General features: G+C 40.0%; 2 long non-coding RNA genes and 3 pseudogenes across 3 annotated transcripts; 3 read left to right on the top strand and 2 right to left on the bottom strand.

Annotated features, from left to right (window-relative positions):
• The first annotated feature begins 5,986 nt into the window (after positions 1-5,986).
• LOC150039906 (vinculin pseudogene) lies at positions 5,987-9,757 on the top strand (annotated as a pseudogene).
• Positions 9,758-14,228: 4,471 nt separating this feature from the next.
• Positions 14,229-24,902, top strand: LOC150039907 (uncharacterized). 2 transcript variants are annotated; one of them, XR_016534181.1, is made up of 3 exons: positions 14,229-14,360; positions 19,570-19,982; positions 24,407-24,902. It is a non-coding gene; the product is annotated as an uncharacterized LOC150039907 (long non-coding RNA). The 2 variants fall into 2 exon arrangements; XR_016534182.1 differs by having other exon boundaries at positions 24,412-24,902.
• Positions 24,903-32,760: 7,858 nt separating this feature from the next.
• On the bottom strand, positions 32,761-33,857 carry LOC150039908 (26S proteasome regulatory subunit 4 pseudogene; annotated as a pseudogene).
• A 10,818-nt stretch (positions 33,858-44,675) lies between these two features.
• On the top strand, positions 44,676-45,144 carry LOC150039909 (destrin pseudogene; annotated as a pseudogene).
• A 7,086-nt stretch (positions 45,145-52,230) lies between these two features.
• On the bottom strand, positions 52,231-55,163 carry LOC150039910 (uncharacterized). The gene is made up of 3 exons (XR_016534192.1): positions 55,108-55,163; positions 53,058-53,111; positions 52,231-52,307 (listed from the first exon to the last, which is right to left on the bottom strand). It is a non-coding gene; the product is annotated as an uncharacterized LOC150039910 (long non-coding RNA).
• Positions 55,164-72,089: the final 16,926 nt, after the last annotated feature.

Here is a 72,089-nt window from a genome sequence, read left to right on the forward strand (position 1 = left end):
AGTATAGAACATTTCTGCTATCACAGAAGGTCAACTAAAGAATTGGACAAAATACGAACTTATTCAATTTAGACTATTGGAAATAATCTCAGAAAGTATCTAATAGTTACATTACTTTCTCCAGTAACCCTTCTATTAATTACAATAAAAAATAACTGTCACTAAGTCCCAAATGATGATCTAAAGAACCATTAGTAAAATTGTATTATTACGGTAGTTTCTTCTAAATATCAGATGGTCATATTATAGACTCATTCAGACTGTTGAAAATCAAATGAATATTATACTTGTATGCATTTTTCAAAATGGTAATTCTCCACTTGTTCCAATCAGTTGAATTTACTGAGCTAGGGAATAGTGGGAACATGAGGGGAAATGGTGGTTGTCTTGATAATTGCATTGCTCTAATAGTAGACCTGAGTGAGAAAACTGTATTTGAAAAGTAAAAGTCTGTCATATGGTTCTGGAGGCTGCAGGGTCACAGCCCAAGGCTGTGTATCCAATGAGGACAGATGCATATCCCACGTGGGTAGTGGATAGAGAGTCAGTGAGGAAGGGAAGGAACCCAACTTACATTTTCAGGAGGAACTCATTCTTAAGGTCCTTCAGCTGTAGCACTGGCATTTGCTCATTCTTTAAAGGACCAGCTGCCTAGGGTAGTTTACCAATTTATGCCTAGCATATGTGGACTCAAATGTGTTCAGAAAAGGGCTTGGCATTGAGGTAGAAATACACGAAAACACGACAGAAAACTACTGAGAAATGTATAGCCTTAACTGTAATTCCCAGGATAGCAGAAGTGACTCCATTTTGTGTAGCAGCTGCAGTTTAGTTATAAAAAGAAATTGAAAAATAACCAGCAAGATGTTCACGGTCAGGATGACCGAGAACTGAAATTGTATAAACATGATAAGGAGTAGGATAAGGAGCATGAGAAAAACATGTTATGACCAGAAGAAGGACACGTAAGCCCTTCTCTAGCCAAAAAGGAAAATTCCACTACTGCCCAGAATAAACCCCCAGCCTTATTTGAATTAACCAATCCCTACCCTGTAACTATGCTTCTGCTTCTGTAAACGCTTCAGCTATCCATAAATACTCCCCTCTCCCCAGCCTCGGCGCGCAAGTCTTCTAGGAGACTTTGTAGCCCCGGACGCCCGTGTACCCAAATAAACCTCTTGCTGTTTGCATCCGTCTGCGTGATTTCGCTGTTCCTTGGGAAGGGGGCTCCGTCTGGAAGACGTCCCGCTGAGTCGGGGGTCTTACATTTGGAGGTTCCACCGAGATAGGAGACCCCCACCCAGGGACCACCGACCCACCTCCGGGAGGTAAGCTGGCCAGCAAATTTCTGTTGTCTTTTGTATGTCTTGTCTTATGTTAAGAGTATTTCTGGAATCTGTGACTCGGCCGTGTCAATCTGTATCTGGCGGACCCGTGGAGGAGCTGACGAGCTCGTACTCCCGACTGCAGCCCCTGGGAGACGTCCCTGAGGCATCTGGGGTCAGATTTCTGACCCGTCTGGTTTCTCTTTTTGGGGCTTCGCCTCAGTCTGAGGACTCTTCAGTCCAGCTGATAAGGGAAACATCTGGGTTTCTTCCAAACACCAGTTTACTTTCGGTTTTGGAACGAAGCTGCATTGTGAAGTTTTTTTGTCTGTTGTGTATTTTTGTTTCTTGTTTTAATTGTGACGGGACTGAAACTGACTACTAACATGGGACAGACTGTGACAACCCCTCTAAGTTTGACTTTACAGCATTGGAAGGATGTGCGGACCGTGGCCAGCAATCTGTCAGTGGAAGTCCGCAAAAACAGATGGATGATTTTCTGTTCTTCTGAGTGGCCAACTTTGATGAGTGTGTGTGAATGAGTGAGTGAACATGTTCAGGGTTAAATTATCAGCATGCTGTATAAAACAATGGATAAATTTATACTTGAAATAAAAAAAAAGGCAATTGGGTAAATCTAAGTCTAAACTTCAAGAAAATTATTAGGTTAAAATGTTTTACAATGTCTCAAAGGGTTATTGCATTGTTTTAAAGAGAAACTGGTAAAAAGTATTTTCTAAATGAAATTTGCATTAAAAAATAATTTAATATTGAAATGCATAGAGCTGTTTACATTGCAAACATTGTGTCCTGTTTAGCCCAGAGGTATTAGGGAATTTGGAATCTATTTCCTTAAGTTAAAATTTGGAGATAAATATTAGGAATTAAATGTAAATTTATTTATTAATGTCAGAGACTTTACCTAAGAGAAAGGATGGGAAAACTTAGGATAGTCCTGTGTGACCATCTTGGGGGGTGAGAGGTGAACTGGCAAAGGTGCAGCTCTGGGTAAATAAGCTGGAATGAAGGCCCGTTCACTTAACCTGGTCAGGTGGACTGAGATCCACATCTTTGCTCTTTTTCTTTGCAGACTGACACTGAAAATCTGATGGTAAAATCTGGGTAATCTGATTAGCATTTTAAAAGGAATGAATGTTTAAAAGTTTATCTCTGTATGTTACTGGGTTGCGATTGGACGTATTTCAGAAAAAGAAGGAAACTAAGTCCAGATTCAGACTTTTGATGCACTGATGATGTTTGCAGTTCTTGCATTGAGGAAAAAAACAAAACAAAAAAAACTTATTTGAGTTTAAACTGTTGCTGGAGTTTTAGGCAGTAACCTAAACTGCAGGAAAAAAAAATGCCTCTCAAAAAAGGAAACTTGAGAAACAGCCCAAGGTCCTACCCCCAGATGAGGGAATTTTAGTGGACCTCATGACAGAGGAGCCCCCTCCCTACCAAGGGCAGGGACCACCTCCTCGGGAAGTAGAAGAGGAACTCCCGCAAGTTCCCCCACCCGGGGCCCCTATTCATTCCCCAGTGGCAGGAAGATTGAGTGGGCGCCGCGACCTCCAGACCGATCAGGTGTCCTCGTCTTCCCAGGCATTCCCCTTGAGGGTGGGGTCCAATAATCAGTTGCAGTACTGGCCTTTTTCTGCCTCAGATTTGTACAATTGGAAAACAACTCCCCCTTCAGTCAGGATCCTTCCAGACTGACCTCACTGATTGAGTCCATTTTAGTGACCCACCAACCCACATGGGATGATTGCCAACAGTTATTGCAGGTGTTGCTGACATCGGAAGAGAGACAACGCGTGTTCCTGGAAGCCCGGAAAAATGTACCGGGTGACAATGGGCGCCCCACCCTGTTGCCCAATGAGATAAACCCTGCTTTTCCTCTAGAGCGTCCTAATTGGGAATTTACTACTCCTGAAGGTAGGAACCATCTAATTCTTTATTGCCGGTTGCTTATCGCGGGTCTCCATGGGGCCTCCAGGCGCCCCACCAATTTGGCTCAGGTTGAGCAAGTGAAGAAGGGAAGCAGTAAGTAGTGAAGAGGGACAGAGCAAGTGAAGCAGGGAAGCAGGAAGTAGTGGAGAAGAGAGAGAGGTAGCAGAGGGACAGAGAGACAGAGATACAGCCCAAGAGAAGAGAGAGAAGAGAGGCTGAGAAGGGAGGCAGAAGAGAGAGAGAATGTTAGGGACCGGAAGAGAAGGAAGGAGATGAGTAAGTTACTGGCCACAGTAGTGACAGGACAGCGACAGGATAGACAGGGAGGAGACAGACGGGGCCCCCGCAGAGTTGAGGAAGACCAATGTGCCTATTGCAAGGAAAAAGGGCATTGGGCTCGTGATTGCCCGAAGAAATCTAAGGGAATTCGGAAGCCTAAACCTCAGGCCTCCCTCCTAACCCTGAATGATTAGGGGGGTTCAGGCCAGGAGCCCCCCCCCTGAGCCTAGGATAACATTGACTGTAGGGGGGCAGCCGGTCACCTTTTTAGTAGACACCGGAGCCCAGCACTTCGTGTTGACTCGTTCTCCTGGCCCGTTGAGTGGAAGATCTGCGTGGGTGCAAGGAGCCACTGGAGGGAAAAGGTACCAGTGGACAACTGACCGGAAAATACAATTGGCAACGGGTAAGGTGACCCACTCCTTTTTGCATGTTCCTGATTGCCCGTACCCCCTCTTGGGAAGAGATCTATTAACAAAATTAAGAGCTCAAATTCATTTTGAGGGAAATGGGGCCAGCATAACAGGCCCCCAAGGACAGCCCTGTTGACTGCACTATTCTTGCCCAAAAGACTGAGCATTATGCATTGCCCGGGCCACCAAAAGAGGGAATCAATGGAGGCTAGAGGCAACCGCCTAGCAGACAAAGCAGCCCGGGAAGCTGCACTCCAGGGTCAGAGAACTCCACAAGTGCGAGTCTTCCCAATGACAGAAAAAGTCCCTCTGCAACCTTCCTCCACTCCCATACACTCCAGAGGATATTGAGTGTCTTAAGAAAATGGGGGCGGCCTATGACTCCAAACAAGGACAATGGACTTTCAATGGGAAAACAGTTTGGCCTAAAAAGTGGACTTTTGAATTTATTTCTAATCTCCACACCTTAACCCACTTAAGCAAGAATAAAATGAAGACCCTCATAGACCGGCAGGAAAACTTCGGCCATCTCTTGGGGAAAGATGAAGCCCTGCAGCGAGTATCTGATCAGTGTTCTGCATGCGCTCGGGTCAACGCAGGGCGGGCCAAAATTGGACTTGGAGTCAGAGTGAGAGGACACCGCCCAGGTGTTCATTGGGAAATTGCAAACCCGGACAGTATACTTTTTCTGGGTGGGTAGAAGCCTACCCCACCAAGCATGAAACAGCCCGAGTAGTGACTAAGAAACTACTGGAAGAAATTTTTCCCAGGTATGGCATGCCCCAAGTACTAGGAACAGACAATGGGCCAGCATTTGTCTCCAAGGTAAGTCAGTTGGTGGCCAAGTTATTGGGGATTGACTGGAAGTTGCATTGTGCTTACAGACCCCAGAGTTCAGGACAGGTAGAAAGAATGAATAGAACCATAAAGGAGACTTTAATTAAATTAGCCATAGCAACTGGCGTAAAGGATTGGGTGTCCCTACTCCCCTTGTATAGGACCCGGAACACACCGGGCCCTCATGGACTAACTCCCTTTGAAATTATGTATGGAGCACCCCCACCTCTTGTAAACTTCCTCCATCCTTATGTTTCTGATTATGCTAATAGCCCCTCTCTCCAGGCCCATTTACAGGCTCTTCAGATAGTCCAGAAGGAAGTCTGGAAACCCCTGGCGGCGGCATATCGGGAGCAGCAGGACAGGCCTCTGTGTGGGTGTGACGACACCAAACCAACACAGTCCTGCTGACAACTCCCACCGCTCTCAAGGTAGACGGAATCGCTGCCTGGGTCCACGCCTCCCACGTGAAAGCGGCTCGTCAGGATCAGGACAATTCCACCAACCAGACCCCAGAATGGAAATTGCAGCGCACCCAAAACCCCTTAAAGATAAGACTTTCTCGGTTGTAATCCTTTCTTGCCTACTTCCTTTCCTTTTGGCTTCTGATAATCCCTATGTTCCCAAAGCCATCACTTGGCAAATAATATCTCAAACAGGAATTGTACGGGAAACTATGAGTAAACTTAGGGAAAGACTAGCAGAAAGAGAGAAGGAATTCCATTCCCAACAAGGATGGTTTGAAAGCTGGTTCAATCAGTCCCCTTGGTTTGCAACTCTCTTGTCCACCATAGCAGGTCCACTCATTATACTCATTTTGATTCTCACTTTTGGCCCTTGTATTCTTAATAAATTAGTCCAGTTTGTAAAGGACCGGTTATCAGTGGTTCAAGCCTTAATACTTACCCAGCAATATCAGCAAGTGAAAAATAAAGAGACGGTCTTCATTGAATGAAGGATTTCATTCAAGGAACCAGAAGAAAATGGGGGAATGAGAAATGTATACCCTTAACTGTAATTCCCAGGATAGCAGAAGTGACTCCACTTTGTGTAGCAGCTGCACTTTAGTTATAAAAAGAAATTGAAAAATAACCAGCAAGATGTTCACGGTCAGGATGACCGAGAACTGAAATTGTATAAACATGATAAGGAGTAGGATAAGGAGCATGAGAAAAACATGTTATGACCAGAAGAAGGACACGTAAGCCCTTCTCTAGCCAAAAAGGAAAATTCCACTACTGCCCAGAATAAACCCCCAGCCTTATTTGAATTAACCAATCCCTACCCTGTAACTATGCTTCTGCTTCTGTAAACGCTTCAGCTACCCATAAATACTCCCCTCTCCCCAGCCTCGGCGCGCAAGTCTTCTAGGAGACTTTGTAGCCCCGGACGCCCGTGTACCCAAATAAACCTCTTGCTGTTTGCATCCGTCTGCGTGGTTTCGCTGTTCCTTGGGAAGGGGGCTCCGTCTGGAAGACGTCCCGCTGAGTCGGGGGTCTTACACTACCTGTTATTCACACATACTGCAGGCGAGTGATAACCTTACAAAACAGAGGACATCAGAAAGGTTTTCCATAAGCAGGGGAGAATTAACCCTCAATAAACCCTGTCCTGAAATAGCTAACAATTTATAAAACCAAGAGAAAGAGATCCGGAAGTTTGGCCTTGTGGTAGAGTGCTTGCCCGCCATGCACGAAGGCCTGGGTTTGATTCATAGGTACCACATACATAGTAAAAGCCAGAAGTGGTATTGTGGTTTAAGTGGTGGGGAGACGGCCTTGAGAAAGCCATCATGTTCAAGCCCCATGACTGGCAAAAACAAAAACAAAAACAAAAAACGAAACAGCAAAGCCAAACAAAATAAACAAACACAAATCCTAAGAGTAGGAATCAATTTGTTTATAAGTGACTAAAATGTTTCCACAATTAGAGCTAAAAGGAGCAAATTATGTAGTACTCATATAAATGATATAAATCATAGAGAAAGTTGGTAAGAATTACTAAAGTTACCCATGTGTTAACCTCCTGTGTCTTATCTGAGTAGTCCTAACTGTAAGTGATACATTTTCCTTTGACATTGGGGTGAACTTAATAAAAGAAAGAAATCACATGCTGATAGACCTGGATGCCAGTAGCTCATAGGTATAATCCTAGATACACAGGAGACTCAGAAGTTTAGGGTTCATAGCTACCCGAGACAGGTAAATACTTAACCAGTAAAAAGGAAGAAAGTGGAGGGTCAAGTGTAGTGATACAAAACCAGTCATAATCAAATGCCAAGCATTTGAGCCTCAGATTTCTAGCCTTACTATACACAGACACACACATACAGACGTTACCAGATTCCCCACACTACTAAGCCTAATTAGCTTTCTATCATATTCATACTGTATATGCTATATGTACTTGGCTTCATTGGATTGCCTCCATTTTGATGAAGCTCAGTATTAAGTGTAAAATAAATGTATGCCATCATCAATTAAAATGTGATACGCAAATCACTACACTTCTAGTAGGAGAGATAAAATTTAAAAAGCCAAATCCACATGGGATCACCAAGGAATAGAGCAAGGACTGGATGTGCTCACAGCAAAGGTGGAAAACGCAGCCCGCAAGTTGGAAGCCATGACAAACTCGAAGCAGAGCATTGCGAAGAAGATCGATGCTGCTCAGAATTGGCTTGCAGATCCAAATGGTGGACCCGAAGGGGAAGAACAGATTCGAGGGGCTTTGGCTGAAGCTTGGAAAATAGCCGAATTGTGTGATGATCCAAAAGAGAGAGATGACATTCTGCGTTCCCTTGGAGAAATAGCTGCTCTGACTTCTAAATTAGCAGATTTACGAAGACAGGGTAAAGGAGATTCACCAGAAGCTAGAGCACTGGCCAAACAGGTAGCTACGGCCTTGCAGAACCTGCAGACCAAAACCAACAAGGCTGTGGCCAACAGCAGACCTGCCAAGGCAGCTGTCCACCTGGAGGGCAAGATTGAGCAAGCCCAGCGGTGGATTGACAATCCCACAGTGGATGACCGGGGAGTCGGTCAGGCTGCCATCCGGGGGCTTGTAGCTGAAGGGCATCGTCTGGCTAATGTGATGATGGGACCTTATCGCCAAGATCTTCTGGCTAAGTGTGACCACGTGGATCAGCTGACAGCTCAGCTGGCTGACCTGGCTTCTCAAGGGGAAGGGGAGAGTCCTCAGGCCAGAGCACTTGCATCACAGCTTCAAGACTCTTTAAAGGATCTGAAAGCCCAGATGCAGGAATCCATGACTCAGGAAGTGTCAGATATTTTCAGTGATACCACAACTCCCATCAAGCTTTTGGCAGTGGCAGCTACTGCCCCTCCTGATACTCCTAATAGGGAAGAGGTATTTGATGAGAGAGCATCGAACTTTGAGAACCATTCAGGAAGGCTTGGAGCCACAGCAGAGAAGGCAGCTGCTGTTGGTACTGCTAATTAATCAACAGTGGAAGGCATTCAGGCATCAGTGAAGACAGCCCGAGAACTCACACCCCAGGTTGTATCTGCTGCTCGCATCTTACTTAGGAACCCTGGAAAACAAGCTGCTTATGAACATTTTGAGACTATGAAGAACCAGTGGATTGATAATGTTGAAAAAATGACAGGGCTGGTTGACGAAGCGATTGATACCAAATCTCTCTTGGATGCTTCTGAAGAAGCCATCAAGAAGGACCTGGACAAGTGTAAGGTAGCCATGGCCAACATTCAGCCACAGATGCTGGTCGCTGGAGCAACCAGTATTGCTCGTCGGGCGAACCGAATCCTGCTGGTTGCTAAGAGGGAGGTGGAGAACTCTGAGGATCCCAAGTTCCATGAGGCTGTCAAAGCCGCCTCTGATGAACTGAGCAAAACAATCTCTCCGATGGTGATGGATGCCAAGGCTGTGGCTGGAAACATCTCTGACCCTGGCCTGCAAAAGAGCTTCCTGGATTCAGGATATCGGATCCTGGGAGCTGTGGCCAAGGTCAGAGAAGCATTCCAACCTCAGGAACCTGACTTCCCACCGCCTCCACCAGACCTTGAACAGCTCCATCTAACAGATGAGCTAGCTCCTCCCAAACCACCACTGCCTGAGGGTGAAGTCCCTCCACCCAGACCCCCACCTCCAGAGGAAAAGGATGAAGAGTTCCCCGAGCAGAAAGCTGGGGAGGTGATTAACCAGCCAATGATGATGGCCGCCAGACAGCTCCATGATGAAGCTGGTAAATGGTCCAGCAAGGGCAATGACATCATTGCAGCAGCCAAGCACATGGCTCTACTGATGGTTGAAATGTCTCGGCTGGTAAGAGGGGGCAGTGGTACCAAGCGGGCACTCATCCAGTGTGCCAAGGACATCGCCAAGGCCTCAGATGAGGTCACCCGGTTGGCCAAGGAGGTTGCCAAGCAGTGCACAGATAAGCGGATTAGAACCAATCTCTTACAGGTATGTGAGCGAATCCCAACTATAAGTACCCAGCTGAAAATCCTGTCCACAGTGAAGGCCACCATGTTGGGCCGGACCAACATCAGTGACGAGAAGTCTGAGCAGGCCACAGAGATGCTGCTTCACAATGCCCAGAACCTCATGCAGTCTGTGAAGGAGACTGTGCGAGAGGCAGAGGCTGCTTCAATCAAAATCCGAACAGATGCTGGATTTACACTGCGCTGGGTCAGAAAAACTCCCTGGTACCAGTAGGCACCTAACCAAACCTGGCTGTACAGAAATCCCAACTAAAGAAGAGAATAATCTGAATTCCAGAAGTCATCCAGAAAGGCTGGGGATAGAAAGCCACATCCTAGCCTGGTACTTCAGAAAGAAATAGGGGCCCTCTTTATATTAGAAAACATTTGTATGCTTTTGCCATGCACACTTTGAAACATGTTTCCACGTATACCTTGTATTCCCAAACACAGTTGTAGTTGTGCACACACTCTCCCAATAGGCAGACTGTTCTAGCATATGAATTTCATGTAAACTCAGAATCTAAGGATGAACACTAGCCAGAAACCCTGCTCTGTCCCTACTCATTGTGGGACATTTCCTTATGTCTCCCATTCACTGGCTCTCATTTTCCTCTGTAAATTCCCAAGACCTAGGGCCCAAGCAAGTCAGTTAAGAAAATCATTGTGCGTCCAGAAATTGTTTTAGGTTTTCTGTGTTGCTGCTGACCTCGCCTATTTTTCTTAAGCTGTGCTGCCTTCATCCTTTTCTAAAGTTGGTTTCACTGCTGCAGGAAAAAGTGGCCTGTTGAGGAGTCTGGCATATATACCCCAGATTCATTTCCTATCTCTCCACATTTAATCCTTCTAGTTTCCCACTAAAATAATATCCAAGTCAGGAGGAAATCCCAGAATCACATGGTTCTGTTTTTTGCTTTTTTTTAAAACCAAGTCCCAAAGCAGTGTCTATAGTAGGGAAACTTCCAATCCCATCTCCTTCCAAGGTAACTGTCCCACAAACACTGTGTGTCTGGTGCTCTCTGCCACTGGAGGGGCAGAGGAGCGAAGGGTGTGGTTGTGCCCATCCTCCCAGGGGCCACTCCCGGGGCTCTATGCTTTGTCACTGCCTGCAGAGGCCTGTGCTAGGCTTTACTGTTCACAGCTCGTAACTGTTTTTTCTTTTCTTTTTTTTTTCCTGAGCTGAAATGCTGCATTTAATTTTTAATCAAATCATGGTATTTGATGTTAGGCCTTTGTTGTCTTCTATTATCCCTTACTAAATAAGCTTTTAAAGATACCTAGGTGTGTGCTTGTCAGTAATTTTTTTTTTGAGATTGGGGTTCTTATGTTGCCAGTGCTGGTCTTGAACTCTTGTACTCAAGTGATCCTCCTGAGTTAGCCCCCCAGATAGCTGGGACTACAGGTGCACACCACCATTCCTAACTGTCTTACCATTTTAGAAGATTCTTTCTCCTTTTGAAATTCAGCCCTAAGAATTAGTACGTGGTCTCCAAGAGCATTTAATGGAAAGGTATCCTTTTTTGAAGGACACTTTCTATCTAAGGAAAAGTGGTATTTACAGACTAGAATTCTGGTGCTGCTGTAGATAATCGATGAGAAATGCTCTCCAGTTCCTACCTCCCTTCTACCAAGTAAAAGCCGAGTCCCTACAATTCTTCAGGAGAATAATGAGTTTCTCTCATAAATACAATTGTTCAGAGACTAATGAGTTTATTTTAACTACCACCATAGTAGTTTCCTTTTAGGCAAAGTCAGATGGAAGGTAACTTTTCCTTTTTCTTGCACTCTCATTGCTAAGCATTCCCCTGCACATAAAATTATATTTATTCCCAAACCCAGAACCAAATGGCTCCTTCCTACGCCCAGTGTGTTAGATTCCAACACCGAATGTGTAAATGCTGTCTTAAGTTGGTCCTGTACACTTGGGCATTCTCTATTTTTTTAACTATTTTACCCCCACGGCCCTCAGCATACTTTCCATAGTTGCTTACCTGACATAAATGCAATATTAATGCCTTTAAAGTATGAATCTATGCCAAAGATCACCTTTTGTTTTTACTAAAAATTACTTAGAAGAAATAAGAAAACCATTTGCTGTTCATATTCTTCCAGTGTTTTGAGACACTGGTTTACACTTTATGCCAGCTGTGCTTTTCTCTAATAGCAGTGCTCAAGATGCAGTGAAGGAAAAGAAAAAAAGAAGAAAAAAAGCTCCCGAATGACTTTGAGATATCACCACTAAAAAAAATCTACATTTATAACATAGGATTTGTTATATGCAAATATTTTCTGCCTCTTTTGTTCTCTTTAAACCAATAAAATGCATTTATATAAAAAAAATCCAAAACCACGTGGGATCACCAAGGAATAGAGCAATTGGAACATCATACATCACTTTGGATGTAATGTTAGGAAAATCTGACATTTTCATAATATTAACATTTATGTGTTATGAGCTAGTAATGATTTTCCAGAATATTTCCCTGAGAAAATGCAAGTATTATTCTAAACCAAGACTTCTATGGAATGTGTAGTCCAGGCTCAGTGGCTCACACCTCTAATTCTACCTACTCAGGAGGCTGGAATTGAGAGTATCTCTGTCCAGGGCCAGACCAAGCCAAGTGCTTGCAAGCCCTCATCTCAAAAATAAATAGCTGGGCATGGTGACTCATGCCTGTCATCCCAGTTCTGGAAGAAGCCAAAGTAGGGGGCTAGAGGTCCAGGATGGTCTGGGATAAAGAAAGGACCTATCTGAACAATAACCAAAGTTAGCCAGAGGTATGTTTCAACTGGTTAAAAATTAATCAACCCTAAACCTTCCCTGGCAAGCACAAGCCTCTGAATTCACTCACTCTAAGCATACCAAAAAGAAGACACAACCGTAAACAGGAAAAAGAGAGAATATCTGTAACAGTTGTAGGTTTCACAGCCAAAAAGTACAAACACACCTGATGTCAATGAATAGAATGAATGAATAAAATGTAATGAGGTACTATTCCAAAAGACAAAAAAGAATGCAAAGAGTTTATGTAATAGTTTAAATGTATTTTTTTCAGAATGAAAGAAGTTTCATATGGAACAGTGCTTTGTGCATTGTTACATTTATATGAAGTTCTAGAAAAAGGAATAAAACTAAACTATGGTAGGAAAGAGTAAGTATAGCTCCGGTATGGTGAAACTTATCTGTCAGCAGCTCCTAGGAGGATGAGACAGAAGGATCTGGAATTCAAGGCCAACTAGGCTATCCCTCAGACCTGGTCTCAAAAGAAAAAAGATGAAACAAGGAGTAGGGGAGGGAGGGTGGAGGGGAAGAGGAAGGAAGGTGAACAGGAGGGAAGGAAAGAAGAAAGAGAGGTAGTGAGAGATGGAGGAAGGAAGGAAGGAAGGAAGGAAGTTAGTTGGGTATGTTGGCACATGCTTTTAATCTCAGCCCCTTTTGAAGTAGATGGAGTGTGAAGAAAATGCTAATATTTACCACATTGAGGAATTAAAAAACAAAAGTACAGGAAAAGTATTCAATCTACATGAATGAAAATAATGATACTTTCAAAACTGAATATAATTCAAAGAATGGAGAGTTGGTATGAGAGCAGAAATGGAATTAAAGTGTGCATGTCTGATGCTCAATTTATCTCTATTTTATTTTCTTTGAACAGTAGGTAGACAAATGAAATTGGAAAGAGCATTCCCAAAAGATCATCCTGAACTTCAGATAAGTTTTCTAAGCCAGGCAGAGTGGCTCATGGCTGGAATACTAGCTAGTCAGGAGGCTGAGATCTGAGGATCTGGTTCAAAGCCAGCCTGGGCACAAAAGGACCTAAGACTCTATCTCAAATTAACTTCTAGATAAGGGGAAGTGAGGCTTGGCCCAAGGGTAGGGCGGTAGCCTTGAGCTGAAGAGCTCAGGGGCAGTGCCCAAGCCAACTTCGAGCCCCATGACTCACAATGCACAACAAAAAGAAAAGAAAAGAAGTTTTTCTAATGAGGAAATGTTAGAATTTCTAAATTTTTGCAGAAAGCATGTATTTTAAAATCTAATATATATATTGTTCTATCGTTCACTGAAACTTCAGTTGTATTTTGTACTTTATTTTCTACTGCTACATGTATTTAATTGCACCAGTTATTTTAAGACAGGGTTTTGGTTTTTGCCCAAGGTGTATGTGGACAATGACTCTCCTATTTCATACTCTGCCACAGATGATAGGAGCATGGCGCCTGAGAGACTCTTATCTGCAAGTAACTCTCTTTAAGAGCTGGATGTGGAACAATGGCTAAAGTGATCATGTACTAGCCTTGTGCAAAAAGCTCATGGACAATGCTCAGGTCCTGAGTTCAAGTCTCAGCACTGGCACACATGCACAAGTATTAGGACAAGATAAATAGGTGATAGTTAGGCACTAGTTTATTGGAATTGGCTAGGTAAATCTGTGAAAGCTTTTTAGTGCTTGATACATGTCTTACTAGGTCAACACATGGTGTTCTAATGCTAGATGTTTTGAGTCCATTTTCCACTCATGAAACAAAAACCTGAGAAAGAACGTCTAATCAAGAGAGGTTTAAGCAGGGCATTATTGGTTCTGACTTGTAATTCTAGCTGCCCAGAAGGCTGAGAACTGAGGATTGCAGTGCAAATTGAGCTTGGTTTGCAAAGGGTATGAAGCTCTTATCTTCAGTTAACAAGAAGATGGAAAGAACCAAAAAAAACAGAAATCCTGGCCAAGTTTGAGAGATCAGTGCTGCAGCTGCAAGAGCTATTTCCTGGTAACCAGCTGGTTTTCACCCATCTTCTTCCAGATGGTTTAGCAGAGTTCGGCTGGCTCTTGCTCAACTGACCTTCCCTCAGAGCTCAGTGAGGATGCCCCTACCAGCTGGGCTGGCAGCCTGCAGGTGGACTGCAGTCCATCCAAGCCCCGCCCCACGGCCCGACCCACCCGCGCTTAGACACGCCCCTCCTGCCCAGAGGACCATGGGAGCTGCTTGCCTGGAATCCCTGTGGAAAGCACAGTTGGAGGCCAACGGACAGGGGCTCTTGGTAGACCTACTAAAGGAGCATCTGGAGTTTGTCGTACATTGACTTTACCTTAAAATAGGTACTGCAGTTATAATTTAGATGTTTATTTATGTATAGTTTATTATCATTAAGAAGTTGTTCGTTTATTTCGTGGGGAGTGGGTCCTGAACTGGGGTGGGGAAAGGTCTGGGTTTCTTGCTCACGGTTAGTGCTGTACCATTTGAGCCACACTACTTATGGCTTTCTGGTGGTAAATCGGAGATAAGAGTCTCCTGGACTTCCCTGTCTAGGTTGGCTCCAAACGGTCATCCTGAGATCTCAGCCTGCTGAGTAGCTACGGTGAAAGATGTTTGCTACTAACAACCAACTAAAAGTTTTCTTAATAATAACATTGTCATTTTCCATATATTCCAGTTTCACTCAAATAATAACTTACAAAAAGTTGTTAGGAAGTACAGAGAATATTGATCTGGCAATTGTAAGTTAAGTTGATGAAGAGGTCACCACTGAAATTTATATATCACCTTTTTCTCTCATAAAAGTTTAAAATTGCTGGATCAGATGAAAATTTATCCATGTTTTCAAGATAGTCAAGCCTTTTTGTTACAATTTTAGGTATAGAATATTAACATTTGCATCTGAGCTCTGTACTTGGGCACCTCATTCCTGTAATTCTAGCTAGCCAGTAGACTAAGAGCTGAGGATGGTGGTTTGAAGCCAGGCCATGCAGGAACGTCCATAGTTAACCAGTAAAAAGTGAAAAGTGGAGGAGAGTGGCTCAAATGGTACAGCACAACCTTTAAGCTAAAAGCTACAAGGCAGCACTTAGAGACTGAGGTTGTGTCTGTGCCAGTACAGTCCCCAAAAAGGCCACCATAAAATACAAATTGTATGGCATCTGCTTACTATAGGAATGTCACACTCATGATTCTTCTGCCTCCAGAGTAGCTGAGATTAAAAGCATGTACCATCATACTCCGTATCTCCTTCTTGTTGTTCCTTCCTTCCATTTACTGTGCTTCTTCTTTTGGGACAAGGTCTGAGACAAGGAGAGCCTAGTTGGCCTTGAATTCCAGATGTTTCTGTCTCAGCCCTCTGGGAGCTGTTATTACAAATAAGCTTCACCATAGCTGACATATTATTGTTTCCTACCATAGTATAGTTTTTGCATTTTTTAGGAACACTGCAGAACGCACCATTTCATATAAAATTTGTTTCGTTCTGACATACTTACATTTATTACATAAACACTCTGCATTATTTTCTTGGTTTTTATTTTTTTCCTTGTTACACTTAGTGAAGTTTGAACTCAGAGGCTTGTGCTTGCCAGGTAGTTTGGGGTTGATTTTATTTTAACCATTGAGCCATACCTCTTGTTAGCTTTGTGCTTGTGATTGTCTGAATAGGGCCTTCCTTTATCCCAAGCCGTCCTGGACTTCTATCCCCCTATTTATGCTTCTCACAGAACTGGGATGACAGCATGAATCACCATGTCCAGCTTTTTATTGTTGAGATGAGGGATTGTGAGTACTTGGCTTAGTCTGGCCCTGGACAATGATATTATCAATTCCAGTCTCCTGAGTCGCTAGAATTAGAGGTGTGAGCCACTGAGCCTGGGCTACACATTCTATGGAAGTCTTTCTTCAGATGCATTTATTTTTCTGAGGGAAATGTCTGGAATATAAGTGCTAGCTCATAAAACGTAAGTGTAAATTTTATGAAAATGTCAGATTTTTTCCCCAATAATGTATCTAAAATAATGTAGAAGTGTAAAAATTGTTCTGTATCCTTGATGATCCCATGTGTTTTGGACTTCTTAAATTTAATTTCTCAGGCTAACAGTGTAGTGGTTTTGGCCTTTCATTTTAATTGTTGATGATGTACATTTATTCTACACTTCCTCCGGGGCTTCATCAAAATTCAAGTCATATGAAGCCCTGTATATATAGTAATTATTATGAATATTACATGGAGCTATTGGGTTAGTAGTTTGTTCATACAATCTGAAACGAAAAAGTATGAAATATTCAGAACTGGTAAATCCAGAGAGCAGAATGCTTTCCTAGGTAGGAGCAGGGAATTAGTCTGTCCAAAAGATTGTAAATGATACAGCATTTGAATTAAGGATTACTCCTTGACAAAAGAAATGTAGCTTCATCATGTACATAGTGTGTATGAAGCCTTTGCCTTCAGGTCTCAGCGTCAAATTAAAGACAAAAAGAAAAATAGCATTTTTATACCAATAATACGTTTACATTGCCATTTTTTCCACAGGTGCAGATGGTATACAAAATGCCCTTGGCACCAGAGATGTAATCACACCATCTAATATATTTATGAACATTACTGGGACTATGATACTGAGGGAAAAAGCTCAGTCTAGTTGTTTTTTTTTTTCTGTGTTGATCTTTTGCTCAATGGCAAGACATATGTATAAAGATTTTCTTTGAGCTAGGCACCAGGGACTCATGCCTGGAATCCTAGCTACTCAGGAAGCTGAGATCTGAGGATCAGATTGAAGCCAGTAGTGGCAGCAAAGAATCAGAAGTGGAGCTATGACTCAAGTGGTAGAACGTTAGCCTTGATTGAAAAAAGGAAAAGGATAACATTTAGGCCCTGTGTTTAAGCTCTAGTATTGTGTTAGAAAACAGGAGAAGGCCAGTTTGCATTTCAATGTAATCTGCTTTTTCGCCTTAAGTAAGCAGATTTAAAAACATAGAAAAGTGTTATTAGTGAAGAGACTAATTCTCAGCAGTGCTATTAATTGGAACAAAAGGAAAGATCATAAGAAAGAACATGTATAGGAATGTAGGGTTATGTGCTTTCTTCAGCAATAGATATTTGAATATCATAAGTAAAAAGACTGTGATTACCTGAAGATACATGAGGCTAGTTTTATAGACTCTGGGTTAGAAAGGTGAACTATTTATTTTTTCTTTTAATTGTTACACAGCATTTCACAGAAAAATTCTGAAGCGATGAATAGTGATGAATATAAAGATAAAAACTAGTCATAGAAACTGTCACCACACAAAAAGTTTCAAAATTATCTCCTAGACTTCCATAACCATTTAGTTTGCTGATGTTTTTGAATATTAATATGTTCAGATAATTCCTCCCTGAATACAAGTACCTATGTGCAGATATGATTATACAATCTATCATCTATAAGTCTGTCTTTTCTATCTGTCATTTATGTACTTCCTGGTATTGGAATTGGGGCTTGAACTCAGGACTTGTCCTCCTGCTTTTATTCCCAATAAAATCCTGGTGGAACTATGCACCCTAGCTATCACTCTGTGTGTCAGGAAGTTGTGACTGGACATAGGAGTTTGGATTCCTGGTCAATGGCTCTACATCTTAAAAAGACATACTGGCCATACAAGTTGTGTATCAGCCCCTGTATTCATGATCTTTCATGTCATATACATGTTTCTCACATTTTCCTGTCCCATTACTGCTAAGAGAGGGGGAAAAACAAGATGAGGGGCAGAGTGGAGGGAGGGAAATGGGGACCAAGACATAAGAAAGGGTATCAATGTTTGTGAAGTAATGCACCTTCTATCTGGTGAATAAAATGTAACATTTCTAATAATTACAATAAAAGTATATGAAAAAAAAAGAAATAGCTCTTCTTACCAGAAACTTCTCCTTTAGGTAATCAAAAGCCTGGGATTTGGTAGGTCCATGTTCAAAGCCAACCCATCATGAAATTCTGGGAGACTCCCTGTTCACAATAAGTAGCATTAAAGGAGGCAGGCAGTGTGCCTTATGAGATGAGGTTGAAGCCAGACATTGTGTAGAAAGTTGAGCAAGAGTTAAGAGAAGCCCTAAGTTTAAAAGTTGACATGGTCAGAATCTGAAATCGAGAGAGAGAGGAGGAGGGGGGGAGCGCATAAGCAGTAAGAAATTGTCCTTTTAATTTCTTTAAGCTTATTATACTTTTTTCTTCCTAAGGGGAATTTTATATTGTGGTAAAATTTTCAGTATTTAAAACTAACACACTGAATATAATTCCATTGAGTTTTCTTGTTAGTGAATGCTTTTTCTTAACGCATAGATCAATATACTCTTGTGTCCTTGTGCATCTAGGAAAATACTCTTTCCTTTTCTATTGCTGTTGATCCTAGGACTTCAATTGAGGGCCTGGGCACTGAGATGTTTTTCTTTTTTTTTTCTTCTTTCTTTTTTTCTGTGCCAGTTCCAAGGCTTGTATTCATAACTGGGGCCCCGTGCTCAGGCCCCAAGACTAGCAAAAAAAAAAAGAGAGAGAGAAAGAAAGAAAGAGGCATTGTCCTTGCATTTTCACAGGCTAGTGCTCTACCACTTAAGGCACAGCACCACTTTTAGCTTTTTCTATGTATGTGGTACCTAGGAATTGAACCCAGGGTTTCGTGCATGCTGGACAAACACTCTACCACTAGGCCATGCTTCCGGCCCACTGAGGTGTTTTTGCTCTTGGTTACCACTCACCCATTTGAGCCACAGCTCCACTACTGAATATTTGAAGGTTTATTAGAGATAAGTCTGTTAGACTTTGATTCCTAAGCAGATTTCAAATATGGATTCTGAGATCTCAGCCTCCTGAGAAGTTAAGATTACAGATGCAAGCTAGTAGAGCCCAGCTCACCATTACCTTTTCTTTTGCTTAATTCAGTATTAGGATCCTTCTTATCATACAAATATCATCTTTTGATACATAAGCAAATTCTCTCCTGGAAAGTGTTTCTGTATTTTATTACTATCCTAGTAAAAATATTTGTATTTTAAAAAATATGTATTTGATACCCTATCCTCCAAAGATTATGGGATGTGCAAGGTTGCTTTCTGTGTTCTTGAGTTAATTGCTTGCTGAAATATTCTCACCAGCCGTACTTCTGTATATCTGTAAGGTTTTTCTATAGTCACATGCTTGAATGACATGAACAATGACCTGACAACAACCATGGCCGCAACAACAGTGGTTTCACATGAAAATCAGAAGAAAAGAGCTCAGTGATAAAAGACACTGAAAACAACAAAGTTAATTTTTTACGAATTCAAACATTTTTACTTAATTAATTTTGAATACTAATTAAGGAATAGTAGCCATGAATTATAGCTGAAATAGGATCTTTACATCTTTATCTTATGCATTTGCTTTTTAATTTTTCCTCTAACCTTTAAGAAGCAAAAAGAACTCCAGGTCTGGTAATGAATAATTATCTCATTTGTATATTTGATGTATGGGATTGAATGTATTTTCTGAAATACATATACATTTTGAAATACTGTTATTTAATTTATAGATCACACATCAAATAAATGGAGCAGATGATTCTAATGTCTTCTCTCAGTTGTCTGAATTGGTCTCAGAGGAGTCTGCCTTGCCTCATGATGAGCATTTCTCCATGTAAAATACCACTGAATACCTCTAAGGAGTTCTTTATTGACTAAGAAAATGCTGGTATTTGTCCTTGGCAAACTTCACAGTACTGTGGACAGCATGAAGGAGGCCATTGAAGGAATTTCCTTGGTGATTGCACACTCTCAGTCTCTTGCCCATACTCCTGTCACAAATCCTACCAGCGAGGGGTCTTCTATGAAAAAACTTCCACATGATGAAGAATTGAAGGGAAGTTTCCCTCCTGGAGAAAACCATGTGACTTCTTCAAATGCATACACTTCAGTTGAGAGCCTGGACCAGTAGTACCTGAGCAGGGTCAGTTGCATTTCAATATGTTCCACTGGTTTGCAAAGTTTGAATGATTACACTTCATTTTTTGACATCCTGACTTGTTTGACTGCCTTGTGTTCAGTTAATATTGCTATCATTCAGTGTTCATAATAGAATTGGAGATCTGGGTATTTTTTTTAAACTTCAAGCTCTCATTCTGAATGTCTACAGATTTGGGGTTGTTTTTATTGGAATAACTTTGTTGTTTACAGTGGTGCTTCCAGTATCCTCCATACATGTGCTCTCCACACTCGGAATAATTTCAACCGTTGCTCTGACTTTATCAGATAGTATACTGAAGAGCATTTTATATATGTCCCATACCTTCTCCTATCATGTCCTCACTCCCCACTGCTGTCCTTCCCCCAAAAGGTCCTCTTGTACTTTCCCATTATTCATCTTTAAATCTAAATTTACAAATGGAGAGAAAAATGTGACATTTAGCTCTCAGTGTGATATATTTGGCTTAGCATGCTGAGTTCTCTTATCCATTTTCCTGATAATGATATCATTCCATTTTTAGAGCAGACTCATTCCTCATTTTGTCCACACACAGCAGTTTTATATGTACTCATTGGTGAATAGGTAGCTTTTGTTTTTTTGTGGGTCATGGGGTTTTAACTCTGAGACTGGGCTCTTTCCCTGAGCTGTTCTGCTCAAGGCTAGGGCTCTAACACTCTGAGTTTCAATGCCACTTCTGTTTTTCTCGTGATTAATTGGAGGTCAGAGTCTCATGGATTTCCTGCCTAGGCTGGCTTTGCATCGTGATCCTCAGATCTCAGTCTCCTGAGTAGCTAGCATGGCAGGCGTGAGTCACCAGTGCCCAGCTTCAGCTCTTTTGAATAGTGCTAATATAAGCACAAAGGTACAATGAGAAAAGATACATTTTTGTGTTTCTTGACCCCATAAGTATATTGGAAATTGAAATATTTTAACTTTCTGTGGAAGCTGCGTCAGATGCAATAGCCCTTAATGCTTTAAAGCAGCTTCCACAAAATAATGAAGTAGAAGTAAGGCAACTTATTGGAACTAATCAGATAATTTTGAAACAGAAAGTAGGTATAATTCTGAATGTTTTTTTAATAGCAATCAGTGACATGTGACTAAGCTCACATAGAAATGCCAACGATACATTCAGATCACTACACTTAATTTGCAATGGTCAAAAAGCATAATGTAGCTAAAAAACTAGAAGAAAGACAATGCTGTCTTTTAACATGTTATACATTTATCCAACTAAATCAGAAGGGTACATCTCATGCTACAATGAACATGCAAAAATGCTGACAGTGATATCTGTACTGCAGTTTTTATATATGAACTTCCCCAATGCAAATTCCACATTCTGAGTATTTTGTGTGTGAATATATACTACATATGCTTATATGTACCGTATATATAGTAAATCTGGTTTATATTAGGTATTACATATAGCATATCTTATATAATACTGTAATCTGTGTTGTGGGTATAATATGTATAACATATACATAGATAGAGGCTCATGTATGAAAATGTACATACATATCCAAAGAAAAACACAAAGATACATATGTCCACACATATTTCATATATATGTGATTACAACAAATTAGTATTAACCCCCTTGTATCTATGCATATTAGGTGCTCATTTATCTCCAACCTTTCATTTTACTGGGAAAAGTAAAGATTTGACTAATAACCTTTTACACTTTTTTTCAGAGAACTCCTAAAGATACAATAGTGCAAGCATATACTACAATATGACTATGCAGAAATAAAGACAGTGACACTCTGTGTAAGATTAGTCCTCATTATGGTCTTCCTACATGCCAACTTCTGGCTTTCTTTGTGTGTATTCAGTGGGCCACAGACATACTTGCCTACATATATACACATATATACGTATATATATATACATATATACATATAAACATATATACATGTGCATGTACACATGCATATACACACACAAGCCTCTTTACAGGTAGTATGGATTTCTACTTGCCCATCATTATTTTCCACATGTCTTTTGTGAATAATACTATCCAATCTTTCCCATTCAAAAATATAAGAATGCAATATTGTTATGTAATTAAAAAGTACATATGACTCTTGACATTATATGACTTCCTAGATCATACATTATGGTTAGTATTTCTCTACAGCTAAATGATTAGTGCGATTTGTTCTCATATAAAGTAGTTGCTTATAATTTTTTCATCATGTTTCTATGTCTTTGAGTTTGACAGATTTGTGATAGACCCATTTAGTTTTGCAACATCAGTTCAACAATGGAACCTTTCTGTTTAAGTGTTTAGAGTGGCAGCTTTTTGTGTTGTGCTTTCTTGCTGCTTTTGCAATTTTCTTTTTATTATATAGGTGATATACAGAGGGGTTACCATATCACCAGTCAGGTAATGAATATATTTGTCTTTAGATAATGACATCCCCTCCTTTATTCTCTCCCATATTTCACCTCTGTTCCCTTCCACGAGTTATATAGTTCATTTTCTACATGATTTCTACTGAATATCACTACTTCATTTGTTCACTCTCTGTCCTTCCACTTTTGTGTACCTCCCTTATCCTCCCCATAGACAGAAGCAGAGAGGCTCTTTGTTCCTCCTCCAAGAGTGCCTGCTTTGGTCTAACGATATATGATTGACCAGAGTCCTCTATGACTTATCATGTCACCATGTATTTTAGATTTATTCTCTGCCTATGTGTCATTTGTCTTTCTGAACTTGACTTATCTTCACTTAATATGATTTGTTCTGGGCCCATCCATTAACTCGCAAATGACAGATTTTTTTTGCCATTCCTGGAGCTTCAGTTCAGAGCCTGGGCAGTGTCCTTGGGATTTTTGAGGCTAGCACGCTACCACTAGAGCCACAGCACCACTTCCAGCTTTTTTCTAATATGAGTTACTAAGGAATTGAACTCAGGGCTTCGTACATGGTAGGTGAACACTCTACCACTAGGCCACACTCCAGGCTCCCAAATTACATTCTTTTATTTTATTTTTTGGTCAGTCCTGTGTTTGAACGCAGGGCCTGAGCATTGTCCTTTGGTTTTTTAATCAAAGATAGTGCTCTACCACTTGAGCCATAGCACCACTTCTGGCTTTTCCATATATGTAGTACCAAGGAATTGAACCCAGGTCTTTGTGCATCCTGGGCAAGCATTCTACCACTAGGCCAAACACCTGACCCCAAATTACATAATTTTTAATGGCAGTGTAAAACTACATTGTGTATCAGTATTGCATCACTTGGATCCACTCACCACTGTAGGCGATCTGGACTGTTCCCATAACTGGGCTATTATGAATATTACAGAAATGAACATAGAGGTGCAACTGTATTTACAGTGTTCTGGCTTGTGTTTTTCTGGATAGATGCCCTGAAATGATATGGCTAGGTCACAGTTAAGGGATTTTTTTGAGGAACCTCTAGACTGCTGTCCAAAGCGGTTGTATTAGTTTACAGTGAAATAGGATTCCTTTTCCCTCAAATCCCCCCAGCATTTGTTGTTCTAACTCCTAATGTTGGGCAATGTAACTGGAATAAGATGGAATCTTAGAGACATTTTGATTTGCATTTCCTTTATGGCTAGGGATGGTGGATTGCACATCCTCTTTTTCTTTGTCATTCTTACCTCTTCCTCTGAGAAGGTGTCTGCTCACTGTTTCTCATTCATTCACAACAGCTGCACTGCTATGACTTTGAAAATAGTTCCTTGGTCTCTACATATCTTTATACACATGTGTATTTATATGCAGATATCTAGCCTTTGATGGAAGACTTCACAAGTATGGTTCATTTTTGTTTGATTAAGTCATGGGCCTTGAACTCATGGCCTGGGTGTTGTCTCAGTTCATCAGCTCAAGGATAGTACTCTATTGCTTTGAACCTCAGCATCATTTTAAGTTTTCTGATGGTTTACTGGAGAAAAGAGTCTCTCAGATTTCTTGCCTGGTTGTTTTGAACTCTGATCCTCAGAGCTTAGGCTCCTGAGTAGATAGGAGTGCAGTCATGAGCCATCAGTGCCCGGCTGTTCATTTTCGTCTGTGCTAAATGATTAAACTATACACAGTCAAGGACCATGTGAATTCATAGACTTAGTTTTTCATTGATGTTAGCAATAATTCACCTAATACCAACTTTACATACTGTAAATGCAAAGGGTATTTCCTGCTTTTGTCTAGAAATGAAGCTTCTTCTAGCAAAAGTTAAAATGTAAACTCTCCAAAACAAAGCTTTTATGCAAGATTGAGACATATTATGTTCCTAGCTAACCTAATTCAGTGTTCATTGTGCTTTTGTTGCTTTATGTATTTTGCATTTCATGTGCTAATAGGAGTTCAATATGATATAACATCTAAATTTCTGCTTCTATGTCTTCTCTATTTCTTGTTTGCTCTAGTGTAGGCTGTCTGTCCTGCCGCTCTGATGGATAAAAGCATCTGCAGGTGGAATGCAGGACTCCATCCAAAGTGATGCTTAGCATTTCAAGCTGCAGAGTCCTGGGGTATGAGGGATTGACGCAAGGTCAAACAGCTCTTCCTCATCTGAAATCTTTGTCACGTCCCAGGACTTATTGTGAGTGGCATACACAGACTGTGATTATCTGACTAAGCATTGTGGTTGCAAGTACTTGACATCACAACGGAAAATGTCTTTGACTTTGTCTACTGTTTCTGTTTCATTTCACAATTGAACATAATTGCATCCCTGAGCAAGATATGGACAGGCTTTCGAGTATACTATGTATTGTTATATTCCAGAATGGCTTAACACTCAGAGGACTAGTACATGGATATGCCAGGTATTTGGCTGGGCAGTTCAGTATATGATAATATTTGTGAGTATATTGTCCACATTTTCAACATTGCAAATACACAAAACGTTAATTTGGACAATATCAGAGAAATCACACTTTTTGTCTACAGTGCTGGGTATTGAAGGCATGGCCTTGTGCATGCTAGGCATGTGGTCTGCCAGTTGAGCGACATCTCCAGCTTAGGTTTCCCCTCTACCACTTCTCTCCAGTGGTGAGATATGAACTCAGAGCCTTGAACTTTCCAATTAAGTTTCAAAACAGAACATGAGGACATGGTGATACAAATACTCTGTCTTGTATACTGGTATTGTCACAATATTCTAAAGCACTCAGATGACAAGGACATGGACTCATCAGGTGCTTAGGTCCAGACACCAACTGAGGACATTACTCCTTGGAGACCCGTATCCCCCAGTACTGTGATGTAAATTGTTAGTGCATAGGCTCTTACTTGGTGATTATTTGTTCTTGTACTCTAGAAAATGCATACAACCCCTCGAATTGGGTTTCATACACAGGTGGTTTGATGAGGATTTTTTAAGAGTTCTCTTCTCTGCTCAGTAGAAGAAGAACTGCATCTCCTCACTGGTGTCTCAGTCATTCACCCAATTTGTCAAAGGGCAGAATGGCACAGACAAAAGCTGCACTGCTGTGACCTTCAAACTAGTTCCTCACAATCTTGGTGCTTGTTTTCAGTGCATCTTTATACACATTCTATCTATATTCAGGTGTCTAAACTTTTTTGGCTGACTCCTCTGGATGTATGTGTACTCTGCTCCTTATTATCAGCACTGAATTGTTGAATTCTACACAGTCAAATACTATGTGAATTTCTACACCTACTTGTCCTTCCCAAATGCCTATAATTCACCAAAAACTGACTCTACAAGGCTGAATTTCCTGCCTTTTCCTAGAAATGAGTTTTCTTTCTCCATTTAAGTGTTCACCTCTGCTAAACAAAGGATTTATGAAAGGATGAACAAGAGTTCATGCCTTATGAATCTACACCAGTATTTCCTGTGGTTTTGTGGGTTATTTTCTAGTTCACTTGCTATGTGGGATACAGTTCAAGACTTCAAGCATTAATTTCCTTTTTCAGGGTTTTAAAGTTTTCATCCAAAAGGTCCTTTACGTTCTTAGTTCAGGTAATTCCTAGGTACTTTATTTTCATTGAGGCTATTGCAAAAGGAGTTGCTTTCCTGATTGTTGACTCATTCTTCTCACTGTTGGCGTAGAGGAAGGCAGTTGATTTTTGAGGGTTAATTTTATACCCTGCTACCCTTCCAAAGTTTTGAATCAGCTCAAGGAGCTTGGGACCATCTCTCTGGTTTAATAAGGATTTTTAGTTAATTAAAATTCATTCCCAAATTTCAAGCCCAGTGAATTTAGTGCTTTTCTGACCATCAGTGTGGCATCAGACTTACTCAAGAGTGGGGACATTGTGATCATCTATCATTATTTTATGCACTTGGTGATGAAAATACTTGGGGTCATAAGACCATTCGCCTGAAAGAAATGAGATACGTATCAGGGTTGTATGTCTACTGACATGAAAGTTAGGAACGAAGTTTAAATTTTCTCTTAGGAATTCTTATCTCCTTTCAATTGTTCTAAAAGGATTTTTAACATCACCAGCACAAAGTTCCCTGAGAGGAACACGGGAAGACCAGTGGACCAAAGAGCCAAAGAGACATGAAGGACGTTAGGGACAGATTCTAGTCCTTAAAGACTTTTTCATCCCAAGTAATCTAAAATCAGCTCATGCTTCATATTCCTTACCATCAACCTTCTAACAGAGTGCTAATTCTATTTTCTAGACTGTATATCCTATCATCCTGCATTCTGCTTATTCTATCTTCTAGACTGTTTAGTCTATCATACTACATAGGTACCACTAAGCAGAGGTTAATGGTGCTGTCTAAATGCTCAGTCCCTGAAAACATCATTAAATGTTTATTCTGACAATAAAATGCAATAAAAATGTACATAAAAATCATGATTGGGAAATCAGGGGACAGTGAAAAGAGGACAAAAACATGAGAAGGGGTATCACGGTTTGAGAAGTAATGTAACCATTACCTAAAAAAATCTAACTGTAACCCCTCTATACATTAACCCTAAATAAAGTACAAGAAAACCCACACCACCATAAAAAAATCTAGACAGGTGTTAATGTCTAGACAGGAGAAAAACTGAAGACAGACACAGCAGAGAAACTGGGGGCACATTCTTCTCTTTCTTCTGTTTTCTTTTGCCGTTTCTCATCACGTGCATTGTTCTCATCACCAACACTTTCTGGTGGATCATGGAACATACTTGCTGAATTGTCTGTGATACAATCTGGCATGAAAGGCAGGAAGAGTTGATTGAGCATAAGAGCACGAGCAGATCTTTCCTGAGCACTTCCTCTGCAAGTCTCCCTCTTCGCTGTCACTGGTCCATCTCTCTCTTAGGGAATGTTGTGCTGCCAAGCTCACTTTTCCTACCACACAGCACCAACACATTACAGAGATTTCTGATCTGACTTCTTACTATGTAATATTTACAATGAAATGAAAGATACCCAAGGTGACTTTCTTACATATCTACAGTAGCAAATATATTAAAGTGATATACATACTACAAAGGTTGTATACAAAATAATGTCTGGTGTTGAAGAAACGAGCCACTTCCTAAAAAAGATAAATACATTCCTAAACTATATTGTTGAAGGCGGCTCCTTTGTACAACTACTTAAAGATACTAGTAAAACATGCTGTCTACTTTTGAAAACGCTTTTGTCACAGCTTTAATCTTCTGATTTTCTTCTTCTTCAAGTCTGCAAAATGCTTCTTTTGACCTAAGAGTATACACTAGCTCCCCCCTTGTTCTGAAGGACAAAGCAGCCAAGCATTCATGCCTTCTAATTCTTGTCTATCTCCAGATAGACCCTCATATTAAACAGGAAGGTGCTAGAGGCATTAAGGTAGGCATGTTAAATCTGTCCAAGTCTCAGTCTGAATGACCTGCCCTTAGCCTTTGTCTCTGGAGGCCTGGCCAGTGTTTATAGTTCTGGATTTTTCTCTTCAAGATGACAAGAAAAGGCATTGTGTTTGGAAAGCAGTCTGCCTTTTGCAGTTTTATAAATCCTGTTCTTCCTGGATCCCTAGATATCTATGAAGTGACTGCAAGAGAGCATGGCTAAGATCAAGAACACATTGTATTTTCCAGCAAAAGTAGCTTTTTCTTGACTTAGAGGCAAAGGGACATGGCCTGACTGCATACAGAAGTGGCCAGACTTGTTGATGTTTCCTCACTGTGTTTGTTTCTCCAGTAACTGTGGCTGTGTCCCACACATCTGCACTCTGACCCTTTTCTTTCTATATTCAGTGTTGTTCAAAATACAATGCTGAAACCTTCTTCCCTTTGAAGGACAAGGAGGAGCATATGACCTGCTTAGTCTCCTCAGGAATTAAGTTTGTTCAGTGTTATGTTTATGACGCACAGATCAACACAAAGTACAATGTTTACCCTTATTGTTTTCAAACTCAAATATTTAAAGTCATATGAGCTATAAAATGTCCCCTCAAAAACTTCCAGCTGCCAAATTTACACTTCCTCCAGGTTTATTTTGTCATATTTGCACATTTTCCTTTCTACCAAATGGATTTGCAGAATATAATGCATTTCATGACTCTTTGGAGCAGTATATAACACTATATTTTCTGGGTGTGCATTTTCCACAGATCTATAAATATTAATCCTATTTTTAAAAGAACAACCAGGGCACAAACCTAGAATTTCTTTTGCTGATAGAAACACAGTTACAAAAGAGCTACCATATGATTCTACTATGAGAAACTCAAGAAACATTAAAACTGGTCTATGGTAATCAATACTCAAAAGAACACTTTCAGTGTTTGGAAAGTGATTATAAATGCCAGAACATTGTCAACAATTTGATCGTTGTGTTCATTGCACGCCCTCATACATAATTGCATTAATAGACAAATGTAAGATGAGGGCAATGTGGATTCTGCATCAGTAAAGGTTTATTTATATAAGCATGCATTACATAATGATGGTTTTTCAATTAAGCACCCATTGTTTTATTGTTGTTGTTGTTGTTGTTGTTTTTTGCCAGTCCTGGGATTGAGCTCAGGGACTGAGCATTGTCCTAGGACTTTCTCAAGGCTAGAGCTCTACCACTTCAGCGTCACTACCACTTCCGCCTTTTTTCTAGGTATGTGATACCGTGTTGTTATTTATTGATACATACAGAAGAATAAATGTCATGCATATTAATAAGTACCACATGAGATTTTGAGACGCACACATGTATATACATATACACACACAAAAACACACACATACATGTACATAAATCAGGTTAAATACAACTATTATGTCAAGCATTACATAACATCATAGTGAAACTTTAAAATCCTTTCTTCTTCATTAATATATAAAACAATGCTGTTGTGTGTAATCAATCTAGTGTGCAACAGCTGAGTGAAAAGTTACGTCTTATGTCATTACAATCTCTTGCTCATTCATCAACCTTTTCCCAAACCTTCCTCCTTCTGACTCACCCAAGTTTCTGGTATTCACTAGTCTAGGCTCACCTTCTTTGAAATCAATGCTTTGCTATTTCGCATATTCCATACTTGCCATTTGGCTTATTTTTTTAACATATAACTTCTCCTTTTGTATTGTTGACAAAGATAGTTGTTTGCAGGAATAAACAATGTGCTATCATTAGAGGTGCCACACCATTCACGTTGGATGGACACTGAAGTGGTGCATTTCATCCCTTGGCTATTCACTGCTGAGCAGTGAGCTATTAACCACGGGTGCATACATCTCTGCCACATAATGATCTCTTAAAGTCGCATCAATACCCAGTCGAGGTATGATTGGATGCCAGGATCATTGAAGGGTGATTTGTTTGAGAAACTCTTCACACAGTTTTCTAGAATGGCTATGCTAATTGGTATCCCCATCAATAGCTTGTCAAAGGCCATCTTTCTCCACAGGTTTACTAGCATGTGTTACCTCTTATCTATTCAATAATTTCCATGCTTGTTGGAATGTTACAGTGATATCACATTGTGGTTTCCTCCTGTATTTTTCTGATGATGCGTGAGGTTCTATATTTTCTCTTAAACTATATATATATATAATATATTTTTTACCAATCCTGGGGCTTGAATTCAGTGCCAGGAACTGTCCTGGCAAAAGAATCCCTATTAGGAAATTCAGTACAGATGGGAACAACAATAACAAAAATTATTGGTACATCTATCCAGGTTCTTTTCTCAGAGTACAAGAGGAGTTGATATGATAGTGACATAACCAAGATGATGCATTAAGATGAAGCAATAGAGGTCTAAGGAGGTGATTTTGTGGCAGAGCGTTTGACTTGCATGCAAAAACACTCTGAGTTGGATTCCTCAGGACAACATAAACAGAAAACACCAGAAGTGGCAGTGTGGCTCTACTGGTAAAGTGCTAGCCTTGAGCAAAAGAAGCTCAAGGACAGTTATCAAGTTCTGAGTTCAAGCCCCAGGACTGACAATACAATACAAAAGTTAATAAACAAGCTATGCAATATCATACTATCCTTAGGCTCAACAGGAACTTAGTGTTTGAAGCCCTCTTCCCTTAGCAAACCTGACCTCATGGATAATGAACTTGTTCTCTGGGATTTTAGAAGGTTAAGGTCTCTTTCTCTTGGATGCTTAGATAGCTAACAAAACTGAATAAATAATAAGTGAAATTTTAATGGAGCCACTTGAAATTGCATCGTATTTACTGTCTAACCACCAGGGAGTCTTGGTTTGAAATGAATGAGATTACCTGTGCCCAGATGTAATCTACCAATCTATTACCATAACACAGTAGCCTATGAAATCATTGAGAAAAATACTTTGAGAGTATGGAAAGGAAGGAAGGAAAGAAGAAAGAAGAGAAGGTAAGCGAGACAGAGAAAGGAAGAAAGAAGAGAAACAAAAAAGAAGAGAGAGAAAGCAAAAAAGCTAGGCATTTTTGGCTCAATCTTGGAAATCAGCTATTCAGGAGGCAAAGATCTGAGGAACATGGAAAGACTTCATCTCAATAAATGGCTTGGTACAATGGCATACAAGTAGAAGAAATGTAGCTCAGAAAAGCTGGGACAGAAAGCAAGAGCCTACCTTGAAAATAACAATTACATAAAAAGTGCTAGTGGTGTGGCAGAAGTAGGAGAGCCTCCCAAGCAAGCAAGAGACTGAGTTCTTTTCCCAGAACCACCAAAGAAGCCAATGTAGTAACAAATCAAAAACAAAAAGCAGAAACCAATGTGCCTTAGATAAAAAACATTGTGATTTGGGAAAATCAAAGGGAATATTCTTACTTCAAAGGAAAATGTGGATTAAACATAATTCAATCACATGGCAAGTTTCAAAAAACAGTACTATAATTAAGAGAAGTCAATCAATAGTTAAGTTTCACAAACCAGTGATGTAAGTTAAATCTAGGTCAAATCCATCCTTGGCATATCGTCTCTTATTGCCAGACACCTGGGAGGAACAAAAATGATGAAGCTGTAAAACAGAAGTCAACCACAAAGAATTTGATATTGCTACCTAAAACTTTTACCAGGATGGGAAGCAAACATGTCCTGCCCACTTACCAGTCTTCTGATTAATTTTTCTAAATGTCTTTTCTGAGTTGCAAGGTGAAAGATCCTCATAAGTGTTATCAGCCTCAGAAGCCGAAAGAATACAATCATTCTAAAAATTTATAGATACACATTTTTAGTTCAGAAAGAGAAGAGTTCATCAATACATACGTTTAAATCTGTGTACATATGTTACATTGCTCTGCACCACCCCCATGGCCTCCACGTTCTGCTCTAGTGCTCTAACAGTCAGCTATACCCCTCATCCCAGAGGACAATGGGTAACATATGGACATACTTGGTGGTCACAACCAAATGGATGCAGGTGCTAATCACATCTAGGACTGCTACTAAACACCCTACAATAAATATCAATCTAGGAAGAATGATAGGATGTTTTTGTCCTCTCTTCCCTACCCAAGTAATAACTATCTTCTCAAAATATCAGTAATGCTAAGATTGAGAAATTACTGTCTGGACAAACAGTAACGAGTTCATTCAGATTTATAAACTATTTTAGTTTTCATCTTCCCCACAAATGGACTTTGATTGTTTGTACATTGGTGTTATTCCTTTTAGTAACAGAGGCTCCCTACAGCTAGTACATGCATATCAGGCAGGGAACAGGTTGCAATACTTCCCAACCATACTGGCTGGTGTTTCTCCTCCATTCAGAAACACAAAAGTGTGGTCATGTCCAACAAGATTCATTTGGCAGAACTGCTTCAACCATGGTTCACAGATCCCAGAGTTTCCAATTCAGTGGTCTAGGGTGGAGGCTGATGTGTTCTTTCTTTCATCTTTTCTTTCTCTCTTTCCTTCTTTCATTCTTTCCTTCTTTCTTTCTTTCCTTCTTTCCTTGTTTCTTTCTTTCTTTCTTTCTTTCTTCTTTCTCTCTCTCTTTCTCTCTCTCTCTTTTTCTCTCTCTCTTTCTTTCTTTCTTTCTTTCTTTCTTTCTTCTTTTCTTCCTTCCTTTCTTCCTTTCTGTCCATCCGTCCTTCTTTCCTTCTTCCTTCCTTCCGTCCTTCCTTCCTTCCTTCTTTCCTTCCTCCTTTCTTTCTTCCTTTCTTTCTTTCTATCTTTCTTTCTGTAAAACGCACTTTATTGGGAAGCAGAGTGCTGCACAGCATAGACAACAGAGATTGCCAGATGTGAGACCTACAAGCCACATTTCCTAAGACAAAGGGGAATTTTTAGTAAAATCATCTGACCCATGGTTTCCACTGGGCAGGCACTAATGGCTTCCCAGTGGAGAGCCAGGAAAACTCCCATCACTTTCCTAAGGCAGTTGTGGTTCCTAGAGATAGAGCCCCTCAGGTGTGCCTTCTTGTTTTGAATAAACAAGGTTTCCTTTAGATTTTTTGAAGTCTACATTTGTTACTTTCATTCTGCATTCCCTCAAGGCCATCAGCCCAGCTTCCGTAGAGATTGCCTTATTGTTGGCCCCAGAGAGATCATCTTTGCCCTGATCAAGTCATCTAGAGTCACGTTGTCTGCCAGGACAGTCATGCTTTTATGAATGTGGAAGGTGAGCTTATTTTTTTTTCTCATCTGGCAGGGGGAACTCAATCTTTCTGTCAATGAAGCCTGGTCTGATCAGTGCTGGATCCAAAGTTTCTATCTGGTTTGGGGCCATGATCACTTTCACATCCCCCCTTGAATCAAAACGATTCAAGTGGCTTAACAGCACCAACATGGTTCTCTGAACTTCTCTCTCACCTCCAGAGTCCAAATCTTACATTCTGGTGCCAATGACATCAATTTAATCAATAAACACAATGGATGGTTCGTGTTCTTCTGCAACTCGAAACAATTCCCATACAAGTAGGGGCCCGTTGCCTAGGTGCTTTTGAATAAGTTGTGAGCCCACCACTCTCAAGAAAGTGGCCAATGTTTCATTTCCTACTGCTTTAGCCAACAGTTTTACCTGTGCCAGGTGGCCTATAGAGAATGATGGGTGTTTTATACCAATCTCTTCATAATATTCAGGATGAGTGAGCGGCAATTCCTCAGATTCCTTAATATACTGGATTTGGTTGTCTAAGCCACCCATATCTGCATATGTCTCCTGGGGAGCCTCTCCACCTTCATCACTGTGACCAGGGGGACCGTGTCATCCATTAGCATCCCTATCACCGCATACACTTTGTGGTTGAGCAGGACTGAGCAGCCTGGTTCCAGCAGGTTCTTGTCCAGGATGGAAAGGATGATGACACAGTGCTCAGAGCCCACAGATGTGGACACCATGGCACAAATGTCATCAGTGATCCTCTTCCAAGGTGCCTACCGACATCAGGGTCCCCCCCCCAGGTCATCCACCTTCCATCTTTCCTCCTATTGCTTTTCTTCAAATAGCTTCATTTGTTCCTGATTTCTAAGAAATTCTTCTTCCATGAGAAGATAATCTTTAATTATCTCTAACTTCAGTTATTTCAAGCGACACTGAGTGTAAGGTGACACCAGTGGCAGTTTGCTGGCAGCATCTGGTCACTTCGTTTTCTTCTTCTATTTCTCCACTCTAGTTGGTACAGGTACTTCATATTTCCTTTTCTTGTCCTTATCATCCTTCATGCTACCTCTGGCCATGACCACGACTCTGACTCTGATCCATCTTGATTCAGCTTCTGTAGCTGCTACCTCAAGTGTTGTCTTGCTACCAAGGTCTCAAGTGGTGTTGAGGTTGCCCATTGAAGGACCATATGGATTGAGGTTATTTTCCAGATCCAAACCCTAGCGAAAGCAATATTTACTTAGAAATCACACTGGACCTCTCAGAAACTTTGGTAAGAAAGAATCTATTTCTTTGATTTCTAATGAATATAACTAAAAGCCTCCTAACATTAGCCCTCCAATGTACATTGGTATTTTTCTATCTCATTTAGGGAAAGGGAGATAGAGACAGAGGCAGACACAGACACAGATACAGACAGCCACACCCATACACATATTACTTAGTAATCCCTTACTGCTTTAACTTTGCCTTAACATTCTTCATTTTACCAAACTGCCATTGCAAAAATCCATTATCTGGGTTGCCATATACGTGATTTCCTGGTTTCCATCGGCTATTTTTTAGAGAAGTATAACTAGAGCCACTGAAACTTCATACATGTTCAAGTCAATACACTTGCAATATTAGGAAAAGCAGGTTAGTAGATCATCAAGGGGAGAATTTCAAAATGATTTTCCAGTTCCTATATCCAATGGAAGTACTTTAGTGAAGATACCTGTAACTGGCCTTAAATGCTGTCTTTATTTAGTTCCCAAGGGTATGAAAATGTATCATTTTCCCATCATTTGTTCTTCCATTTTTGTGTTACAGTCCCTTGAAATCAGGTTCTTACACTTGCTAAGTAGGCCTCTACCACTCAATCCATGTCATCATCCCTAATATTTTATTTTCAAAAAAAGTATCAGGTTCAGAACTTAAACAGAAATCAGTTCAATATACACAATTTAAGACAAGAATAAGTAGAAATTAAGGAACAAATGAAAGAAAAGTGTGACAGTTAAGTCATGGGTTTCCTACCTTTGGATATCTTTAAAAAATGTAGCATTAAAGAATATGTATGTGATGTCCATAAATAAAATAATGATAGTGATGGCAGCATCTGTAATATTGAGGAAATCTGAAAAATAATGCTTTTTCCTCTAAGAGAAAGTTTAAAAAAATGGTTATCTGCTTTAAGAGGATAGAGGAAAATCTTTAGAGCAAAAAGTACTTGACTCAACTTCATTAAAATTGTTATTGGAATAGATTCTATGAAATGGATGGACTGGATTTGGGAAAGAGAAAACATAATACTGGTGGAAGGTATTCAAGTAGTAAATTTGTATTATTACATACTTGCACACCTGATGACAATCAAAGCTTAATGGATAAGCCATCTACCCCAGCCATTGGACAAGAGGCATGCACTGCCTTCTCCAATGGAGTTGGAAGAAGACAAGTGCAAGTGTACAGTTCTGTTGAGCAACAATTTCAGTACATCATACTATCCCCAGATCAATATGTGAGTATCATATGAGATGGGTAGGAACTGCGCTTCTGACCTCATAATCTGTCCTTGCACCCACAATGGAATCCCAAGGGGCTGCTGTGTCCTTAAAAGGACAAAGACAGACATCCATCTACCAGACTCCTTTCCACCACTGACTCCTGCAGAGGTGAGCACTAGTCCTCCAGGAAAAGCATCTTCACACTCTGAGGCAGTCTGTCAGGATCAGACTAACCTGGCAGTGAATAACTCTGCTTAGCTCAAGAGAAGAAGGAGAACAAGTCCTCAGGAAAGAACATACACTGCCTTCTGAAATGACTTGGAGAAAGGGAGGCTAGGAAACCCAGTGCCTGACTCGCCAGCAGCCCATCCCCAAGGCTTGCCTCACCCATCCTACTTTTCAGAAAACCAGCAAGCAGGAAAGGGAAGCAATCTATTTCTTTCTTGCTACATCTCACTAATGAGATAAGCAATCTCCACATCACCTGCAGATGCTTTCATTAAAACTTTTCCTTTCAATGAACTCAGGACTATTTAGAGTGCAGTATCTAGTATTTCACATACTATCAAACATTACTTGAAATTCCAGTCAGAATCAAAGTATTGATCTATAGACGTCAAGTATATACTTCTCCTTCTATTTTTTAACAGTCATGGGGCTTGAACTCTGGGACTGGGTACTGTCCCTGAGCTATTTAGCTCAAAGATACCATGCAACACTTGAGCCAGAGAAACACTTCTGGTTTTCTAGTAGTTAACTGGAGATAGGAATCTCACAGACTTTAGCACCTGGGGTGGCTTGGAACTGTGATTCACAGATCTCAGTTTCCTGAGTAGCTAGGATTACAGGCATTAGACACTGGGCCCAGATTCTTCTTCTTTTTTTTTCTCAAGTCCTGGTGCTTCAACTCAGGGCCTGAACACTGTCCTTGGACTTTCTCAAGGTTAGAGCTTTACTACTTGTGCCACAGCACCACATCTGGCTTTTTCTATATGTGGAACCGAGGAATTGAACTTGGGTCTTTCTGCATGCTTGGCAGGCATTCCACCATTAAGACAGACTCCTGGCACTCATACTTCTCCTTCTTAACATACACATTGACATATTAATTACCTGATCCCTTTTGGTAAATCCCTTTAAGCTTTATCTGTTCAAAGACTTTTCTCAACTACTCCATGAGAGTGTCTCAAGCAATATAAAACTAATTAAAGCTACTCAATGAAAATCTGGGTTTGGGCCTTGGCTTCAAGAATGCTTTTCAAGAGGCACACATTTGTTTGGATTGATCTTCTAATTAATTTAGTATCCTGAAAAAAATTTGGCTGGGAGTTTGTCCTCGTAGAATGTTTGCTATCATGCACCAAGACTCTGGTGCAATTCCTTGGCACCACATATATAGAAAAACACTGGGAGTGGTGCTGTGGCTCAAGTGGTAGTTCTTTGGCCTTGAGAAATGTCCAAGGACAGCGCTCAGGCCCTGAGTTCAAGCACCAGGACTGACAAATAAATGTTATTTTATGTAAATCAAGGAGATAAATGGGAGTTTCAAGCACACAGTTAAGGGAAATAGTGAGCCTGAGCTACTTGGTGGAGGAGCCAGTCTCAGTAGGGTTCTTTAGATTTAGGCTTCAGAGAGAATAAAACTTACCCTGTCACAAATACTTGTAGAACAACATCCAAAAGGAAAAATATAGCAATCACAAGGGAAATTGTTCTGTACTCTAATGGAATATGTAGTTTGCTGGTCGTAACTATAATATCTGTTACCATTAGACCAAGATCGACAGAAATCAGTAGTATTGCCAAAATCCTAAAATAAAGACAATGAGAGTTTGGCACCACATTTCAACAATTCCTAAAACTATATGTCAGATGCTAAAAAGACATTATTTAAGATTATCGTGGCCAGTGGTATGAAGAATTAGTGCATTCCTATCTAAAAACATTGTTCAGTTTTTTATCCAATAGAAGCACTGAATAGTGAACAACATTCCCTCCTAAACAGTATACTGGAGGGTATGTAGAAACCACACAATAACTGCAAGCTAGAACAAAAATGGAAATGAAATGACTAGTCTGTCAGTATAAACTCTTTAAATATTGATAAATTCTGAAGATGAATCTATCAGTTTCTTTTAGCACATTAAAAGTCATCAATCTGAATCTTTGTCAGACTGTAATAGTTAAAGCTCAGTGAAGGCGTAACTGACCTAAGCGCTTGAAGGACTACCTGCCTGTGTGCGGTGGTTCATAGCTATGATATTAGCTACTCATGAGACTGAGGAGGATACCAGGTCAAGGCCAGCCCCAGCAAAGAAATTCCACAAACCCACTTCAAAAAGACAAGCTAGGTGTGATGATGTGAGCCTCTTGTCCCAGCCAGGTCAATAAGGCAACTTCAGTCTTCCTACTGAAGTCCAGGTCAGTCAGAGCAAAAAGCCAAACCTTATCTCAGAAATAAGAAAGTAGGAAGAGCTAGAAGTCTAGTTCAGTCAGTAAAATGCCTGTCCAGGAAGCATGAGGCCCTAAAACAACTAATGCCCACTTGGATCCTAAGATTTTTATTGAGGATTTTAACATGGATATGATTATTTATTTGGGGGTACTCCTTGTGCAGCTATGGACACATGAAAAAGAATTCAATTCCATACATATTTATGGAATTGAACTCTAAGTGCTTTGAAGCCTTTCTGTCACATATTTTAAACGAACTACCCATTGGTTGATTGTATCGTTTATGTCCTTATGACGATGAATTGAGAAGATTTCAAAGTCTTTAAAACTGAAACTCAAATGAAAATACTATTAATTTTTATGTACTCTAAGGCACAGTATAAAATTATTCTCATATGTAGAGTGGAAGCCTAAGGAACGTGTTTCCAGAATGGAGGAATCACATAAATAAGGGAGTTATTAGAATACAACCTATACTTCCAAAAGTTTAACACTTCGTTGTTATTCTTTCCTTTATTTTTGCTTTCCTTCTTTCCTCACTCCATACTTTTCCCTCTTTCCTACTTTCCTTCCTTCCTTGCTTCCCTCCTTCCTTCCTTGCACTCCCTCTCCCTCTCCCACACCCTCCCCCTCGCAATCTCCCTCTCCCTCTCCCTCACACCCCTACTCTCATTCTTCCAGTATTTCTGTCTTTCCTTCTTCCTTTTCCATTCCTGAGGCTTGTACTCTAGGTGCTGTCCCTGAGCTGTTTTGCTCAAGACTAGCAAACTCACTTGAGCCAAAATGCCACTTCTGGCTTTTTCTGGGTCATTTATTTGAGATAAGAATCTCAAGAACTTTCCTGTCCAAGCTGGCTTCCAGTGGTAATCCTCAGCTTTCAGCAAGGATTAGAGATGTGAGCCACCAGCACCCAACTTATATTTACTTACTTTCATGAGTAGAAAAACACATAGCCATATGTCATTACATAGACTTGCTTAAATGCCATTTTTTTCTGAGTTATAAGACCAGCTTAAGACAATTTTCCAAGATCAATTGGATTATAGTATGAAGGCACACACGGGTTATTTTTCAACATCTTAACAGTAGAAACTCTTGTTGCTCAGTTTGGACTTTCTTAGATTCTTTTCACTTCAAATATTGATGTTATGTTTTATATACATACTTCATTGCTTGCATTTCTACAGTCTTACCCACCTGAATGATAGAGACAGTAGAATTTTATTTGCAATTTTCTGCATGTGGTTGCTGTAAAATGTGAATAAAAATAAAATCAGTCACATTTTGTCTCTCTTCATATGGCTTTTTTACCTTTTTAGGAAAAGAGTAATCTGTTGGTCTTAGGAACCGAAACTTTGGTGCAACTCCAAACAAAAGTACATGCATTGTACAAGATTAACCAAAACCAAAGTCCTGTATAATATCAATTTAAAGGGATATTCTACACCAGTTTTATAATGAAATGCTTTTAATAAACAACTAAAATATTTACATTTATGTTTCATGAGTTTTTCACCTTCACATCCAGAATATATGAGGAAACAAACATACCTATACCATACACCAAGTTTTGAATCTTTAGTGTAATATTTACCTCTCACATAAAATTCTAACCCTGACTTGATAGTAAGAGACTTTTCATCCACTAAATAAAGCACATACAATATGAGGGGCCTGTCCCCAGCTGTCAGTTCTCCATGAACAACTGGAAACCTAGTCAAGTCATTATATATTGGCCAACCCAATTCCCAGAGCAATGAAATGAGATACATTGGGATAAACACAGGCCCAAAAAGATTCCCCTGTCTTCATCATCATCTCTTGATATAGACATCTGACACGTAGTTGGGCAGGATTTTGTTTAAGGCTTGAAATACACCTTGGAGGTGGGCCATTATAGGAAAACATATTTCAAATTAAAACTTCCCTAAGGACTAGTCTTTTCTCATTCTGAGAGAGGGGGGGGGGGAGGGAGGGAGGGAAGGAGAGAGAGAGGGGGGAGGGAGGAAGGGAGGGAGGAGGGAGAGAGAGAGGGGGGAGGGAGAGAGAGAGGAAGGGAGGGAGGGTGAGAGGGAAAGAGAGAGAGAAAGAGGAAGAAGAAGGAGGAAGAGGAGGAGGAGGAGGAAGAGGAGGAGGAGGAGGAGGAGGAGGTGGTGGTGTAGGAGGAGGAGGATCAATGCTGGTGTTGTATCCTCTAGCTGGAGATAATGGAGCACCTGCAGAGTAGTTTCTTATCCTGCTGGGGCTTCCATCAAAACACTGAATTGGCTTTGGCCACCACAATACATTAGGAATAAGAAGAATTCTTGATATTTATTCTTAAGACAGCTAAGGTTTGAGAAAGGTAGCTGCAGATATTACATCCAATGCATCTTAGAAAAATATCAAAAATCCTGTGTTGTCATCAATACTTCCAAGAAAGTTCTCTAATCTAAATCACTTTCCTTTCTTTGACTATACTTTCATGTGTGTCTGTACCTACATTCATGTTAATATCTATATGTATACCTAGGTGAGTGGTGCATATATGTTCAGAACATACCCTTCATTGTTGTTAAGTTCATCACGTTTTGTTGTGGTATCAGACAAGATATCGCTACAGGATGAAAACAAAGCACATTGTCAGGTGTCTTCTAGACTTGATTACATATCCCCCCATATTTCTCCAATAACCATCAACCAACCGTTCAAAAATGTTTTGTTCTACTTCTATGTATTTCAATATATTCTGTAGTTTATCTAGCTGTCTATTTCTACTGGAATTCCATCATGGAATGATAGCATGCAGTAATACAATCATTTCTTTTTTCCCATATATTTTTTGTAATTAATAGAAGGGTTACATTATATTCACCAGATTGAAGGTGCATCACTTCACATACATTGATACCCTTTCTCATGTCTTGGTCCCCATTTCCCTCCCCTCCCCCCGGAACATTATCTTGTTTTCCCCCTTCCCTATCTGTTTTCAAATAACCTAATATACGTATATACAATATATCAGATAACAAGGTGAAATACTGTAACAATATGAGATAACCAAGGGACAGCAAAAGAGATGAGAGATAACAGTACATTAAGGACAACAATCACTCATTATATGGCTTTTGTTTCTATATCCTGGAGGTCCTTTCATTTAGTGTCATACGACATGGACTTATGTATCTAGGTTTTGTTCTATTGTATATCTCTGCTAGGGGAGCTCAAGGTTTCTACTGATTATGAAAATGAGGGACACCATAGAGCCTATGTTCCTTTGAGTCTGACTTACTTCACTTAATATGATTTTTTCTGAGTGTTTCCATTTCCTTCCAAATGGGGCGATGTTGTTCTTCCTGACAGCAGCATAGAATTCCATTGTGTATAAATACCACATCTTGTTGATCCACTCATCAACTGAGGGGCATCTGGGTTGGTTCCATTCTTTGCTATGGTAAATAGTGCTGCAATGAACATCATTGTGCTAGTGGCTTTAGTATGTCCTTGTTTCTGGATGGTTGGGTAGATGCCAAATAGTGGAATTGCTGGATCATAGGGGAGCTCTATGTCTAGAGAAGTAGGACTGCGTTAAACTGCAGAGCTTCTGTATGGCAAAGGACATAGCTAGAAAATTAACTAGACAACCTACAGAGTGGGAGAAGTTCTTCACTAACCATACAACAGACAAAGGCCTCATATCTAAAATGTATCAACAGCTCAAAAAAAATGAATCACTTCCAAACTAATCTCCAAAGAAACAACCATCTAGTAAACAGACGAACCAAAGACGTAAGAGTCTTCTCTGAAGAAGAAATATGAATGGCCTATGGACACATGAAGAAATGCTCGACATCTCTGGCCATAAAAGAAATGCAAATCAAAACAACTCTAAGGTTTCACCTCACTCCAGTTAGAATGGCCTTGATTGAGAAATCTAATAACAACAGATGCTGGAGAGGATGTGGACAGGAGGAATCATTACTCCACTGTTGGTGGGAGTTCAAATTCCTTCAACCACTATGGAAAGCAGTATGGCATTTCTTCAAAAGACTAAATAGAGCTCCCCCAATCATTTCTTATGTGTATCTATTAAGACTTCCTTTATACTCTACAAAGAAAACCGTTCGTATAATTACATTGTAATAGAGAAGGAAAAGAACAATTCTGCCTTTGTGCTGTAAATGTTATTTCCTTTGGAGAAAGCTTGGGGAGTGCTGGGATGATACTTATTCTGTGACTGTTGAGTGGACTATTAGGCAGATATGTGCTTCCATTGGCTATATGTCATCGGTTGAATCGGTTGTGGATTCTATGGAGAGGATCGAACATGGTTGTCATCTATCTCTTCATTTATGTGCAGTGGTGTCTGTTGTGTGAAATTGGGTGCATTGAGGCTTAGCTGCCTTTTTGTTGCTAATCATTGCAGTATCTTAGCCACATGAAGTCACTTTCATCTTGTATTATTTTCAAGTTTTCTTTGTTACGTAGAAATACATTTTCATTTTCTTCCTTTTCAGCTCCATTCCGGGAATACCTTTTTCCATCCTTTCACTTCAACCTGTACTTGTCTTTGCTAAGGAGGTGAACTTCTTTTGGGGATATTTTTGTGCTGGAACTACTAGGGCTTCATCTTAGGGATTGGTTGCTCTTCCTTAGGTTTCTCTATCAATTCTGGGACTCTACCACTTGAGCCATACTTTCAGCTTTTTGCAAGTTAAATGGAAATCACAATCTCATACAATTCCTGCCTATGCTGTCTTTGAACCATGGTCTTCATGAGATCTCAACAGTACTGACCATTACAGGCATGAGGCACCATTGCCCAGAATCTGTGTCGTCTACCTTGACTGAGGTAAAAAGTACCAGGTGTATAGTGTTCATGAGGTACAAAGTATACATGATTCCATAATTTCAGCAAAGCAGTGCCTATATATATATGTATATGTATATGTATAAAAACACACACATGGAGAATTCTTAGGTGAGTCTCCTGTCTCCTGGAATTTATCATTTGTTTAGATATAAGACTCTTCTTGGTGTGGCTACATAAAGACAATCGCATTTGGAACAGCATGAGGTAGTGGTAGGCAGGAAGCAGAGGTGACTTCAGAAAGTTCAGTGAAGCTAAGAATCCTACAAGTGCTCTTCCCTCTCAGGTAGTGTTGTCTCTATGTTAGGTGGGTGCCCCAGGCCTTCACAAGTTCCTTCATCATTCCTGATGGAGCTTCTCTCACAGCCCTATAAAGTCTTGATATGTCTTCACAGAGATGAAACACTGAACATTGAGTTTTTTGGCTGTTTTGCTTTGTTTAGTTGGTTTTGTCCTTCTAGTCCTGGGTCTTGAACTCAGGGTGTGGGCACTGTCCTTCAGCTGTTGCAATCTATCCCTCTACCACAACCTACCACTATAGCAGCACTTCTGAGTTTTTCTATGTGCATGTAGTACCTAGGAATCAAACCTGGGGTTTCCTGTGTGCTAGATAGGCAATCTAATAGTAGACCACCCACTCAGACTAGTTGCTTATTTTTTTCTTTTATTTCCTTTCTTTCTTAGTTTCACTCCCTTCCTTCCATCCTTCCTTCTTCCCTCCCTTTCCCCATCTCTGTCTCTGTCTCTCTGTCTGTCTCTATCTGTCTCTCTCTGTCTGTCTTTTTTCTTTCTTTCTTTTTCCTTCACCTGGCTTGATACTTGATTTTTGGGGAGAATGCGGTGGGCGTTGTTCCAGAGTCTTATACTCAGGGCTTGGCTGCTCTCCCAGAAGTCTTCAGCTCAAAGCTTGTGCTATGCTCCTGGAGCCATAGCTGCACTTCCAGTTTTCTGATGATTAATTAGAGTCTCCTGGAGTTTTGTGCTTTGGTGACTTTGAACTGCAGTCCTCAAATCTCAGCCTCCTGAATAGCTAGGATTGCAGGGGTCAGCCAATGGCACCCAGTGATACTTGATAATTTTTTAATGAAATATATTAACTGTAAAGTGAGATGACTCAAGACTTGAGCTGTGGCATTCACAATCAAATCAAATGTCAGTGACAACATTGATTTGTCTTTTCAATCAGCTGCAGTTTGGAGGTGTAAATGCCCTCAATCCACCCAGTTTGCTGATTCCTTCATCTCATCCATTCTTCAGCATCATCTTGAAGCTTCTGTCTCAGATAGGATTCAGAAACCATAGTCCTGAGGCAGGAGCTTGATCCTTGGGATTAGAATTGTGGCCCTCACTTCACTTGGTAGAAGCACCATAGCAGAAGCACTCTGGCAGGATAATGAATACTTCTAGGATTTTAGTTTCATTGTTTTCTGCTAAAGAGTCTTCAGAAAACAGTGGAGCCTTCTACATCATATTACCTCCAAATAAAATAATTAAATCACTACTGCTTTGTAAAACTTAAGAGAACTTTAATCTCCCTGAGAGAGTCCACATGAAGTATCTAAGTGACAAATGTAGGAATGATGATTCCCTCAATAAGAAAATCAATCCCCCCTTCCCTCCTCCCCCTTCTTCTCCTCTTCCTGCCACTTTCTCCCCCTACTCTTTTTCTTCTGTGTCTTCATCCTTTATGTCTTCCCTTTGTCCAATTGTCTTTCTCTTGCATTGTAATGGGGATTGGACCCAAGAACTTGCCCATGCTAGACACTTAAATGACTTGCTACACATATCCTATCTCAAACCAAAGACAGAGGAATAGTCTGTCCCGCTTCAGTGAGGAAAATGCTCTGAAGTCTAGACACTGGCCGTCTCCCATCCCGGCCCTTCCAGTCCCTGTGACCACCCCAGCCAAGATGGCCTCTAGAGTGCAAGTTGCTGAAGTGTGTCATATTTTCTATGACATGGAAGTTTAAAAATTCTCCACACCAGAATAAAGCAAGAAAAGGAAGAAGGTTTTCCTTTTTTGTCTCATTGCAGACAAAACTTACATCATTGTTGAAGAAGGCAAAGTAATTTTAGATGCAGATGTTGGTGTTACCATAACTGATCCTTTCAAGCATTTTGGGGGAGTGCTTCTTGAAACAGGTTATCACTATGCTTTGTATGATGCAAGCTTTGAAACCACAAATTCTAAAAGAGTTGATATTTTTGTGGGAGCAAAAAAAAATCAAATGATCTGTGTGAACTCCATGCCATTACAAAGAAGCTTCAAGGCATAAAGCACGAATGTCAAGCAAATGGGCTGGAAGACCTCAACATGCTTGTATTGCTGAAAAGCTAGGTGGGTCATTAATTGTGCCTTCTGAAGGGTGCCCTGTTTAGGCCATCATTCAGTGCCACAAATTAAAGTTTCCATGTTTAATGTTATCCTCTTGCTACCTAAGTAAAGCAAATTTAGCTAGGACAGGGTTTTACTGGGGGGAAGCTGTCTTGTCATCTTCTAGAGTAAACTAAGATATATGAATATGTGGGGAAAATAGCCATAAATATATCTAGAGTCTAAAGTTAAAAACAAAATCTTGGTGCAGGAGTGCGGGAGTTGGATGGCGGGAGGTGAGGTTCCTGGTTTCAGAGAAGATGACAGAGGAACTGGATTTCATAGGGCAAGACTCAGTGAGGAGGTGGTCCTAACTCTTGCAGAGCTCATGGAAAGGCTGGAGCAGGCCTGGAGGATGCAAACTTTGCTCCTGAACTTCTGGAAAGCAAGTGTGAAATTGTAGAATGCGTCACAGAACAGCTGGATCACATGGAAGAAAATCTCAAAAGAGCCAAAAAGGGAGATCTGAAAGTTAGTATACGTCAAATGGAGATGGAGAGAATCCGGTATGTCCTTAGCAGCTGCTTGCAGTATTGACTCACAATGATAGAGAAGTTTTTCCCTCACATTCTAGAGAAGGAGAAGACAGGATCCTGAAGGGGAACCTTGCAGCCTTTCTCCAGAGGAATTTCCCTTCACCAAAGAGCACATGGCTCACAAGGACACTTATCTTAAAAATGTCACCTTAAAGCACATGCCTCCCAACTTACAGAAGGTGGACCTCTAGAGGGCAGTTACCAAACTAGATCCAGACTCATGTGTTTCTGAGAGTAAAAGAACAGCAAGAACATAGTTTGGTAGAACCCGAATCAGATGAGCAGATGGATTGGATGAGGATTCCCAACACTTGATCCAGTATTGTTCCTCTGATTGCTTCTGGAGCAGTGCAGCTAATTTAAAAATAACCAAGTGTGAAGACACAGAACCCCAGAAAACATGAGAAAGCCTATGTCTCTACATGCCTCAGAACACTAAGGAGCTATTGCTCCTGACAGCAGGCTTTTCTCCCATTGCTGTGGGCCAGTAAGAATGGCAGGAATGCTACACTTCCATCTCAGCCAGCATCAGTGGGTGGGGCCCTGGCTCTTTTTGTTCTGAATATGAGGCAAATAAACAAGTCTGTATACCTTTTCAAAATAAAATTCTTTGAAAAATAAAGAATAATTCTTTAAAAAAAATCTTAATTGTGAGAAGACTTTAAGAACAGTGTTGAAAGAAATCTGTGGACACTTGGATGCCAATACAGTGATCTCCGTGTTTGCTTCTTTAAACACACACACACACACACACACACACACACACACACACACACACACTGTACTTTCTATCTTACATTTTAAATGGTAATCCACTTGTAGGTACTCTTTTGGTTTCTACTTCAGTTTTGCTAAAGAATAAAAAGGAATGCAAAAGAAACCATGTCAGTTTGGGTCAAGTTAGTTATAATTAATGTTTAACTAGCAAGCTGATCTTCTAAACTTTACATGTAGTAATCTACCATGTCATCTGTTCTAGAAAATGATTCTAATTGATCATATCAGGCCTGTAAAGACAGAAGATTTCAACCTGGTTATAGTTCTGCATGCCTGTAATCAATGCACACTGAACGCAGGAGAAGAAAGATCATTCCAGGAGAGCTCAGAGTACCTTGAGACCATGGATTAACAACAGGAGCAAAATGCCAAAAGATGTATTGTTGAACTTCTTATTTTTACTACAATAGGACTTTATAGGCTAGCAATGAGGACCTCAGAAAATAGTATTATAAAAGTATCTTTATTAAAAATGAAAGATTTATACAATCTGAAGAGAAACCAAACTACATGACTCTGATGACAAAATGCCATAGGAAGAAAAAGTATCATCATATTCATAAAAATCTCACCATAATGTGGAATTAGGCAGACAGGCTCACAAGATGACCTAGGACTGGTTAAAGAAGAGCTTATGTGTGATCCTCGACTTTGCTCCACAAAGGATTCTTTCTTTAGCATAAATTTTCAGTCAAAAAACTGATTACATATGAACCAATCGATTTTCACTGCTCATGTCATATTGCTAGTTCATATGACACCATACATATTAGTAGCTAAAATCAGAAGACAAGTGAATTCGGTCACCATTTAATTAGAATAAAAATGATACGGCTTGAGATAAGTGCCTTCCCAAGCAGGCTTCGAAATGAGATCACATCCAACTTCCACTCACCACACAGCCATGTGAGAGGCATGTGTGACAGGCTGACCCTTCCTGATGTATGCTTCTTTCATTTTCCTAGCAGCACTGGTGTTCCAACACAGGATCTTTACTTTCTGCCATGCGCTGCATCACGCCTGCCACCAGTCCTTTCATGGTGTTGGTGTTTCTTTGTGTCCAAGTGCTCAGCTCCAGCCATGTGTATGTGCATACTTATGAGTACATGTGTCTGTACATATATATATATATATATATAATATGAACATAAACTTCCACCTCTACACTTGTCTTGGTTTATATCTTACCTTTCTGTCACATTGCCATCATCAGGTGCTGGACAAGGATCATGTGCAGTTGTGCTAAAGTAACAAAAACACCTATGGTCACATATCACATGAATACGGAAGAGTTCAAATTCTGGGTCAAATTCTGATGCAGGTCCTACATTCATGCACTGTTTTCCCTATAACTGGTTCTCTTCTCACGTTGATTTGAAATAAATGCAACCTTACAGTTTCAGACCATGAAGAAATACACTTGATGACACAAAAATGACAGTTAGCATGACTGGCATTCTGGGAGTGAGTGTGTTTCTAGTTCAGTGTGTCATTAAGGAGGACAGGTGCAAGGTCATCTCCAAAAGAGAAAACAACCACATTACTCACCAAGCCACCAAAGAAATTTGGCCTCAAATCACTAAGGGGAAGGCAGGCTCGTCGACTATCCATGACCTTTCTCACATCTAATCAAAACCTCCAGTTTTTCCAAGTAACTACAGTTAGATGAGAAAAAGTAGCTACAGACTCATTTCTGATCTGAAAACTTGAGTGTCCTCCATTCACATGCTGGGGAAATCATCAGAGTGACTGTTGGAGCAAGGAACTTTTGTGTAGTCCCTCTATTGAACATTTATTCCCATGTCAATCCATCACTTTGAAACTTATCAACCACTTTTCCATGCAAATAAGTGGGAGTATTAGGGGAAGGGAAAAATTTAATCTGAGACAATTAGATAGAACAAAATCTTTATGTTCATGACTTACAACTAAGTGAAAGCAGTGCTCTTAGCTTTTTGTGTTTTCTCCCTAATGGCCCTCTGTTTTCTCAGTCCAAATTTCCTCTTTCTTCCTAGTTAAGTTCCAGGTTCTCCACTCCTTGTGCCAACTTTTTATTGCCATCATTATAAATATCTACCTTGCTCTAATACTATGTGTGGCACGAGGTCGAGCCTTTTCAGTGTGTAACAGACTTGGATAAGAACAAGTCTTGCATGGTGGCAGAGCAAGACACAGTGCCACTGTAGACACTAATTTCACAATGACAGGGCTCTGAACTATCAGGGATGCATGCATGATCTTGATCATATACATGCAGTTCTGTGCAGACTCAGTAGCCTCTATTTTTGTTTCTTTTACTTTTCTGCACATAGGATCTGCTCCTTTGGTCCAATCAATTACAGACTCACAAGTTGGAAACGTCATGTTTTCTAGAGGAATATGTTACTAATGTTAACAATGTACTTGAAGCATATTGTCATGACTGAGTCTTTCTCCAACGCTTCAATGGTATTAGAAAAGAAAGTGATCCACAAATCTCTCAGGGGCTGAGATCTGAGCACCATGGTTCAAAGCCAACCCAGCCATGAAAATCCATGACTCTTTTGTCCAATTTACCACCAGAAAACCCAAGGTGGCGCTGTGGCACAAGCGGTAGAGCACTAATAGCCTTGAGCTGAAGAACTTAGGGACAGCACCCAGTTCAAGCCAATGGATTACCAAAATAAAAAATAAAAAGTGAGAGAGAGGGAGAAAGAAAAGTATACCATAACCCAACAAATCTACCTACTCTAGTAGATAATGACTTCTTGTTCACGTTCAACTCACTTCAGAAGAACTCAAGACTTACATATCATCTAATCATCATCTAATATTCCCTGCTGCTGCTCCTGCTATTCAGATAGGAATAAGAAAAAGCAGTCTAGAAGTAAGGCTCCCCCTCAGTATGAATGTGGGCTTTTCAGGGTTTAAGCATTCAAAAGAAGGAAGGATCACCTCTGAGCTACTGGTGCTAGGCCTACTTTTTGGTTTCAGCAAAGGATTCCCAGGTCCCTTGCCACATTCGGAGTAGCTGACAGGCACCGTGATAATCTAAGAATTTGGGTGCTAGTCGTTGCCTTCATAGCACACCATGAGCGAGTGTCTTTGGACAGGTTCTATCATTTCTATTGAGTTTCAAAACACATCATGATTACATTCAATATCGATAAGCAGTGCTTGTGTACCCTGAAGATATCATTGTGCAAAACGAGTTATCACTTACATGACAAAAAAAAAATCAACTCACCAACTACTGATGTCTTCATTGGAATGAACTATAACAGCTCTTAAGCCACTATCCTCACTGTGGACATATTAAAAACACACAATAATTAACTGGGAAAATGTGGGAATTAATCATGCATTTTTTTCCAGAACACTAAGTTAGGAAACTAAGGTCTTATGAATGCAACACAAAAATGCTGCCAACAGAGCTTCATCTCTACCATTTTTGTCCCTGCCACTCCTGCCACTACTGAGATCTCACCCCAGAGCCCTGTCCTTGCTACTCCTTTGCTCATGGTATGCTGACAATTTGGGCCTATAATGAGAAATGCTAATCTAAGGGTTTTGGGTGCTAGGATTTGTCTTCACAGCACACCAAGAACCACTGTCTTTTGATCTGCTCTATCATTTTCTACTTAGTTTGAAAACATGTCATGATTTTGTGTGATATGAACAGGCAGTCCTGTGTGCTCTGAAAAGCCATCATTTTCCAAAAGGATTTATCAATTAGATGAAAAATGAATCAACTTACAGTAAATGAAAAAAAACTCTAGAATACAGAAACAAGAGCTTTAACTTGTGTGATTGTTGTTCTTAATGTAGTATGTTATTTCTCTTTTCCTTTTCCCCCTTAATTGTTAATCTCATATTGTTATTGTATCTGAAAGGTTACCTGGAATATTACATATGTTTATTTGAAATAGGAGAGGGAGGGGATAAAGCAAGTTGATTGGAAAGGTGTAGGGAATGGGAAATGGGATGAAAATATAAACAGGCGTATCAATGTGTGAGAAGAAATTCACCTACTATCTGGGGAAAATAAGTGTAAGCACTCTATACATGATTCCCAAAATAAAAAGAAAATTAACTCACGCAGTACTGATGTCTTCGTTTGAATGAACAACAACCGTGGTTAAGTTGCTGTCTTTGCTGTGGACAAATTGAAACATATAAAAACTAAGTAGGACAATGTGGGAAGGAATGTTGTATCTATAACAATATTAGGTTAGAAAACTATAGCTTGTGCATGCTACACAGATGCTCTGTCAAATGTACTATGCCTCTATCTCCTCTGTCTCTGCCAAAACTTCTCTCCAGTACTGAACTCTGAACTCAGAGCCCTGTCCTTGCAACTCCTGTAGTGATGGCATGGTGATCCCTCCTACCTAAGTCTTGCCTGTTCAATGACACTTCCCCTTAGGATTTCACCAGAATGGTAGATGGATGTGTAGACTTGGGTTCACAGGTGTGATTCTGTCTACAGTGGAGTGAACAGCAGAGGATAGCAATATGAAGCCTTCCAGAGTATTCCTTCTGGCAGAAGTCCATCTCCACTGAATGAGCAAAATGCATTACATGTGTGAATGAGGAAGAAGAGATTCAGTGATAAACAAGAAAGTAAAATATTCCTGGAGCCCTGACTTGAAGCCATAGTATCAGAGTATTGCCACTCTGCCACACACGTGTGGACATAATCGATCTTTCTCTCTCTGTCTCCTACCTCTTTCATTGTAAGCATAAATTTATTCACGAAACCTGTATTCACAGATGTGAGCAGTAAGGAGCTTGACATAATGCTGTGGAGCCATCTGTCTATCCAATAGAAATGGTGCCCATAAAGTACTCACACTGTCACAAACCTTACAACCACAGTTTTGAAAAGCTGGCATTAATGCACAATGAAAATAATATGTATAATTTAAGGTCTAGGCCTACAGAAAGTGTATAGCCATCAAAGAACTGGACATAGCCAACAGAATATGGAAAGGACCGAACAAACATGTAGCCACTTCGATCTGACACTTGTATTTCTTCACCTGTGAAGAAATTGTTAGGGCAGGAAATAAATGCATAGGATTCTGTGTCTTTGCCATCAGACCAAAGGAACACAACCAGTTGTAGTAGGATCTCATACACTGGCAATGTGGGGGGTTTTAGGCGTTTCCCTTCACTGCTCCCTACAATAGCAAAACACTTTTGTGCAACTCATTTCTCATTTACTCATCAAAATGGAAAAGGGGCAATCTGACAGACAGAAGGTACACTGACAATATTTGGAAACTACCCAGAAATGATCAATCTGTTTCATAACATTTATATTTATGTATGTTTATCTACTTGTAGATATCTGACCTTTGCTTGAATTCTTCCGTCCCAAGATCTGGTGGGTCATTTTTATCCAAGCTAAAGAGAATTAAATTATAGATAATCAAATACAATGTGCAATCATAGTTTTACGTTTTCACTCAGTGTAGTAAGTTAATCTAAGACTAACAAATTTGTAGAAATCAAAACTTTTTCATATTTAGCTAAATGAACAAAGGAATTTAATTTGGGGTAGGGGAGTTACATTTTATCATTTCAAAAGAAATCTTTTATGCATGGTCAAAGAATTTTTCGCTCTTAGTAAACCTAATACACTGCTCCCTACAATAGCAAAACACTTTTGTGCAACTCATTTCTCATTTATTCATCAAAATGAAAAAGGAATAATATGACAGACAGAAGATACACTGACAATACTTGGAAATTTCCCAGAAATGATCAATATGTTTCCTAACATATACTTATACACATTGATGTATATGTCTATATCTGACCTTTGCTTGAATTCTTCTGTCCCAAATTCTGCTGGATCATTTTTATCCAAGCTAAAGAGCATTAAATTATATACAGTCAAATACCAAGTGCAATCATAGTTTTACTTTTTTACTTAAGGTAGTAAGTTAACCTAACAGTAACAAATTTGTAAGAAATGGAAACTTTTACATATTTATCACTTCAAAAGAAAGCTTTTATGCACGGTCAAAGACTTTTTCTCTCTTACTAAACCTAACACACTGATTATTGGTATCATGTAGTTTATTTGTACATGCAACTCACTTCAGAAGAACTCAATCCATTATACAATCTGATTTTCCGCTTTCTAAGTCTGCTCTTCTCTCTCCTTCCTGTCACTAACTTGGCTGATTTCTTAACTGCTTCTCACCAAAAGACAAGAAACAAGAGCCTAAAAGCTGGACTCTCATCATACCTGAAAATGAGCCTGTCTACTAAGTACCAGATTTCTAGAGAAGGAAAGAGGCCCACCAGCATTTTCATCTCAGAAACACTGAGACCACCTCATTGTTCCTGACTGGGACTCTCTCCTCCATTGTCTCAGTGCAAGTTGCAGGAAATAGGTAAATAAGGTAGAGAATAGGTAAATAAGGATACGGTTACTATGTTTTACTTCACAGTATACCATGACCAAGTATCTGCTGCCTGACGCTATCATTTTCAATTTAGTTTCAATACAAGAGAAGGAATACATGAGGACACTGATCAGCTGTCATATAGATTGGGTACTAACCTCACCCTAGAAGTGAATTTACACTCAGATGACAGAAAATTCAACTCACCAAATGTTAATGCTTGGGTCACAAACTGCAATGGCAGTTAATGCTGTGTCATCTCTAAAAAATAAAATAATATAAAATCAGCCACAGAAAATCAGTTGGAACATTTAGAAGAAATCAAACTGTTTCTACAAGGCTGTGTACTAAAACCATAACTGTGTTCATCTGAGGAACATGCTCTGCCACTTGAGCTACATCGCCATCTCCAGCTCTTCTGTTCCCTCTAGCTATTTGCTCTGGTACTATGGTGTGAAGTAGGAGACCTGTACTTAAATGAAAAGCAGTATTTCCATTTTACAATAGAATAGATTTGAATCTCTTCAGGAACTTAAATATGGAACTTAGAAAAGTAAAGTTTTTACACAAGATAGAAGAATTGTTCGCCCTACCACAGTACCTAATGCCATCTTGTATGACTTTCAATGCAATGCAATTCAAGGGCGCTCAACCCAGAGGTCACAGTCAATATTCTGCTTCCTCTCTTCCTCCTATTCCCTTCTTATTTTCAACAATCGTGGATGTCTTTACTGACTTACTTGCAGAGAGTACCAATGGGTGGCAGGCCAGAAGCAGAGAACTCTCCACTGCTAACCAGGACAGTGAGAACTCCCTCTCCTTCTGGAGTCTCAATCCTTCACCCAATTTGCAAAAAGAAAGAATGGCACAAAAAATTGCACTTCCCTGACCTTCCAGATGGTTCCCACAAACATGGTGCTTAGTCTCTGTACAGCTTTCTACACAAGTCTGTCGACATTTGGGTATCTGACCACTTAGGGCTGTCTTGTGTGCATCCATGTGCATCCTGCTAGTTATTATCAACATCAATAATTAAATTGCACACAGTCAAATACTGTGAGAATTCCAAAACCTACTTTTTCTCCCCAAATAGCTATAACTGCCTGAAAACTAACTCTACATATACTGTATATGCAAGGGGGTATTTCATGTGCTTTCCTAAAAATATGGCCTCTCACTTCAATAAAATGTTCACCTGTGCTAAACAACCACTTATGCAAGACTGACAAATTCTTTTCCTAAACCACTGGTAGCACTGTTTCCTTATCTTCCATTTCCCTTGCTATGGAATTAATCAAGCTGATCTACCACCTACATTTCTGCTTTCTCTCTTCCCTCCATGCTGGCACTATTGTTCTCTATCCATCCAGCCTCTCTGAGTGATAAAAACGATTTGTATTTCATGAGTTATTCACATTAATATCCAGAATATATGTTGGAATGATCGCACAGACATGCTTTTACTATTCAGTAGTATTTCACATTCATATAAAATTCTAACCCTTACTTGATGGTAAAAGCCTTCTCATCCCTTAAATAAATCACAAATGGTATGAGGGAGGTGTCTTCAGCTGTCACGTCTCCCATGAACATCTGATATCCTAGTCATTATATTTTAACCAGTCTCCTTCCCACAGCAATTGAAGGAGACACATCAGGGATGAATGCGGCATGAAAAGATTCTCTGGTCTTTTCATCACCATCTCTTGAAATAGACATCCAGCACATAACTGTGTAAATTTTTGTTTAGGCCTGAACGTGAACTTAGAGGTAAGGCATTTTTGGATAATACCTATCAAATTAAAACCCAGTAATGACCAGCCTTTACTCATTCATTCTGGAGGAACAGAGGGAGGGAGAGAGGGAGGAAGAGAGAGAGGGAGAGGGAGAGAACACATCTAAGTTGTTTCATCCTCTAGCTAGAGAAAACAAATTCAATAGAAAGAAGTTTCTTAACCTGCTAAATCTTACAGCAAAACATTAAATTGTTTTTGGCCATTAAAATAGATTAGGAACAAGAAACATTCTTGATATTTCTTCTTAGAAATAGCTAACATTTTAGAAAGAAACTACTGATATTATGGCCAAAGTAAATTAGAAAAATATCAAAGACCTTCAATTGTCATCTATACTTACAAGTCCCTAATCTCAATTACTTTCTTTTCTGTGACTGTCCTTTCATGGATGACTGTACTTACATACATGTAAATATGCATAAATACACATGGGTGACATTGTATGTTTATTTGGACCTTACCCTTCATTGTTGGTTCCTTTGTCAAGTTCAGTTGAGGTATCAGATAAAATATCGCTAAAGAATGAAACCAAAATATATAGTCAGAGGCTCCAATGATTTTCTATATTTGATTACATGTCCCTCCTTTCTTTCTTCCATAACCCATTAAACATTCAGATTTTTGTTCCATTTCTATGTATTTTAATTTCTTCTATTGTTTACTTCCATGTCTATTTCTAGTTGAATTCAACCATAGTATGATAGCACATGGTAATATTATCTTTTCTTATATGTCCTGTTAAGACTTCCTTTAGACTCTGCCAAGAAACCTCTTTGAATAATTACTACGGAGGAGTATTAGAGAAAGGAAAAGAAAAAAGAGAATAATGCTGCCTCTATGCTCTAAATATTATTTCCTTTGGGGAAAGCTTGGGGTTGCCTGGATGATACTTATTCTGGGACTGCTGGATGGAATATTCTGCAGATATGTGCTACCTTTGGCTCTGGGTCTTCAGTTAAATCTGGTTTCTTGCGGATTCTTTGGAAAGGATCTAACATGGTTGGGATCCATCAACTCAGTTATGTTCAGCGATGTCTGTTGTGTCAAATTGGGTGCATTGAGGATTAGTTGCCTTTTTGTTGTTAATCATTACAGTGTCTTTAGCAAAATGAAATGACTTTCATGTTGTAATACTTTCAAGTTTTCTTTGCCAGATAGGAGTACATTTACATTTGCTTCCTTTTGGGTGCCATTCTTGGAATATCTCTTTCCATCCATTCACATCAAGCATGTGACTGTCTCTGCTAGGGAGGTGGACTTCCTTCTTTCTCTTTCTTATTATGTTTCTCTGCAGGTACTATTGGGTTTCTTCTTAGGGCCTGGGTGTTCTACTATAGCTTTCTCTATTAAGATGAATACTCTACCACTTGAGCCATACTTCTGGCTTTCGGGAAGTAAACTGGATAAGAATCTCATAGGGTTTCCTGCCGATATTCCTGTTTAGAATGCCACTGCTTTGTTCCAGAAAGGATTCTATCCTTTGGTTGACTGCATTTGTAACATCTTGGGAAGTGTAGCTGACATAATGACTAGAAGAAATTCTCCTCATGACCTATTCCTCTCTTACCCTAGTTGTTATAAAGAAGGAAGAAAGATGTGCATTTGTCTCTCAGTAGCTGTGCCTGTGTCTTAGTTGCTTCCCATACTTCTTATTTCACATTTTGACATCTGTTGGTGTACGCACAAATATATTTCTTTCCTTCATGCTGCCTTTAGAAATATGTGTGGATATATATATGTATATGTATATACATATATATACATATATTCAGAGAGTCTTCCTAGATTTGAACTCACATTTCAATGCTAGATCCCACATAACATTCTACAGACACTTCTTCCAGGATAAGAAAGTCTCATCATAAGGCACATTTTCAGTCAAATAGCTACGTACTTTATACATGAAGTGATCAATTTTCTCTACTGCTATAACGCTGATACTTCATACTTCAGTATACATATAAGTAATTAAAATCAGTAGATAAATGAAGCTAGGTCATCAGTTTGATTCGAATGAAAGTATGTTGTTAATGATTACTAATAGTGGAACTGTCCCTCACTTAACAACAGTTTCTTAGTATTACCATATATGCACATGAAGGCATGTATCACTTGGAAAGTGAGAGTGTAAATTCTGCACCCACACAGATTTTACTGATTATTAAGTCTTTTAACCATATGCTTCCTGTTGCTCATTAAGTTAACTACTGCCAGTAGTAAAGAGTAAATTGATAGGCCAGATACACAAAGAAGAAGAGAATAAAACTTTCTCTACACTTTCTCCAAACAACAAAGGAGGAAAGAAACAAGGATACAGTAAAGAAAAAGAAATGTGAGCAATATGTCCCTTATGATCAAGCAGAATTTGGGTGATACGGACTATTCTCTTTAATGAAAGATGCCAATGGTTTTAATGGTTTAAATATAATGAATTTAACCTTGACTCAATGATACACTGCCCACTAAACACGCATTTCATGAGTGAGTATGGAATGGAGGAATGTATTTCTGGAAAACAATCAAATGTAAGCAATGACAGAAAATTCTTGTTACACCGTTAAAAGAAAAGCACAGTAAACAGTGGAAAAGTATCCAGACTGGCAGGAAATTTTGTGAACTATATCAAATAAACAACCATGGCAGCAGAGATATCTCCTGATTTCTGCTTTTCTGAGGTGTTATTCCCAAAGAAGGAAATTAGTCATAAGTTCTTGTCTCTAGACTTTCTTTATGGAGAACTCAGGTTAAAATATATAAAACTAACAAAAATAGAAACCCCATCTTGTTTTCCCCCTCCTCTTCTCTATTTCAAATAAATGTATTAAAAGGGTGGGAAGGGAGGTTAGCCTAGTGTTAGAGTGCTGGCCAAGCATGCAGAAAGATTCGGTTTCGATTCCTCTGTACCATGTACATAGAAAAAAGCCAGAAATGGTGTTATGGATCAAGTGGAAGAGCTCTAGCCTTGAGAAAGTCCAAGCACATTGCCCAGGCCTTGAGTTCAAGCCCCAGGACCGACAAAAAAACAACAACCATGAATAGTCATTGTAACAATATAGGTATATAGTGCAGGAAACTGCTCTTCTATAAAACCAACAGCATGAAATCTTCAAGGAGACATACACTTGAATGACATTAGATGCATTCTATCCATTGCTAGTAAGGAAAGATCAGTTAGACAAAAAATATCACTCAAAAAACATCAAAGTTTACTACAGTCCAAATTTGTTTAGAAGACACTTGAAAACATTTCATCTTTTAGCTGAAGAATATATATTCTATCAGAAGATCAGATGCTGAGCTACTAACCTAGTCTGAAGAAATCGAAAAACAAAATTGAAATCAAAAGTGTATCTTACTTTTTTCAATTCATGTGGCTTCAACACTAGGCCTCGGCTCTTTCTGTGAGCTCTTCAGCTCAAGACTACTACTACCCTGTCCCTAGAGTCACAGCACCACTTATGGTTTTGCTAGTGGTTAATTGGAGGTAAGAGACTCACAGAGTCTCACAGGCCAGGGCTGGTTTTGAACTGTGATCCTCAGATCTCTGCCTGCTGAGTGGCCAGAATGACAGCAACAGTGTATCTTATTTAAGGACATAGAGCTACAAAAATACTAAAGGTATTAGAGATTATATTAGATATGAAAGTTAACTGATAAGTAATTGATCAATCAGATCAGATAAACCAAGAAAGAAAGTTTAACTTACTTAAAGGAAATGGGAAAAAATTGATACTATTGCAAAACACACTAACTTTGATGTGGTAGTAAAGCTGATATTCCAGATGTGTAAGATGGAATAGTAGTCAGAGATAAGGCGTTGCCAGTGTGGGTAGAGGGATTGTGAAATGTCCCTTGCATTGTGCTGGTGTTTTATCAGTGTCTTACCTCCTGGAAACTACAGACAAATGAGAGTACCTTTTTGTTTCAGAAAAGGATTCCCTGCGACCTTGGCTCATTGTGAGTAGCTGACAGGCACCTAGGGATTCTAGGTGCTAGTTCTTGACATCACAGCACTCCATGAACCACTCTCTTTTGATCTGCTCTTCATATCCTGCTTAGTTTCAAAACACATCTGGATTACATATGATATTATATTCATAGGTAGTCCTCTGTGTGCTCAAAAGTGACCACTGTCCAATTCTGATTGATCACTTGATGAGAAAAAAATCAATTTACACTAAATGAAAGGAACTTTAAAAAAATGGAACCAAGAGCTTTATTTTGTGTGATTGTTGTTTTTAAGGTATTATGTTATTTCTCTTTTCCTTTTTCCTCTTTATGGTTAATTTCCTATTGGGACTGTATCTGACTTTATTATCTAGTATATTGTATATGTTCTTATTTGGTTATTTGAAATAGGAAAGGAAAGGAGGGAAGACAAGATGATTGGGAGGGGGTGGGGAAAAGAAATGGGAAAAAATATGAAAAAGAGGAATCAGTTTGTGACAAGTAATCTTCCTATTACCTGACGAATGTAAGTGTAACCCCTCTATACCTTGTCATGCCCCCCCAAAAAAAAAATCAGCTCGCACACTACTTATGTCTTCATTTGAAGGAACAATAACAGTTGTTAAGTTGCTGTTCTTGTTGTGGACATATCAAAACATATAAAAATTAAGTGGGAAAATGTGGGAGGAAATGATACAATGTTCTAACACTACTCGGTTAGAAAACTGTGGCCTTGTTTTTCTACACAGGTGGTCTGTCAAATGTACTATGTGTCTAGGTCTTCTGTCTCTGTCAACCCTTCTTTTCCTGAGGTCAGAACTCAGAGCACTGTCCTTGCTACTCCCATGATCATGGCATGTTGATCCTTCATGCCTAGGCTTCCCTGATCAATGACCCTTCCCATTAGGCTTTCAACAGAATTTTAGATAGATGTGCAGACCTTTGGTTTACAGATGGGAAAAATATGACAGGATAGCAATAGAAAGCCATCCAGGGTATTCCTTTCTGCAGAAGTACATCTCCACTGAATCAACCAAAGGGTGCACTTCATGTGTGGATCAAGAAGCAGAGGCCCAATGATAAGCAAGAAAACAGATTAATCCTGGAAACCTGATTTGGAGCCCCTTTACCTAAAGCACACATGTGGACACACACTCTCTCTCTTAGTCTCCTAGCTCTTTCATTGCAAACATAAATTTATTCACGAACCCTGTATTCACAGGTGTGAGCAGTAAGGAGCTTGTCATAACGCCGTGGAGTCATCTGTCTATACAATATAAATGGTGTCCATAAAGTATTCACAGTGTCACAAACCTTAGAACCACAGTTTTGAAAAGCTGGCATGAAGTTCACAATGAAAAGAATAGATATATAGAGAGAGTATACCCATCAAAGAACTGGACATAGCCAATACAATATGGAAAGGCCCGAACAAACTTGTAGTCACTTTGATCTGACACTTGTATTTCTTCACCTGTGAAGAAACTGTTATAGCACGAAATAAATGCAAAGGATTGTATGTCCTTGCCACCAAACCAAAGGAACACAACCAGTTGTAGTAGGATCTCATACACTGGCAATATGGTGGGGGGGTTAGGAGTTTTCCTTCACTGCTCCCTAAAATAGCAAAATATTTTGTGCAACTCATTTCTCATTTACTCATCAAAATGAAAAGGAGTAATATGACAGACAGAAGGTACACTGACAATATTTGGAAACTACCCAGAAATGATCAGTCTGTTTCATAACATATATATTTATGTATGTTTTTCTATTTATAGATATCTGACCTTTGCTTGAATTCTTCTGTCCCAAATTCTGTTGGGTCATTCTTATCCAAGCTAAAAAGAATTCAATTATATACAGTCAAATACCATGTGCAATCATAGTTTTACTTTTTTACTCAAGGTAGTAAGTTAATCTAACACTAACAAATTTGTAGATATTGAAACTTTTACATATTTAGCTAAAGGAACAAGGTATTTCCATTTTTTTCCCTAGAAAGGAAATTCGTTTTGCAGGAACTTATATTTTTACCTCTACAAAAGAAAGCTTTTATGCATGGTCAAAGAATTTTTCTCTCTCAGTAAACCTAACACACTGTTTATTGGTATGCGTTAGTTCATTTGTACATGTAACTCACTTCAGAAGAAATCAATCCACTATACAATCTGATTTTCAGCTTTCTAAGTCTGCTCTTCTCCCTCCTTCTTTTCACATACTTGGCTGTATTCTTAACTGCTTCTCACCAAAGGACAAGGAACAACAGCCTAGAAGCTGGACTCTCATCATAACTGTCAGTGGGCCTGTCCAAGTATCAGATTTCTGGAGAATGAAAGAGGCCCACCAGCTCTTTCACCTCAGAAACACGGAGAACACCTCACTGTGCCTGACTGTGATTCTTACCTCCATTGGCTCAGTAAAAGTTGCATGTAGGCAATAAGTAAATAAGGTAGAGAATAGGTAAAGAAAGATACGGTTGCTATGTTTGAATTCACAGTAGACCATGACCAAGTATCTGCTGCCAGATGCTGTCATTTTCTATTTAGTTTCAATACAGGAGGAGGAATAATGAAGACAACGATCAGCTGTCATATAGACTGTGTACTAAACTCACACCACAAATGAATTTACATTCAGATGACAGATAACTCACCAAATGTTAATGCTCGAGTCACAAACCGCAATGGCGGTTAACGTTGTGTCATCCCTAAAATGTAAGTAAAAAAAAAAGACACAGAAAATTGAGTTGGAAATTGTAGAGGAAATCAAACTTTTTCTGCAGGCTCGGTACTAAAACCATAACTGCGTTCATCCTAGGAACAGGTTCTGCCACTTGAGCTACAGCTCCATCTCCAGGTCCTCTGTTCCCTCTAGCTCTTTGCTCTGGTACTCCGGTGTGAACTAAGAGACCAGAACCAAATGAAAAGCAGTATTTTCATTTTACCACAGAAATACAGTTGAATCTGTTCAGGAAATTAAATATGGACCGGTTTCATGCAAGGTAGAAGAATTTTTCCTAGTACCCCTACCATAGTACCTCTTGACATCTTGTATGAATTTCAATAGAATACTCTTCAAGGGAACTCAACCTGAGATCATAGCTAATATTCTGCTTCCTCTGTTCCTTCTATTCCCTCATTACCTTCAGTAATCTTAGATGTCTTTACTGACTTACTCTCAGATTGGACCAATGGGTGGCAGGCCAGAAACAGAGAACACTTCATTGTTCACCAGGACATTGAGAATTCCCTCTCCTTAAAGGAGCCTCAATTCTTTACCCAATTTGTGAAAACATGGAATGGCACAGAAAAATTTCACTTCCCTGACCTTCCAAAGGGTTCCCACAAACATGGTACTTAGTCTCTGTACAGCTTTCTACACAAATCTGTCTACATTTGAGTATCTGACAACAAATGGCTCTCATCTGTCAATGTATGTGTATTCTGCTCCTCATTATCAACATGAACCATTAAATTATGCACAGTCAAATACTATGGAAGTTCCTAAAGAGACTTTTTCTTCCCAAATTGCTATAATACCCAGAAAACAAACACTACATATACTACATATGTAAGGGGGTATTTCCTAGAAATGAGGCCTCTCCCTCCAATGAAATGATTACCTGTGCTAAATAAAAACTTATGTAAGATTCACAAGGAGTTCTTTTCCTATGACCCTAAAGCACTGTTTACACTGTTTTCGTGGGTTTCCTGATGTTCCGTTTCCCTTGCTATGAAGGAAATTGAGCTGATCATTCATCTACATTTCTGCTTCCTCTCTCCCTTCCTTGCTTCCTCTGTCTGTCCAGCCTCTCTGATTCATAATAGGATTGGTACTTCATGAGTTATTCACCTTAAACTACAGAATATATGTGGAAACTAACACATAGACATGCTTTGGCTATTTAGTAATATTTGCCTTTCACATAAAATTCCAACCCTGACTTGATGGTAAAAGACTTCTCATTCACTAAATAAATCACAAATGCTATGAGGGAGCTTTCTTCAGCTGTCACGTCTCCCATGAACATCTGAAAACCTAGGTAAGTCATTCTATTTTAGCCAGCCTCCTTCTCACAGCAATGAAATGAGACACATCAAAGATGAACATGGGCATGAGCAGATTCGCTGGTCTTTTCATCATCATCATCATCTCTTGAGATAGACATCCATCACATAATTGGGCAAATTTTTGATTGGGGCCAAAAACGCACCTTATCAGTAAAGCATTTTAGGAAAATACATAACAAATTAAAAAGCCCCTAATGATCAGCCTTTACTTATTCATTGAGAGAGAGAGAGAGAGAGAGAGAGAGAGACAGACAGACAGACAGACAGACAGACGGACGGACAGACAGACAGACAGACAGAGAGGCAGACAGGCAGACAGACAGAGACAGAGACAGAGAGAGACAGTGTGGGAGAAAGAGAGAGAGAGAGAGAGAGAGAGAGAGAGAGAGAGAGAGAGAGAGAGAGAGAGAGAGAGAGAGAGAGAGAGAGAGAGAGAACAGACACACACACAGACAGACACACAGACAGACAAACAGACAGAGAGACCACCTTTAACTTGTCTTATCCTCTAACTAGAAACAACGGAGTCACCAGAATGTTTAACCTGCTGAATCTTACAACAAAACACTAAATTTCTTTTGGCCACCACACTAAATTAGGAACAAAAAGAATTCTTTTTTTTCATATATTTTATTGTAATTAATAGAAGGGTTACATTATATTCACCAGATAGAAGGTGTATTACTTCACATACATTGATACCCTTTCTCATGTCTTGGTCCCCATTTCCCTCCCCCTCCCCCCGCCTCTCATCTTGTTTTCCTCCCTTCCCTATCTGACTTCAAATAACCAAATACGCATATGTACAATATATCAGTTAACAATGTGAAATACTGTAATATGAGATAACCAAGGGACAGCAAAAGAGATGAGAGATAACATAGTACATTAAGGACAACAATCACTCATTATATGGCTTTTGCTTCTATATCCTGGAGGTCCTTTCATTTAGCATCATTCTATATGGCCTTATGTATCTAGGTTTTGTTCTATTGTAAATCTCTGCTAGGAGAGCCTAAGGTTTCTGCTGATTATGACAAATGAGGGAAACCATTGAGCCTATGTTCCTTTGAGTCTCACTTACTTCACTTAATATGATCTTTTCTAAGTCTTTCCATTTCCTAACAAATGGGGTGATGTCATTCTTTCTGACAGCAGCATAGAATTCCATTGTGTATAAATATATTTTGGTTATTTTTGCAAAAACCTTTTTAATCTATATCCTTTCAATTCCTACATAAAATGTGAAATATGTTTGCTTATTTCTATGTAGAAGTATAGAAATTGCAACGTAAGTGTAAATAAACCTGATGAAAATTAACTGCTTGTCACGATTATATCATTGAACATTTGAACATGGGTTATTTCTCCTTATATTTCAGTTTCCCTTTAAGATTCTAAGGAATCTTTAACACATTTTAACATGTGTATCATATTATATACTGTATATATTTTATTATTTATTCAACTACCATATTTCAGTATCTATAACTTATTTCTTGTGAGTATAAAGAAGTAAATGTTATTTTTATTCTAATATTATATAATGAAGCCCATACAAATTCACTTAAATTTATTTACTCTTCATAGACGTCTTAGATTGCTTTTAAAGACTGCTTATATCTTTTCTTTAAAAACATATGTATACTTTGCCTCTTTCCTTATACTGTTGATGAGAATCTCCTGTACAAGACTGAATAGCTTAAGATTAGAAAATTGAGTGTTGCTAGATAATTATAGGTTGCTTTGTAATATTTTCATATGTAGTTTATATATGCATATATAAATTTATTTAATTTAGAAATATTAATGTCTTAAGGATTTTGATGCATTTTGTCTTATTGTAAGAAAACACTGTGCTTTCAGGAGCTGATATTAAAAGGGTGTTGACTGAAATGTAAAGTAATGGAACCCTGATCCTCAGAACTCAGCCTCCTGTGTAGTTAGGATTACAGTTGTGAGGCACTGTGCCTAAATATTTTCTTTGTATGTGGTACCAAAAAATCGAACCCAGGTCTTTGTGCATGGTAGGCAAGCACTCTACCAGCAGGCCATACTCCTAGCCAGGATCTAATATTCTTTTCAGGCAATAATGCCTGGAATATAATAAGTAAGGCCATAATACAGTATTTAAATCAAAGCATACATTAATTACTAATGCCATGTGGAAGGACTTTGATATTTTGAGCCTATATTATTAAAGAAGATGAAACAAACAGTTCTAACAGGTGCACTTTATTTTCACCCATTTTCCAAGCTCAGGTGTGCCTTTGAGTTCTGCTCCTGTTGATCATGCTGCTGGATCACCAGGAACTTTAGCCTACCTGCAATCAAAATAATCATATGTCCTGCCCTGAACATTGTCTTGTATAAATTAGAAGAAAAAGCATTTTATCTTCATTACTTTTTAATACTCAGACTATGATTTTCGCAGGCTATCTCAGTGTCTTTCTCTTTTTTTTTAAATTTTTTTATTGTAATTAGTAAAAGGGTTACATGATATTTGCCAGATAGAAGGTGCATTAATTCACATACATTGATACCCTTTCACATGTCTTGGTACCCATTTCCCTCCACCCCCACACCCCCCACCCATCTTGGATTTCCCCCCTTCCCTATCAAATTTCAAATATCCAAATACAAATAAATTCAATATATCAGATGACAAAGTGAGATACTATACCAATATGAGATAACCAAGGGACAGCAAAGGAGATGAGAGACAACATAGTACATTAAGGACAACAATCATTCATTATATGGCTTTTCTTTCACTATCCTGGAGGTCCTTTCAATTAGCTTCACATTATATGGCCTTATGTATCAAGATTTTGCTCTATTGCAAATCTCTGCTAGTAGAGCCCAAGGTTTCTACTGATTATGACAAATGAGGGAAACCATTGAGCCTAAGTTCCTTTGAGTCTGGCTTACTTCACTTAATATGATTTTTTCTAAGTCTTTCCATTTCCTAACAAATGGGGCGATGTCATTCTTTCTGACAGCAGCATAGAATTTCATTGTGTACAAATACCACAACTTGTTGATCCACTCATCAACTGAGGGACATCTAGGTTGGTTCCATATCTTTGCTATGGTGAATAGTGCTGCAATGAACATTGTTGTGCTAGTGGGTTTAGTATGTCCTTGTTTCTGGGTGGTTGGGTAAATGCCAAGTAGTGGAATTGCTGGGTCATAGGGGAGTTCTATGTTTAGCCTTTTGAGGCAATGCCACACTGCTTTCCATAGTGGTTGAACGAGTTTGCACTCCCACCAACAGTGTAGTAGTGATCCCTCCTGGCCACATCCCCTCCAGCATCTGTTGTCATTCATTTTCCTGATCCTGGCCATTCTAGCTGGAGTGAGGTGGAATCTTAGAGTTGTTTTGATTTGCATTTCTTTTATGACCAGAGATGTTGAGCATTTCTTCATGTGTCTATAGGCCATTTTTGTTTCTTCTTCAGAGAAGACTCTCTTTAAGTCTTTGGCCCATTTTTTAATGGGATGGTTGTTACTTTGGAGGTTAGTTTTGGAGTGATTCAATTTTTTGAGTTGTTGATATATTTTAGATATGAGGCCTTTGTCCGTTGTTTGGTTGGTGAAGATCTTCTCCCACTCTGTAGGCTTCCTGATTAGTTTACTAATCTGTAGGCTCACAGTTCAAAGCCAATTAGGGCAGAAAAGTCTATGCCACTCTTCTCTCCAATACAATATTCAAAAGAAGCCAGAAGTGGTGCTGTGGTTCAAATGGTAAAGTGTTAGCCTTGAGCAAAAGAAGCTCAGACACAGAGAGTAGGAGATGAGTTCAAGCCCCTGCACTAGCACAAAAACTAAAAACTCTCATTTACTTGCTTGCAGAGATTAATTTCAAACTGCAATCCTCAGATCTCAGTTCAAGCCCCAGGCCTGGCAAAAAAAAGAAAAAGTAAAAGAAAAAGTCTTCTAAATGATAGAAAAAAGAATTCAAGTCAGCTGCAGATTTTCAGGTTTCTAGTACAGTAGGCAATGTGACTAAGTTCAATTTCAGTACCATAAGCTTCAGTAAAAATCTACCAGAAAAGGCATACAGTTCAAGCAGAGTATGTGGCTCAAGGTTTAAGAAATTAAGGTTTGGGGTTCCCAAGTGAAAGCTTCATTTCACCAACCATCTATTTCTCATCATCCAAGCTCCCACTTTGCTACTTGTCCAAATATGCCACCCAAATCATCCACAGACAGATGGCCCCCGCCACCTCAAGAAATGCCAGCATTATTACCTAGGGGTACCAGCACCTGGACTTGCGTACCTGTCACAATGCATCACAATCCAGCATGTAGAGAACAAGGAGCCTCTGCTGGATCTTAGCCCCATCTGCTTCATGCTTCCTGGTTAGCCCATCTGCAGTTTCTACATCCACACACCACAACATTTCTTCTCAACCAAAGATAGCAATCTAATGACATGCAAAGACTCTTCAGTGACCTGGTAGAGGAAGATCTGTTTTGAAGAACAAAGTATCACTGGGTAGCTTTAATGATTAGAACAGAAGTGTTGCATCTGTCTTTCTCCTCCCACCTCTCCAGACGAACAGAGCACAGTTAAGACAATTACTGAGCTTATACGACACCTAGTACCTTCCAAATGTGGTACAAGTATACAAGGAATTCGATTGGGGGGATTCAGGGAGGCTTTGAATCATTAAGGACAGGTCAGTGAGCCCTTCTCTGGGCAGAGCCCATGCTCCTTCAGCTGCATGTGCTATACAGTTTAGACCTCTATCTTACAGGAAGAGCCTCCCTCAACCTACCCTAGAAGCAAGTTTTTCTGTGTGCATGTGTGTGTGCATGCCTGCCTGCGTGTGTGTGTGTGTGTGTGTGTGTGTGTCTGTGTCTGTGTCTGTGTCTGTGTCTGTGTCTGTGTCTGTGTGTGTTTTGGGTCTCGTTGTTGGGCTTGAACTCAGGGTCTGGGCACTGTCCTGAGCTCTTTTGCTCAAGGCTTGTGCTCTATCACTTTGAACCACAGCTCTGATTCCAGTTTTCTGGTGGTAAATTGGAGATGAGTCTTATGAACTTTCTCATGTGGGTTGGCTTTGAATCATGATCCTCAGATCTCAACCTCAGGAGAAATTGATGGCTGGTGACGCACTCCCTCAGGAAGGCTCTTCTCACATTTACCATGGCCTCACAGTAATGCCATCATATTCGAAAAATTAAAGAAGTGATCAGTCCATGGATTAGCCAAGTTCCTGGTGCTCTAATTGTCTTTGGAAACACTGTAGCAGACCTACCATGAGGTACTTTATTTGTGGATGTACCTGAAGCACCTGGAGTGATAAGGGGGGAAGGGGATACATACCTATCCAGCCAAATGTGCCAAATCAGACCTGCTGATCAAGGCAGTGACAGGTCACACTGAGGTTGCCCTCACATCCTTTCGTGATTTATTTTTACACCAGTCTTCATCCAGAATCAATCCACCCAGTTAAGGTGGGGGCAGTGGCAATTCTAATTACTTGAGAGGTTGAGATAGAAGGATAGCAGTTTGAAGCTAGCCCAGGAAGGAAACTTCATGAGACTCTCATTTCCAATTAACCAGCAAAAATAGCCAGAAGTGAAGCTATGGCTCAAGAGGGAGAATAGTAACCTTGAGCCAAAAAGCTCACAGACATCTCCCAGGTCCTGAGTTCTAACCCCAGGATTAGGACAAAGAAGAGAAATCAGCGGGCCACAGGTTAATGTGGAAAGAACTTCCCAAATTGGTGTTTGGTTCAATTACCTTCTATCTCATAGACTTCACTCTGTTGTACTTGAGGATACAGTTTGAAATTGATCTATTTTAATACTTTCTGCAGAAGGAGCTAATATAAAGATTAGCCTTCCAAGAAATGGAAATTCTTTCACTCCATGAAGCAGACAAGTTGGTACTCATGACTTACACTTAAACATCATTTCTGAGCTTAGGTCAAATATAAAAGTGAAATACAATTTTCCATTTGATCTATTTTAGAATCCCAACAGTGGGGACAACCTTGAATACTTTTGTTTTCTTTTAGAAAGTGGTCTGCAATGACAAATATTTGTGAAGATCAAAGTCACTTGCAATTCTGTGGGTAGTAATAGAGATACCCGGAGCTATTAGATTATAGCTCCCTGAATAGTTTATCTTTCTTTATTTGACCTTCTGTGAACTCTTTCTTAATGTCCACCAACTTTTCTCATCATCATCTTCCAATTAAAGCCATACAAAACCATACGATGGAGAGATAATGCTGAGGGAGAGAAAGGGAAAGACAAGAGAACACTCTCAAGGATAATGCCTGTTTTCCTTGTAAACACTCAGCCATGCAACTTCCCAGTCTGCTACTTTGACTTACAAATATTCTTTTCAAAGACAATCAGTTTTCAGAGTATATTCCACCATCTATGAGATCACCTGCAAACTCCAGTCCCACTAATTGGGAACCATGTTAAGGCAGCCCCCACTGTAGTGAAACAGAGTTGACCTCTTCCTTAGTGGAGGGGGTAGGGGGCAGGCCCTTCCCTTCACTCAAGTACTGAGGGTGGCAGCCTTCCCTATTCATACATAAAGTCATAGGCATCCTGTCAGATGGAAGACTGTCTCTGTAACATAGAGATAAAAGAAGAAAAGCACAAGGACCAGAGCAGAGAAAAACAAGAACTTTAATTAAATGTGAACATTCAAATCTAACTTATCTTTCTGAAAAACCCCTCCAGTCCCATTAGTATTTTACTTTCTGGCATATACACAAATATTCATTGCAAATAAATCATGTACAGAGCAAGGGCCCATGCTTCCTGAAATTCCAACCTTCAGTGGTCTCCAATGTCTGTGGTACTGCTCTGTGAAATGTACACGGACAATGGGCCACTGAGTCTGCATGTGTATGTAAGAATAAGTTCTAGCAGAGGCGTTTTCCACAACACCACAGCTCTGCAGTGTGTGGTTTCCATCACTTGGTGAGTCTCAATCAAGCCTCATGGCAGAGGCTTGGATTTTGGTGTAGCCTAACAAAGATTAGAAAGGCTGAGGGTCGCGAATTGTCCTTTGGTGAATCTTTGAAGAACAGAACTATGATTTTGGGAGTGGAAGAGCCAAGTGCACAAGTGGTGGTGACCTGTAATAGAGTCCAAAATGTCAGGTGATAGTGTGGTGGGTACAGTTGTCCTGTGATGGCACAGGGTGCCCTAGGCACTCAGGGAGTCCAAGGAGGGAAGGGGAGTTTGGCTAATGCAAGTAGCCTGGGCACAGCAGGGTGGTTCTGTAGGTGGAGTCTGGGTATCCTGGGCTGGAGTAAAAGAAGGTGCAGGGTGGCCAGGGCCACTCAAGTCATCATGGTCAGTAGGACCCAGGGAGACATGCACACGTGGAGCTCTCCTTAAGCCTTGCTTCCCCTCCTCTTCCTGTGGAAGAGACTGAAGCTGGATCTCTGCTTGGTAGGTGTCCTCCGGGGGAAGGTGTACTTCCTCAGCACCACATGGTAGACGTCCATAGTCTTCAAGGCATAGAAAACGTTGGCATCATCAGGAATCCTCAGCTCTGGTGGAAGAGGGACACAAGCCTTCTTAGCTGTCCAAACTGGGGCTGAGACCACTACCATTCCCATGCACTTAGAGATCAACTGTGGGTTAGGACCCGGAATGCCTCCAATCTCTGACTCCTGCATGGGAAAGAACTGCGGAAAACTCCTTTCTCAGAGGACTTTGGACTTCAGGTCCTGCCAGGTCAGGGTGAAGGAGGCACAAGCTAATCCCCTTCTGACTTCACTGCTGCCATATCAGCATCACAGACACAACAGGCTTTGCAATGTACAAACCAGCTCTCCCAAGATTGTCCTACAAACTTGTACCCTCAGTACCACAAAAAGCAAGGCCTAACTCAGGCTTCTTGCAGTGAGTTCTGGGGTCCTCTAAGACCATGTGCCCCAAGTAGACTGCAAGTCCTGCCTTTGGCCTTGAATTTCTCCCCAGTCTCCTCTGTCCTGCACTTTTTGTGAGAGGAAAACTCCATGCTGTGAGAGGGAAAACCCCATGCTGCCAGCATAGTGGGAATGGTCACAGAGGTAGGAAGGAATTCAGAACGCCTCCTGCATGGAACTTGTAATCAGTAATCAGTGCTGGTCAACTCCACAAAGAACTGGACAGATTCTGCACCTCATTGCAAAGACAAGACAGCAACACCACTGTGGCTCATTACCATTTGTGTTCCTGGTATACATGAGTCTTACCTGAGTCTGACTCCTCTTACCATCTGTGAGTCTGTCTCTGTCTCATCTTTCTTGCCGGTCCTGGCCCTTGAACTCAGGGCCTGACCACTGTCCTTGTGCTTTCTCAAGGCTAGAGCTCTATCACTTGAGCCTCAGCACCATTTCTGGCTTTTTTGTATGTATATGTGGTACTGAGGAATCAAACCCGGGTCTTACAGCATGCTAGGCAAGGACTCTAACACTAAGCCAAATTCCCAGCCTGTCCCTGTCTCTTTTCCTACTTCAGTCTCTGTCCCTATCCCTGTCTCTCTGTGTCTCATGTACCTAAACTTCTGGCTAGCTTTTCAACTTATATCTTTTATGAGTAAGTCAACTTTTGGTTCACTTATCTAACTCAGTGACTCGGTTCTCCCCCTCACCTGTTTGTTCAAGATAAGTGTTGTGCCACTGGTGCCATATGATTTTTCCTGCTTTTACTGTGGTTGATAAGAAGAAAGAGAATCACAGACTTCTAACCCAGGCTGGCCTCCAACCTAGAGCCTCAGTTGAGCCTCCTAATGAACTGGGTTTGTAGGCTGAGTCCTAGGCACCTGGCTTCTAACCCATTTGGAAGAAAAACACATAGGTAGAGAATATTGGGAAGTTGCCCATGAGTTCTCAATAGCTCTTTCAGGGCTTGCATTAGTCCATGATATAGGGTAAGTGGTGTTTGAAGGCATAGTTTTAATGGTGTGGTAACAATGCAAGGGTCTCAGGAACTCTCGGCACACACTTTACAACTGAGTGACACTCAAGTGTCAGGTATTTTCTCAAGCCATGTGTTCACATTGGAGAATGACAAAGTCCGTTCTGGTGAGCAAGCCAGCCATTCTGTCCTATGAGCTGTATTCTCTCCAGTCCTCACGGATGGTCTCTACACTGGCTACTTTCTCCTCAGCCAGGGCAAGAACAAGCATGTCCATGAGGGCAATAGCTGTGCAGCAACCAGGGCTGGCTTGGGCCTGGGGTCTAAGGCTGCCCTTATGCTGCCATACCCTGATGGAGGGGTTGGTTTGTGAGGACACTCTCTCCTGCCATACTTCATTTTTTGCTAGACCTAGAGGCTTGAAGTCAGGGCCTGAGTACTGTCTTGGGGCTTTCTGAAGGCTAGAGTTCTAACAGCACCACTTCTGGCTTTTTTTTTAACCTATGCATATATTTCCAAGGAATCGAACCCTGGTG

The sequence above is a fragment of the Megascapheus bottae genome, unplaced genomic scaffold (genome assembly GCF_031878675.1).
Source record: "Megascapheus bottae isolate mThoBot1 unplaced genomic scaffold, mThoBot2.hap1 HAP1_SCAFFOLD_81, whole genome shotgun sequence".
Lineage (NCBI taxonomy): Eukaryota > Metazoa > Chordata > Mammalia > Rodentia > Geomyidae > Megascapheus > Megascapheus bottae.